The sequence below is a fragment of the Oryctolagus cuniculus genome, chromosome X, assembly GCF_051225735.1.
Source record: "Oryctolagus cuniculus isolate XC-2025 breed Fujian yellow rabbit chromosome X, ASM5122573v1, whole genome shotgun sequence".
In the NCBI taxonomy this organism is placed as follows: Eukaryota; Metazoa; Chordata; class Mammalia; order Lagomorpha; family Leporidae; genus Oryctolagus; species Oryctolagus cuniculus.
Window position 1 is genome coordinate 111,716,806 of NC_142888.1, and position 71,557 is coordinate 111,788,362.

Consider the following 71,557-nt stretch of genomic DNA (forward strand, 5'->3'; position numbering starts at 1 on the left):
CTGGTAAGATGTGGAATGCAATTTAAACAATTCTTAGAACCATTGACAATTTATAAATCCTTAGCGTGGCCTATGTTTTCCGTGCATGAAAAGTGACAGACGTGGATCAAACTAAGAAGGCATACATCTGGCTCCTTAGTAGTTTAGAGCGTTAAGTGAAATGGGGCTACAGGCGGAGCAATTCTACTGGGGAAGGCTTTCTTCGAGGGCCTTAAAGGAGAGAGAAATATCCTAGAGAAGGAAGACCAGATACTAAAGTTTGCAAAGCACTTAGAACAATGCCTGGACCAGAGTAAAACCATATATGTTATTAAATAAAAATGTCCAACTGCTATTTTTAATGCCATTAGAATTTTTATTTTCTTTTCAAAAACTTTATTAAACATATAAAAAAAAAACCCCTTTTATTCTTGACATTGTGATGGGTCGACCGTTCTCCAAAGTGGTCATAAGAGAGCCACAAGGGCACTTATTCATCTGACATGAGTAAATACTACATAGAATTCTAGAAACAACATTTTCATGAGCCCCTCCCCCACCCCCGCGCGCAAAGATAGGGATCAAGTCAAGTAAGCAGAAACATCCTCAGAAATATCGACAAAGGGAGAGGACTGCGCAGGAGGATCCTCCTCAATCTCTATTTCGTGATACGGAGCTGGGGGGCGCTCTTGTTCAGTGACGACACAAGGTAGACAAGCATGGTCAGTCACTTCGTCAGAGTCAGACTGTGCCAAGGTGAACACCTTGTGGCCTGTGTCATCGGTGGAGGCCGTGGCTCCTCCTTCCCCGGCCACTGTCATGGAGGCAGGCACAGTGAACCAGGGTGATTTCTGAGGAGCAATACACGACACTGGGATCGCATACCGAGAGGATGTGCCCACAGAAGCGTAGTGCATCTCAGTGCTGTAGATAACCATGTCTTGGGAGATGGCCTTGGCCTTGATGCCACATTCAGTAACACGGTAGGTGAACTGGTAGGCGTGTGGCTGAACGTGGTTGGCAGGGCAACCCAGGCCCAGGTGTAACTCATAGAAGTGTACGTACACATCGTTGTTCAACATGAAGGGTTGAACCGTGACCATGAACCAGTCTATGGAGCACAGCACAGTCATTGGATTTTGTCCGGAACAGGCTGAAAACACAGAGGTCAGGAAGACTGTTCCTGCTACCAACTGGACAACATTCATCTCTGCAGCCGATCAAGTTAACAACCCACAGGAAACAGGAAGGTGTCCAGTGAGGATTTCTAGAGCACACAAAGACACAAGAGACAAGTCATCTTAATTCCTATTGAAAGTTCAAACATGATCCCACCCTTTTTTAAGCGAAAGGCTAATCTTAAAGTATTAAAAAGAGGAAAACATTCTTATGAGAGGGAACTGAATTTTAATCTCATTGTTGGAACTCTTGCGTTTACAGACAACAGAAATGGCTTCTTAAAGCCACTTTACCATGCTGTTTTGATATAAAACACATATCCCTCACATGCAAAATGATTAGAGTTTATAGGGATCAGGAGTGGTGCACCTCTGTGTGTAACCCCAACATGAAATGGGAGACAGTTTATTTAATTTTTAAAATTTATTTTTATTTCTTTGAAAGGCACAGAGATAGGTAGAGATAAAGGCAGACACACAGAGAAAGATCTTCCGTCCACTCATTCATTCCTCAAACTCTCCTAATAGCCAAGGCTGGCACAGGCCAAAGCCAGAAGCCAAAAACTCCATCTGGGTCTCCTGTGTGGACGGCAGAGACCCAGGTACTTGCTGCCCACCAAGATGTGCATTCCTGCATTAGCAGCAATCAGAAGTGGAGCCAGGATTCGAACTCAGGCACTCTGATATGGGATGTGAGTGTCCCAAATGGCATCTTAATGGCTGAGCCAAAGGCCTGCCCCAGGAGATATGGTTTAATTCAGCCTGGCAACACTTCCCGCTTTAAGGGCTACAATCTTCTCACAGATCATCTTAATGAACGACTCTATTGCTTCTGTCTTTGGTAAAGATTTATGTATTGATTTGAAAGGCAGAGTGACAGGGTTGGGGGACAGAGTGTCTTCCACCTGCTGGTTCACTCCCCAAATGTCTACAAATAGCCAGGTCTGAGGCAGGCCCAAAGTCAGGAGCCTGAAACTCCAGCTGGGTTTCCCACCTGGGTAACATGGACCCAAGTATAAGCCATCTTCCACTGCCTTTCCAGCTGCATTAGCAGGGAGTTGGATAGGAAGTAGAGAAACCAGACTTAACAAGTAACGACGTGGGCTGCCAGCGTTGCAAGCTACAGCTGTGCCCCAATACTGACCCTCAACCTTTTCACTGAATTTTTCTTTCCACTGCTCCGTTTTGCCACTGTAAGGGGCAAAACGGAGCAGTGGAAAGAAAAATGCCATGCCAAGAATAGGTGTCTCAAACAGAATATCAAAAGCCATCCTCAGCTATCTCTCAGGGTCTGCATTAGCAGCAAGCTGGAATCTAGAGCTGGAGCTTGGACTTGAACCCAGGTACTCTGACAAACGCAGAAAGAGGGAGGGAAACATAAAAGGAAGGAAGGAAGAAAATCATCAAATGTTCAGCTCAGCTTTCATTTTAAAAGTGAGAAAGATATGAGTAAAAGAGCAAAGTGTCTAAAATTTGGAAGGGAATGAACTTGCGCAAGTGTAGAGATTCACTTTTGTTCCCTACTGAGATATGTAACCCCTGCATACATGAGTTCATTCTTTGGCTAGTATTTTTGAGTTTTCTATATGCATAACACTGAGCCAAAAATGCATCCCATGACACCCCTTCCCCCTTTCTAAAGTTGCAGAAATAGAGTTCTTTCTGTGTCTTCGATAGTGATGAATTAGCTGCATTCTTTGATGGGAACCAAGGCACAGTGGTCCTCTAGAGAAAGGTGTGCCCGCCTGGATGAAGTGCGTTGCTTCTGGGTGGCACAGATGGTCTCTGTGGCTCTCACGCTTTGCTTCCTTGGCAGGGATGCTGGGGTGTAGAAGCCTAAAGGATCTGCTGGCCCTATGCCTCTACTCCTTGTTCACTCTGCAATGTCTCTCTTGGGACTACCTTCTTGTTTTTCACATAGCACATTTAGAAGCATCAGCAAGAAACCAACAAACAAAACCTATCCTGTTGCCCACCTCCTCCACCAAAACCTCAAACAAAATCAAACAACAACGAGGAAAAGAAGTAAATCGCCATGCAAACTCTTCCTGGGTGATTAAACAGGTAAGCAAACCTCCACTTGTTGCAGAAGGCTGCTCGCTATTTTCTTTCTGCACAGTGAGCTAACGGCCGCCGGCACCTCGTGCACTACTGTCTCAGTTTAAAGAACACCTTGTTGCAAACACATTTTCTGCCCCTTCCCCCACGCCGCTCCTCTTTCCTCTGCCTCTCTCCTTCTTTCCTTAACATTTATCTCACAGTTTGGCCTAATGCACCCTGAACAAAAACTTCCTCTTTAAGTAGTTTCTGAGACAGTCCAAGGAAGCAATGCGTTCACTCCATTTGTGTTGTTTAAACCCAAAACTAAGACCCGAAGGCTTAGTTTGAAGGCTGTTCTTGCCCAGGCAGTTAAATGTCCCATCTTCTCTCCCTCCCTCAAATACTTGAGTGTTCTCTTCCCTCTCTCCCCTCCCTCTTGCGGATAATCGAAATAGAGTTACAAACAGCCTAGATTCTTCCAGAAGCAAGACAGTTGCTCCCCACCTCCAACCCTCCATGCCCAGCAAGAAGCCATTTTAGGTTACCTCAGCCCCCATAACCACATCTTAAATTACACGGCACGGAATCCATCTCAAAGGAAGAGGGGTCAGCAATATGACTGGGTTTGGGAGTTCATTTAGGATAAAACCCCAGACTTGGACAGGACAGAATGTGTTTCCCTCTGATTCTCTTCAAGCCGGGAACGGATTACTTTGTGAGGAGAGCAGTAAATGCAGCTGTCCTTGCGTGTGACAGCATACCTTTGAGCTCAGATAAAGCCTAAAAAGAAAAATCAGTCCGTGGGACCCCTATTTCAGGCTGTGCGTCTACAGTGAGAGGCAGACGATGAGGAAGGGAGTGGCACGCTCCTGTACAGGAGTTTGTGCCCGTCTAGCTTCATGCCACACTTCGGGAGCTTGCTCCCTGTTGTTAAACACAGATCACCAAAATGGGACAGTCTCCCTTCCCTCTGCTGCCTGCCATTCCCAAGGAAGGAGAGGGGAGAGGTGTGTGTGTGTGTGTGTGTGTGTGTGTGTAGGGGGATGGTTATAATTAATTCACAACACACTGTGATTTCACATCAGCTGGCTTTTCTTACACCCAGCTGAAACGTGCTGGCCGAATGGGATCCTGGATAGGCAAGCGAAGGAGAAGGTGGGCTCTAGTTACTAGGGACAGAGGAAAAGAAAGCCAAGAGGCTAGAGATGGGAAGGGGCTGCCAGAAGACAGGGTGCCAAGCTGAAGGTATTTTTAGCCGTGGTTGGGGCTGTGTACAGCATAGGAGCTGTGGACAGAATTCTATTTAAAGTCTCCAGAAATCTTCCGAGTTGGGGAGGGGGTTGAGGACTGGGAAAGAAAAGAAATGCATCGAAAGGAGTGCTCACCTTTGGGACTATTGTCCAGCTTCTTGCTGAGGCTCCTGGGCGGTTAGAAAGCAGGTCTCGGGGTTTGCATTACCACAAGCCCCACTTAGACTGGATGGGAAATTAACCCTGTGATGTTCCAGGAACAGCGCCTTTAGATACATTTGTATAAGCAAGCAGGACTCAGCTATTGGTACATACTGTGCTGAACCCAGCTCTAGAGACAGGGCGGGCAGCGGGCAAACCCCCTGCTGCTAATAACACCTGCATGCAAAATGTTTGCTTTCCTTGCAGCTACAGAGCACAAGTAGCTTTCTGTTTTTCTCAATGTGGTTTATGCATATACATTTCCCATTAGCTCCTTTAATGGAGTTTCCTCCTTCCTCCTCCTTTTTTTTTTTTTTGCAAGAACTCCCTAATAAACCTAATTCTTAATAAACTCTTTACATTTAAAAACATCATCGAACTTTTGGTTTGGGACATAAGAACTCTATTTCTTCTTTTTGTCCCCCTCCCCAGAATCAAAGCTATTCTTTTAATTAAGTTCAGAAGAATCCAAAGTGTTTACGTTTAAGAGATACCTACATCAGTCACTGAGAAGGATTAAATTAGATTAGCAAGGCAAGACTGAGATCCAAGACAGCCCACTTTTCTTGATATATACAGGAATGGAATAGATTGAGCAAACACACAAACAGACAGGAAAGAGAAAAGAGGAGCTTCCACTTAACCTCCATCTTTAACTTTTTTTTTTTTTTTTTTCGCTGCAAATGCTGCTTATAAAGTTCAGCTGCTGGTCTTTTTTTAAGCGGACAAAGCATAATTGTATATACAGTTGTCGTGCAGTATCTGCAGAGAACGGGTTCCAGGGCCCCTCACAGATTCCAAAATCTGCAGATGCTCAAGTCCCTTATGTGAAACAGTGGGTGTAGTATTTGCATGGAACCTACCCACATTCTCCCATATATTTAAATCATCTCCCAATTCCTTATAATACCTAATACAGAATAAATGCTATGCAAACAGTTTTATGCTGTGTTATTTAGAGAATAATGACCCCAAAAATGCCTGTAACATGTTCAGGACAAATGCAATTTTTTTGGACTATTTTCAACCTTTGGCTGGTTGAATCCGGAGATGGGGAACCCATGGCTAGAGCGGGCCAGTTATGTTTATGGGCTATACTATGATACTGTGATTTATGCATGCATTGTGGGATGGCGAGATCGAGCTAATTAGCATCCACACCTCACATCCTTCCAGAAGTAGAAGGTGAACTGGTGATTGCCAGAGACTGGTGGGGGTGAGCGGGGGAAGGGGAGGCCTTAGGCAAAAGGCACAAAGTTTCGGTTAGTCCAGGACAGTACGTTCTAGCACTCTATTTCTAGCACCCCCCGTCGACTATGGTTGATGCTAAGGTATATTTCAAATTTACTCAAAGTAGATTTTAAATACTCTCACCACAAAAATCCATCTTAAAAAACGGCGTATGAGAGATTCAGGATTGGTTTACACACAGAGCATTTTGAATCTTGGGGGTCCTCGGTAAAGGAGACAAAGGCTGAAGTCCGAATGAGTTTGGTGATGTGAGTGAGCGGCGTGAGAAGCGTAAGACAAATCTCTTGAAAGCAGCCAGGCTTTTGCCTCGCCATCCCCTCGGATGTCGTTAGAGACACGTATGAACTCTTCGCATGGAGCGTGGGGAGGGGAATTAGCTAAACATTTCCACATCTGGTTTGGGAACGGTTTGGAAAAAGCACTCACTCCATAGGTTCCAGGAAGCTTTTTGGGTCGACCGTTATTTATTTTGAAAATTCAGTATGCTCGTGACAGCGCAGTTATCATTTGTATATTGTTTTCCCAGAATCTTGTTGTCAAAACAAAAGGAAACAGAGGGGAAAAGGAAACTCTGAAGCAGCCTGCAATTATCTCAGGGAAATATAACTGTCAGGGCTTTGATTTGCAGCGTAGTTTGTTCGTTCTCTTGCAGCGGATTTGAAGGAGAATGGATCTGAGTCGGAACAGCGATTCTTTTACACAACCAGAACGGGAAAGAGAATCCTAACACTTTTGTGAGCTGTTTCCTTTGGAAACTCAAGTCATAACACTCTGACTTCTCTCTGCTAACTGTCTCAAGGTTGGCGAGCCTTTTGACATCAAGGTTCTTTGTCAAAGCCCGTTTTAAAGAATTAGTTGCTTCACTGCTCTCAAAGAAAGCGAGGCTTGTGAGTAATACTAACGATGTTGAAGATACATGAAAGTGAGTTGAAAAATGAAATAACCGCTTTTGTAGGATTTACATGAATTCTACAGACTCTGGGACCAGTTCAGTTTTGCAACCCCACGAAGCACAGCATTACAGTTAACCACACATTATTCACCCTTTTGCCTGGAAGAAGAATTATGAACTGCTAATGCTTAACAATGGCCATTTTCTCAACAGAGGGAAACACCTTGACTGAGCCTAAGACACGGCTTCATAAAAATTAAACTAAAAAGCAGTCATTAAGCATTCCGTTTCGGATGCTAAAAGTAACTGCAGAAAAATTGGGAGATATAGAAAAGAAAAAAGGAAGAAAACCTCTCACACCCCCACCCCCCACAAAACTGCTCTTACATTTTTGAATCAGACATTTCTAATGTTGGGGGGGGAGAGTATATGTATTGTATATATACAATTCAAAGTCATTTTAGAAAAAAAGAAGTCAAGGCTTTTTGAAAGCTGTTTTTAATTTTTGACATTGAATTTGAAAGCAATCAAAGCATTATTTTTGTTTGGGCCATCTGGTTTTGTTCTTATAATCTGTTAAGCTATCAAGCATAGTTTAAATGTCATGGTTCATCTGACACACACATGAAGGTTGTGAAATCAGTAAGAATCCAAGCTCCTTGTAAGAGAGAAATTTTCATTGGGTCACAAATTTGGTTCCTAAAAGGTAAGCAGCCCCGTGTGAAATCAAACCGTACTAAGGCTACCCAGAACGGGGCTAAACCATGCCATGACCGAATAGAAATATTTCTAAATAAATACTGAAAGCCATACTTGAGGGGAAACTGCAAAGAGCAAGTCATGGGAACTCCTTCCCTTTCGTGCAGAAAAGCTGAGCTCGTTTAATTTCAAAGTTGAACCAAGGGATGCATTTCATCATGTCCACAAAATGTCAGAAAATTCCCAAGCGCACTCCCCAATTCAGTTTATTTTTAATGTAACGATTTATTTGAGTTTGAGTCTTTAGAAAACGACACCCTTTGCCACAAAGCCCCAGAGCACCTTGTCATTTGAAAAGACAAGGCAGGTTTGTGTCTGGGCAGAGCTCGCAGGTCCACAGCAGCCACGGCCACATTTTGAACCCATTAGGAGTTTCTGGAGGTGTGCCCACAGTGGACAAAGGGCCGTTGGCCTGAGATGATTTCAGGGTGTTGCCATCAGAAGGCAGAGCGTTCAATCAGATGCTCCTTCAAGGGCTGCGCCACCTCTTTGATACACCTGTGTCAACAAACGAGGGCTCGAGATGGCTTCCAAAAATGGTCAGGCGCATTCCTCCCTGTCTTTCAAAATCGGGAGTTTTGGGTACAGGTCTCCTTAAAGCGAGGTGCACGTATATGGCCCCTTAAGGGTGGCCTAAATCCAAATCAAACCGCGGTTGACTTTATAGGCTGTTTGGTTGATTTTTAACTGGCCTGACCAGTATGCATCTTTTCAAAACCCAAAGCTAACTTGTGTATGCTCCACCCAGAGTGTGGCCACTTGGTGCGTGTGTGTACGCCCTGACTGGGGCCATTCACCATCCCTTGGCTCCTGAGAGGTAGAAAAGGGTTAGAAAAGGTTCCTTTGATACGAAGGCTGTTGGTCATTTTTAGGGAGCCTACAATTTGGGAGGCATGTGTGCATGTTGGAGCAGGTAAGATGAATTGCTCTGTGGCCAGAAGAGTAAATCAATCTCTCTCTCTCTCTCACTCTCTCACTCTCTCACTCTGTCTCTCTCTCCCTCCCTCACCCTCCCACACACACTGAGGAGAAGGAAACCCCCACATTTGCTTCCTGCTGTTGCCCTGAGATCCTCCAATTGCTCCCCAATCCTTAACCCTTGGATTGTAAATTCCTTAAGGAACTTGGTTGGGTCTCTATCTATCACAGAATCTTGTTTTAAGATTTATTTATTTACTTGAAAGGCAAAGTTACAGAGAGAAAGAGAGAGAGGAAGAGGCAGACAGAGAGAGAGAGAATCTTCCATCCACGGCCTCTCTCCCCAAGTGGCTGCAACAGCCAGGACTGGGCCAGGCTGAATCCAGGAGCCAGGAGCTTCTTCCAGGTCTCCCATGAGGGTGCAGGGGCCCAAGGACTTGGACCATCTTCCACTGCTTTCCCAGGCCGCAGCAGAGCTGGATCAGAAGTGGAGCAGCCGGGGCTCAAACCAACACCCAAGCTGGCACTGCAGGCTGCAGCTTTACCTGCTACACCACAGTGCCGGCCCCTAGTACGGTATCTTATCCCTAGGAAATAGTAAATGCTTTTTGAGTGTAAGAATGAAGAATTATTGCCAGCGCCGCGGCTCACTAGGCTAATCCTCCGCCTTGTGGCGCCGGCACACTGGGTTCTAGTCCCGGTTGGGGCGCCAGATTCTGTCCCGGTTGCCCCTCTTCCAGGCCAGCTCTCTGCTGTGGCCAGGGAGTGCAGTGGAGGATGGCCCAAGTACTTGGGCCCTGCACCCCATGGGAGACCAGGAGAAGTACCTGGCTCCTGCCATCGGATCAGTGCTGTGCACCAGCCGCAGCACGCCAGCCGCAGTGGCCATTGGAGGGTGAACCAACGGCAAAGGAAGACTTTTCTCTCTGTCTCTCTCTCTCACTGTCCACTCTGCCTGTCAAAAAAAAAAAAATGAAGAATTATGGATGGCTACTAGAAATCACCACGTACCCTGTGCCTCCCTGTCTAGGACCTAAGTGCCTGAATCTGGTTAGTGCCTAACCCATCATGGTCACCTGCTCCTCTACTCCTAGTTGAAGGTCTGGGGTAGCAGTAAAGCCTTACTTGGTAGAGAGTCCAGGGCCCTGTAAAGGGTTCTGACTTATCCACTTGTCCTCTTGCCTGCCTGCTGGGCTTACTGATGCTAAGGGGTCAGGGTCTGCCCAGCCCAACCATGCCCATTGCCCCTTCAGTTAGCTCATAGCCAGCTACCCCTAAGGGAGCCAACACTCCTGTCCTCCTGTCCTCTTCTCCCCGATTGCTAAGGGAAATCAATCTCTAGAGAGAAGACAATGTGGAATTCTCCCCTCTTCTTTCCATAGGAGGAAGGCAAATGTTCTCAAGCCCCACCCAGGTCAAGTCCGGACAATTCCCAGAGACAGCGTAACCGGACCTGGAGGCCTCAGAACCGCTAGGTACGGAAGAGTGCAGGCTGCCTGGGAGGGGCTTGCTGGCGTCCCCAGCTTGGCAGAGGCGTGAGGACACAGCCCCCTGGTGTTGCCCATCGATTCCCTCAGCCAGAAGCAGGAGCCTAAGCCCCAGGCTGAGTATCTGTTCCTCCTCAGGGCAGATCTACATGTCCACCACCAGCGCCAAGCACAGGGGTCAAGTCACAAAATGCTGGAGGTGCCTGGGAAATCGGAGGTAATGTGGATTAAATGTCTCCTGCCCCAGGCTGACCCCAGCTCACTCTGGGCTGGGTTCTCCACTCTGCCATCTCTAGGCTAAGACAGTGATCCAGGCCAACTTCAAGTTTTGTTTCAGTGTTCTCCAGTCCAAGTGCTCCTGAAAGTGCCTTGCTTTTCTTTTTAACTAATTTAACTAATTTATTTGAAAGGCAGAGATACAGAGAGAGAGAAGAGCAGAAAGAGAGAGAGAGAGGTCTTCCACTTGCTGGTTCACTCCCCAAATGGTTGCAACGGCTGGAACTGAGCAGATCCGAAGCCAGGAGCCAGGAGCTTCTTCTGGGTCTCCCACGCAAGTACAGGGGCCCAAGCACTTGAGCCATCCTCTGCTGCTTTCCCAAGTGCATTAGCAGGGAACTGGATTGGAAGAGGAGCAGTTGGGACATGAACCAGTGCCCATATGGGATGCCAGCACTGCAGGCAGAAGCTTAACCTTCTAGACCACAGCGCTGGTCCCATGAAAGTGCTTTTCAACTGACCCCATCTCCACATACGATAGCGTATGTTACTGGTGAATATCATCACCCATTTCTCTCACTTGTACTTTTTTTTAAAAGATTTATTTATTTATTTGTTTGAAAGAGTTACACAAAGAGAGAAGGAGAGGCAGAGAGAGAGAGAGAGAGAGAGAGGTGTCTTTCATCTGCTGGTTCACTCCTCAATTGGTCGCAATGACCAGAGCTGGGCTGACCTGAAGCCGGGAGCCAGGAGCTTCCCTCTGGGTCTTCCCATGCAGGCACAGGGGCCCAAGGACTTGGTCCATCTTCTACTGCTTTCCCAGGCCACAGCAGAGAGCTGGATCAGAAGTGAAGCAGCCGGGACTTGAACGGGTGCCCATCTGGGATGCTGGCACAGCAGGCAGTGGCTTTATCCAGTATGCCACAGTGCCAGCCCTTGTACTTTTGATATAACAGAGATTTGACCTGAGGTGTGATATCTCCCAGCAATCTCCTAGCAATATCAAAATGCTTCAGACAGAGTGTTGGCTTGATACCTTCTTTCTGCAAGTGGCATTTGGTTAAAAGAAATGTAATATGTTGATAGATCATTTGCATATTCTAATATATAAATATCCAACTATGTGATATAGAAATAAATATAAACAGGGTATCTATTATATTATTTCACTGATAATATATGTATTATATAATTACTATATAACATATAAGCAACAAAAAGAGGAACCCCCCCTCTAGTAAATCGTTCCCATAACAAAGAATAAAGGACTTTCCCCTGAAGTTATTTGAAGGGCTAAGGCTTTGAACTTAACATCACTTGACTATAAATGTGCATGTGTGTGTGTGTGTGTGGGGGGGGTTAATAGTGTCCTTCCAAAAATATATTCTGAAGTCTTAGTTTCTGGTACCTCAGAATGTGAACTTGTTGGGAAATAGGTCTTTACAGAGGCATCCAAGTGAATATGAGATCATTGTGGTGGGTTCTAAACAGATAGGACGGATGGCCTTGCACTAAGGGGACATTTGGGTACAGACAAACATAGAGCGAAGATAATGTGAAGACACACAAGGAGAAGATAGTCACGTGACTGGGGTGATGCATCTACAAGCCAAGCAAGGCTAAGAACTGTTGGTAGATACCAAAACTGGAGAGGCTCCGCTGCAGAGAACACGGCCCTGGAGACATCTTGATCTTGGACTTGATCTTGGACATACAGCCTCCAGACCTGTGAGGTCCTTGTCCTGGTCCTTGTTGTTTTCAGCCACTCAGTCTGTGGTACTCTGCAGCAAACTAATCACTACATTTCCCCCAACAAATGGAACAGACACTTAAGATAGGAACCCTCAGCTATCCATGTTCTGACTCTATGTCTTGCTACAAGCATCAGTTTCACTTGGGATTAGGAAATAGCAGGGGTGGAGAAGATGAGAAAGAAAGGAGGCTGTCGAGAGGGTGCTGGTGCTGGCCTTTGATGTCTACAGGAGAACCAGAATTAGGATGGGAGATTTTAGTGTGATACGAGGAAGAGTTTCCCAACTCAAAAGTCATCCAGGGGCTCTTGCTGTGGCATAGTGGGTAACGCCACCGCCTGTAGTGTCAGTATCTCATATGGACGCTGGTTCAAGTCCTGGCTGCTCCTCTTCCGATCCAACTCTCTGCTGTGGCCTGGGAAAGCAGTAGAAGATGGCCCAAGTCCTTGGGTCCCTACACCTGTTTGGGAGACCTGGAAGAAGCTCCTGGCTCCTGGCTTTGGATCAGCTTAGCTCCGGCTGTTGTAGCCGATTGGGGAGTGAACCAGCAGATGGAAGATCTCTCTCCCTCTCTCTCTCTACCTCTTCTCTCTCTGTGTAACTCTGACTTTCAAATAAATAAATAAATCTTTCTAAAAAAGTCATCCAAAAATGGACAGAAAATGCTGGTGTGAAACTGAGTTCTCTTTGTTCCCTTCAGGCATAGAGGTAGAGGCTGGATGGCCACGTGGCATGGTGGCTTGAGAGGGAGTTTGTCCTATACAGGAGGCTAAATTAGGTCTTTAAGGTTCTATCACCACATATCATCTGCATGTGTGTGTGTGTAGTGGATGGAAGAACAGATTAGTGCATATATTATGAACCATGCATGGGAACACACACATGTACATATACCACACACATACGCAGAGGTTATTTATGTAGGTCTTCTCTTGGAAGTGTTACGATGTCACGGAAACCCAAAGGCTCTAAGTCTGATACGTAGAAGATTATAGCACACTGTCTAACAGGGACCTTACTCCTTAGGTTTCTGTTGTGACTGGATGTGACTGTATTGGTGGCAATTACAAGGGGAAGGTGGCAGGGCAGAAGGGAGGGTGGCTGATGATACCGAGGAACATAGAAAGGGGCTTGGTGACCAGCCCCAAGGCCAGGGCATTGAAGTAGCCTTTCTGAGCGTGAGGTCTGTAAAAGCCTCGCACTGGGGGGTTCTCTGTACAAATTTCTTGAAACACAGGGGAAAAGTTGGGGTTCTGCTGCTTGGACGCACAGTGTGCAGAGGCGCTATCGTAACTCTGGGGAATGCCCAAAAGTGTAAGTAGTCTCCATTTAATCTGGGAGGTAATAATAGTAATGACTTTAAAAAATATAGATTTTTGCAAAGTTTTAAGGAATTTTAGAACCTAGGGATTTAAAAAATGATTTAAATGTATATGGGACCATATGGCAACAACTGTCCAAAAATATGGCATTTTGCTTTCATTTGGGTATTTTCAAAATGTATATGTAGAGTCCTTTCCCTAAGAGAATTCACTTCTTCCTGTTATCCCTCCTGATCCTTGCAGCTCTCTTGTAAGTTTCCCAAAGGCAGGCATCACGTGTTAGAGCAGTGGAAATAGGGGCCCAGGAGGGCAGAGAACCTTGTCCAAGATCAAGGTTGGATAAGTCACTTTGGGCCTCAGGCCTTTCCACCAGCTTGCCCTGCTTCTCTCCCCCTTTACAATGCATACACGAGTGCAAGACATTATTATGAGTTAATCATTGCGAAGGGAAGGGGAAGGCCTGACGTGGCCCAGCCTCGAGATCGCTGCCCCAAGATGCCTGGGGAATCTCTGCTTCAGCGTCTGGTAGCTGAGTCTGTCTGTCTGTCTGTCTCTCTCTCTTCCCCTCCCTCCCTCCCTTCCTTTCCTTTCTTTGATTGGTTTATTTATTTGAAGGGCAGGGACTTAGAGAGTAAGGTCTTCCGTTCATTGGTTTACTCCCTAGATGGCTGTAATGGCCGGAGCTAGGCTGATCCAAAGCCGGGGCCAGGAGCTTTTTCTGGGTCTCCCACGTGGGTGCAGGGTCCCAAGCACTTGGGTCATCCTCTGCTGCTTTTCCCGGCTATTAGCAGAGAGCTGGATCGGAAGAAGAGCAGCTGGAACGTGAACTGGTGCCCATGTGGGATGCCAGCGCTGCTGGCAGAGACTTAGCGCCAGCCCTGGTGGGCCGGTTCTTTAGAAGAGGGGGCAGAATTCAGTCTCAAGCAGAGCAAACCAAAGCACACAGGGGCTCAGGGAGCAGCTTCCCTTGGCTGGGGGGAGCAGGGAGGAGCACCAAGATGGCAGCTGGCGGTGAGCTGCAGGTAGGAAACTTTCTAGAATAGACCAAGTGTTCAAAAAAGAGCAAGAAAGGAAGGAGAGCACGCTCAGGGCTTCACATGACCCCTGCGCCACAGGCCAGAGAAGGAAGCTCCCGCGAGACTCCAGCTGAGTGTGTCAAGTGTGCCATCCTGGATTTCATGGGGAGCAGGTATCCTAGAATGGATGACTCCCTCGATGGCACTTCGCACAGTGAAGGCAGTTGCTCGGCCCTGGAGGTTGCCCCGCGTTCAAGAAGAGCAGAGGAGGGGCTGGTGTTATGGCATAGCAGGTGAAGCTGCTGCCGTGACAATGGCATCCCATTTGGGTGCCTGTTCGTGTCCTGGCTGCTCCATGTCCAGTCCAGCCCCTTGCTGGGTTTGACTGGGAAAGCAGCAGAGGATGGCCCAGGTGCTTGGGCCTCTGCATCCATGTGGGAGATTTGGATGCAGCTCCTGGCTGCTGGCTTCAGCCTGGCCCAGCTCCGGTCATCGCATTCATCTAGGGAGTGAACCAGTGGATGGAAGATCTCTCTATGTCTGTCTTTCTCCCCTGCCTCTGTAACTCTTGATTTTTAAAATAAAGAGGTAAATTAAAAAAAATAAAAAGAGCAGGGGCCGGCGCCGTGGTGCAGTAGGTTAATCCTCTGCCTGTGGTGCCAGCATACCATATGGGCGCCGGTTCTGGTCTTGGCAGCTCCTCTTCCAATCCAGTTCTCTGCTGTGGCCTGGGAAAGCAGTAGAAGATGGCCCAAGTGCTTGGGCTCCTGCACCCGCATGGGAGACCCGGAAGAAGCACCTGGCTCCTGGCTTTGGATCGGTGACGCTCTGGCTGTAGCGGCCATCTGGGGAGTGAACCAGAGGACGGAGGACCTTTCTCTCTGTCTCTCCCTCTCACTGTAACTCTACATCTCGAATAAAGTAAAAAAGCAGATATTCCCAGAGCTCTGTGTACTTGTTTATGAACCTGCCTGCCTTCTACTACACATAGCAGTTCCTCAGACAAATAGGCAGCTCTGAACCCCACTGCTCTGTGCTTCTGTTGAGTGCGAAGAGATGCAGATTACCTTCCCACAGGGCCCACATTCTGCCAGCCTGGAGCATCCTTGGCTGTGGAAGAGCAGAAGGAAGGATAAACAGGCCACTGGGATATTTTGAAACTTGAATATTTTGTCTTGTACAGAGATAAAGACCTCTTTCGTGTATCCTCAAAAAAAGAAAAAAAAACACCCTCCACTTTTTTTTTTTTTTTGACAGGCAGAGTGGACAGTGAGAGAGAGAGACAGAGAGAAAGGTCTTCCTTTGCCATTGGTTCACCCTCCAATGGCCACTGCGGCCGGCGCACCGCGCTGATCCGATGGCAGGAGCCAGGAGCCAGGTGCTTTTCCTGGTCTCCCATGGGGTGCAGGGCCCAAGCACTTTGCCAACCTCCACTGCACTCCCGGGCCACAGCAGAGAGCTGGCCTGGAAGAGGAGCAACCAGGACAGAATCCGGTGCCCCGACCGGGACTAGAACCCGGTGTGCCGGCGCCGCAAGGCGGAGGATTAGCCTATTGAGCCACAGCGCCGGCCAACTCTCCACTTTTTAAGGTTTTCTTTTTACTCCGAAGTGATGGGGACAAATACAGAAACCGAGCGTGCCCTGGAGACGGCTACTCCTCAGAGGCAGCTGCCTGATTGCAGGGAGCGAGGTTCCTCTGCAGCGACAAAGGCCACTGACTGAGACTGTGCTAAGGGCTGTGTGCCCAGCATCTCACTGAATCCTCACAGACACCCTGTGTGCTAGTTACTGTTATTTGCTAGCCTCTTTTTATGGAAGAAGACATCGAGGGCCAGAGCGGTTAGGAAACCCACGAAGGACACAAAGCTAGAAAGTGGCAAAAACCGAAGAGAAGCAGGTGCCATGCTCGTGGGACACCCATCGCCCTCTTTCTAGAAAGGAAACACGGGCGAGGCGTCCCGAAAATAAAAGCACAGGCTGATCGTGGGTATCAGGCCTAGCACGACGGGGGAGGAGGAGCAGTTAATAGCTTTTCAAGCAGGGGCAATAGAGAGAAAAAAAAGAGGCATTACGGTAGAGACAAATTCAGAGGCACGTCGAGTAGATAATTCTGGACCACCATTTGTATTTTGTCACTCCTTATATTTGAGACTTTTGGAGAGCAAGCCGTCAGCCCTTATTTCAATGTAACACATTTATTCCATGAGCTGCACACATACGCAGAACATAATGAACCCCTCAGGACATGTTGTATATTCAGGGCTTCCCAATCTATTTTGACAAGGGAAATGTGCATGGCTTCTGTACAAAGCCACCAGAAATGGCAACCCCAAACTAAGGAGAATGGCCTGCTCACTCACCCAATAAATCTCCCTGGATGGAAAAACAGTGCCACGCATACTCAGACTCTTACATTTGTTACCGAAGTGGAGAATTAGATATTTCCAATATCACCCCGAGGACAATGACCATGTCTCTTTCTGCTTTCAGTGTGACTTCAGCGCACGTTGGGTTTCACTTACCAGGCCTAGATGTCTGTGACACTAGATATATTCTAAACAAGCAGAGCTAGGCAGCTCCGATGCCCTGCCATAAGTTCGATTTTCACAAATATCTTAGTATTCACTTACAAAAGGAAAAATAAAAAAAGCTCTCTTGATGAGCATGGCTGAGGTCCTTCTCATTCCTGGTCAAAGCCACCAGCTTGAGGGGCTGAAAAAAGGAATTGAGTTTATTTTCCCCAGTAATACCATCTGGTGGTTTCTCAGGCTCTTTACGAAGAATCCTACATCGTTTGAGCCATGAACTTGGCTCATAATAAGAGCTGAACAACTGTGGCACCCACCTGTTAGAAATCAAGACCAGGGTATTAAAACCAGAAGTGCTGGTCCATTAAAAGGGCCTGACCACGCTGCGTGGAAGGCAAACCTCTCCTAAACCCAGGGATTAGCGTGTGCACACTGGGACAATAACTGCAGCAGGTGCTCATTCCATGGGTTGTTCAGACTCATTTATCTGACTGCCTGGAGGTAGAAGCTGAAATAGAGTAAGTCCTCAAAGGGCACGGTCCCAAACAGGGCATGGGGAGCTCCGTGAGACCCTCCCTGTGCTTCGCTTGTTGGGACAATGGAAAGAGCAACTCTTGGCACAAAACGGTGCCGTGGGGGTTGTGCGGTGCAACTGGGGGAAAAGCGCTAATTCAAGAACTAGGATTGTGTTTGGCAAGAGACATGGACATTCGGAACACAACCTCACCAGTGCTCGGGGTTTAAATCTGGAGTCTCTAAAGAAGCAACACTGCCAAACGGATCACCTTATCACTATTTATAAAATAAACTGATTTTCAGAAATGGGGGGAATTGTCTTTTGGCCCCCCCCCTTTAGTTATTTTGCTGGTAGCCTGGGGGGTATTTTTTAAAAAGATTTATTTATTTATTTATTTGAGAGGAAGAGTTACAGAGGGAAAGATAGAGAGGTCTCCCATCCACTGGTTCACTCCCTAGATGACCGCAACAGCCAGAGCTGGGCCAGATCAAAGCCAGGAGCCAGGAGCTTCATCCAGGTCTTCCACATGGGTGCAGGGGCCCAAGCACTTGAGCCGGCCTCTGCTGCTTTTCCAGGCCATAGCAGAGAGCTGGATGGGAAGTGGAGCAGCCAGGACTCGAACTGGTGCCCATAAGAGCAGCAGCTGGGACTCAAACTGGCACTCATATGGGATGCCAGCACTGTAGGCAAAGGCTTAACCTACTATGCCATAGTGCTGGCCCTGGTATTTTTTAAATGCCAAATTTTAAGTAGTATTTAATACTTCTGAGTACATGGTTGATGGTTTGACTTCTGACAACTCTGTGATCATTTAAGAATGGCTTGAAACTTTGTGCCGATAACATTCCTGTTCCGATGGCCTTTAGTGAACATGTCCTTGGGACTTACAGATTTGGTGAATTGGATTTTGTGGAGAAGAGACGATCTTGGCAAGGAGGAAAGATTCCGGACGAGGTAAGGACATAGTTCACTTCATGGACAGCAATGGGTGCAGTTTCTATGGTCAGACTCACGTGGATCCGAGAAGGCAGCCTAAGCTTGAGCCTGGGTAATCTAGTAGTTGAGTCGCTTTTATAGGCCACGAGAGACCTGGAATGAGACTGTGCTGTTTGTACTAGCTGCGTAACCTTGGCTATTACTTTCTAATCATTGTTTTCTTCGTTTGTAAAATGAAGATGCTAATACTAATGCTTCCGGAATATTTCAATAACACTTCATAGGGTTGCTGTGATTACTAAAAGAGACCACAAGTGTAAAAGTCGGGTAATAGTTCCTGATGTATAAGTGCTTGATAGGTGTTAGTTATTAATAAGATGGTTAATGTGTATATCTCCAATGCCCAGGCATTTTAAAAACACTGAGGTCGGTTGGCTGTAAACAAGAAAATAGACCAGGACGTCTCAAAGTGAATTCTATCTCTATGTGCAGGTCCACCTTTCCGTAGTCAACAATAACAATCTCGCATCCTAAGGAACACTTATTGAGCACTTCAGTGTTGGGAAGCATACACGTTTAATAATCACAACAATCCTATGAGGTGTTGTTATTGCTCAGACCCTCATTTTGCAAATGAAGAAAGCAATCCTTAGACATTAACAGCCAAGGTCACACAGCTAGTACAGTACAGTTTCACTCCAGGTCTCTCTCAATGCATCAAAGCCACTCAGCAGCCAGACTATTTTTTCTGTACCCAGGCCTGATAAAAACTCAAATACATTAGATGTTCAGACCTAAGCTGGAATTGGGGCTCCATTGCACCCTAGCTGTGTGACCTTGGGCAAGCCACTTTCCCCCTCCTGGCCTCCATCTGCTCGTATTAAACAGGGACAGTGATAACAGTGACCCAAGAGGATCGGAGGGTTGAATGAGGTCTGAGCTACTGCACGTACAGGGCCTGGCACGGAGCAAGTGTCCAGAAAATGGTAGCTATAGAATAGGCCTGGGCAGACAGCCTGGCTGCAGGGTTCCTCCTGCCTCAGCTCCCTCCACCTCCTGGTTAGTCCCAGCTGGAGTCCCATCAATCTGCCACTCTCCTCAGGGGTTGCCGGAAATTCCTGGCACAGATGTCTCCTACAGGGACAGATTTTGGATATTCCTCCATCCAGCCCTGTTACCACTGGATTATGGGGAGAGAGAGCAGGAGAGAAGAGCCATTGAGAGGGAGAGGGGAAAACAAACGTCTCCTGTATACTCCCGCCCTGGCTAGCCCAGGCTCAGGCCTGAAATAGGTGTTCGGTAAATACTTGAGGAATGTATGTACAAGTGAATGAAAAAAAGCGAGACGGCGGGCAGGCATCCGGGAAGGGAGAGAAAGAAATGAGGGTGGTGACAAACTTTTCCTGACCATATCGCCACAACATTCTCTCTCTCTCTCTCTCTCTCTCTGGGGCCACCCTGGCTATGGATCATGGCCCACCTCCTCAGCTATCTCCTTTTTACACAGGGTACATGTAACACCCTACCAGCTCCCTTCAAGACGCTCCCCTAGAAGCCGAGAGGCACCCCGCTTTGGCTTCACGGTACCTGAATTGCTCAGCTGTAGGCAGCAAACAGAGCTTCGTTCAGGACGCTCCATCGTGTAGGAGAGTTTCTTTTTGTCCTGAGACCAAGCTGTGGGGTGCCGGGCAACGAAGCCACTGCTCCACGTCCATTTTTTCACTTCACATGTGTAAGCAATATGCCTTCCAGGATTTGCTGCAAAGGATTTGCAAATGAGTGAAGCCACCTGTATACACAGGTGGCTAAACACAAGCCTTGAATGTGGATGAGAACCACTGAAGAGAGAGGCTGAGGATTATGCTTTTTATGGGCAACATTTTCAAACCTTATGGGCCATGCTTTCTCAGCGTCCTTCATAAGCTTAACTTCTGTTTCAACATTTGTTTCAAATAAGCTTTCTTTCCATAAAAATACCACTTCGGGACACACAAGCAGAATATGCATCTGGCTTTTCCTGGGTGTTAAATATTTTATTTGATGTGCTGATTTCATACTACACTGTTGGAAAATTAATATACATTTAATTAATTGACTGTGTAACAATCTCTCAACCACAGAAGCAACAGTGATTTGGATCCGAATCTTTGATTCTTAACCTCTCGCTCCTAGTTTCGATTTCTCAGCCAATCTCTGGTTACCCACAAATTTTGCAAATGACACGCGAAACGGGCAAGGCATATCCCCCCTCGAATAAATAAAAATAAGCAGAAATTGGAGGCCAGCGTTGTGGCATAGCAGGTAAAGCTGCCGCCTATGACACGGGCATCCCATATGGGCGCCAATTTGAGTCCCGCCTGCTCCACTTCCGATCTAGCTCCCTGCTAACGGCCTGGGAAAAGCAGCCGAAGATGACCCAAGTGTTTGGACCCCTGCCGGCCTCGTGGGAGACCAGGATGAAGCTCCTGGCTCCTCCCTCCTGACTTCGGCAGCCATCTGGGGGAGTGAACCCCAGATGGAAGATTTCTCTCTGTGCATATCTCCCTCTCTAGGTCTTTCAAATACATAAATGCATTTTAAAAAAATAAGCAGGAATTGGACAAAGAGGGTGCTGATTCTGCCCTTCGCGATGTGATTTAAAGTGTGAAAAAAAATGCTAAAGAGAACCATGAAGCCAGATCTTTCTAACACATATACCTTCTTGATTGGTTCCATGTTCCCCTCATCTCTGAATCCATCTGGTTCTGAGGGTCTGACTCAGCAAGTTTTTGTTTTAGCTCCCAGCACATGTGCTGAGAGTGAGTGCTATCTGTAAGCTGGCCTTTTATTGTTAAAATAAAAAATAAAATAAGGGTGAAAACCACAGCTGACTTCCAATGTGGGCAACTCCAGCTAATGGGGCAGCGAATGAGCCCCCAAGGAGAGTGTTTATAAGGCTGAGAAGTAGAGACCCCGAGCTGGGGGGCCATTGTGGCCCTAATGACAGCTGATGAGGCAGCTGGGAGAGAGCAACTGCAGGAGGACGACTGCCAGGGCGGGGAGAACTTCAACTTGACTTCTGTGTGGCCCTGTTCTGGTTGACCTGGGCCTGGACTGGAGTACTTTCCCTGGGTCTATGTGAGCATTGTAGGCTTTTGCATCCACTGCCCAAGGGGCTGAGGGAGTGACACCCTTGCCCGCTTTCTCAGTCACAGCATTACTGGGGAGCAGTGGGGGCCCCCAGCTCCTCCCTGTGACCTCCTTCCCCTCAATACAATGTTTTCATGGAGCTTAGACTTGAGAATGTGCCGCCAACAGGGCTCCCATTTACAGTTTAAAAATGTCCTTTCATAACTGTTGGAAAGGAGGTTTGTATACATAGAGAGCATCTAGGATTTGCCCATTTCTGTAAAAAAAAAAAAAATCCTTCCTGACTGTAAATTCTGTGCTCTGTAAATAATATTTGGGTCCAAGAAGACCAACAACTCCCAGTTTCCTACCCCACTGCCTGTCGTGCTTTTGAAGCCGACGGCAAGCAGCGGGGGGAAAGGGCATGTGTGAGCGAGGAGATGACAAATGGACCCAAAGACACATATTTATTGAGCAAACAAGCTCATCATCTTCTACATTTGAAAACTCACATGAGCACATACAAGTGCAGGCTTCATAGGGGGGAAAAATGCCCAGCACTCCCCTTAATTGCGGGAACATTCCATCCAGATGCACAGAGCAGCACACCTGTGAGTGTGCAAACAAAGTCTCAGCTGTTAAAGCTGAGGGGCTGCGAAGCAAAGCAACCGTTGGACCAGGCAGCGAGAGGAGGGTGGCAGGGCAAGCAGCTAGACGGCAGCCAGGCCCTGTCTTTGCAGGGGAATCCGAGGCCACCTTGCCACTTTCACCCTGTCGTGCCTGGAACACGCACAATCCGCCAGGCCCTGCAGTTAAGGCCGCCATGAGCCTCACCCCATGGCGACGTCACAGCTTTCGGAGGTAGGCGCTGTTATTATCGTCAGGTGAATCGCAGGCAGCTGAGGCCTGCAGGGTTTCGATGCCTTGCCCAGGCAGGGTTCCACCCTGGTCGGGGACCAGGATGACACAGAAGCCGGAAATCTCTCCCATGAAGCCTCGCCTTGGGGATCCTGTTAGGCCACAGATGCTCCAGGGCGGGGTAGCTCTCCGCAGAGCCCAGGACATGGCCGAGGGGGAGGGGTGGCGCCAGCAAGATGCCTCCCGGTTTCCCTTTATCTCTCCCTTCATTCCCGGGCAATGTCGGCTGGCCTCTGCCACGCATGTTCAGGTTATTTATGAGGGCTGCTAGGTTTCAATGAGGCAGGAGGGGAGGGGGGTGGGGCTGAAGCTCGACCTTGTTCTTTCCTTCTCCCTTCTTAACCTCCCAGCTATAAAAAAAGGGGGCACGTTTCAAGCAGAATAAAGCAACTGTCAACATTTTTCTTGTTTTTATGAACTGGGACACTGCATAAAAAACTCTGGCTGGCCCTAGAAAAGCCCAATTTTATAAGGTTCTGGTGTGTGTTTTTTCCTGGAGTGCTTTGATAAGGTTCATATAGGAAAAGTCTGCAAATAGGAAAGTTCTATATAGCTGACTTTGGTCAATTTTCTTTGACTATGATTTGCTTAGGCACCCCTAGCTCTAGCTGTTTTTTTTTTGTTTTAAATATTTATTTATTTGAAAGGCAGAGTTATATACAGAGAGAGTCAGAGAGAAAGAGAGGGCTTCCATCTGCTGGTTCACTCCCCAGTTGGCCGCAACGGCCGGAGCTGCACCGATCTGAAGCCAGGAGCCAGGAGCTTCTTCTGGTTCTCCCAAGTGGGTGCAGGGCCCCAAGGACTTGGGCCATTTTCTACTGCTTTCCCAGGCCATAGCAGAGAGCTGGACTGGAAGTGGAGTAGCCAGGACTTGAACCGGTGTCCATATGGGATGCCAGCACTACAGGCAGAGGCCTTACCCACTAGGCAACACTGCCGGCCTCAGCTCCAGCTGTTTTGATAAAAGCCACTCTCACCTTAATACTTGGTAATATTTGTATATTGCACACTTTTTACATTTTTATTTTATTTTTCTAAGATTATTTATTTTTGAAAAGCAGAGTTAGAGAGAGAGAAAGATCTTCCGTCTGCTGGTTCACTCCCCAAGTGGCCACAACGGCCAGGACAGAGCCAGGCTGAAGGCAAGAACCAGGAGCTTTAACTGGGTCTCTCACATGGGTGCAAGAGGCCAAAGATTTGGGCCATCTGCTGCTGCTTTTCCAAGGCATCAGCAGGGAGCTGGATGGGAAGTAAAGCAGCTGGGACCTGAACTGGCGCCCATATGGGATGGCAGCATCACAGGGAGCAGTTCTACCAGCTATGCCACGATGCTGGCCCCTATATTTTGAATTTAAATCATTTTTAATTGTCCATGTTTATGGAATCTAGTATGATAATTCCACACATGTATACAATGTGTAGTGGTCAAACCAGGGTAATTAGCATTCCATTTCCTTAAACATTTATCTCTGGGTTGGGAACTTTCAAACTCCTTGCTTCTGGTTCCTTATGAAATATATAATAAATTGTTGTAAACCCGAGACACCAACAGGCACCCAAGTACAGTTACATAGGAGGGTCAAGTACAAGGGCACATTTGTTTTCCTAGGTGCCCTCTCCTGCTCTGTGTGTACTGGAGTTAGCACCTCCTTGCAGTGGAGACCACAGTGATTTCAGGAACCTGTGGTCTTAGGGATTGCAAATGGCTGGCGGCTAAGGGGCCAGCCCTGGGGAATAGAGAGCATGCGCAGGACAGCCGTGAGAGAAGGACGTCGTGAATAAAAGTGGCAGACCAGAGCAGGACTGTCAAGGCAAGAGGGGGCCTAGGGAATGTTTCAGGCTGGAGGAAGTCAGGAGAAGAAACTTGGGAGGAGGGATTAATTCAATCAAGAGCAAAGAAGAGCAGCTGGGGGGGAAAGTTGACTTAGTTGGGGGCCCAGGGAGAAAAGCTAATTCCAGAAACCCAGGGCGTGGGAACAAGGGAGGATTGAGCAATAGCTCCGGTGTCAGGTGGCTGTGAGGAGAGCAGTGTTCACTAACTTGGGGATTGAATGTGGAACTCAGCCAGGAAGGACCTCGTTTCCCTTAAAGGACTGGGGTGAGGAGGTGAAGGAGCCTACGTGGCCTGGGGCTGAATCACGGTGTATTAAGAAAAGAAAAAGCAAGCTTATGTGCGAGGGGCTCACCAGGTTGGACTTGTCCCTGAAATATACCGGCTTGTAGCTTGTGCGTTCACACACACATACACGACTGCATTTCTCCCATGGGAAGAGTCTGTGCTTCCTGACTGGTTGGCCTGGAGGGCTCTGATGTGAGGCCAGGGAATGGGAAGCCAACTCTTAGCATGAGGGCCCTAAGGTCAGGGTTGAAAGTGGAATCTCTCCTCTCTCTCTCTCTCTCTTTTTTTTTTCTCTCACAGCTCACATTTTCCCTTGGGAGAATTAAACACACGTGATGGCAGCCATAATTTTTGACATACACCAGTCATTATTTATCTTGCCTGGGTAATAGCACTCTTACCTAGCAAATGGTTCCACTGACCCCAGGGCTGTACTGGGTGAGGTCAAGGTATCCTTAGTAGGTGAAAAGAAACCCCCTAAACAATGGACACACAAGTGCTCACGCCCACATTTTATATTTTTTAACTTGATGTGTTTTTTTCCCCTTCTCATTCTCTCTTTTTTAAATCAATATATAGAGAACAGATTTCATGTAGTTCATAGGTACTGTTCTAAGAAGATAACCATACTTCCCTTCCTCCCTAAATCCCCCTTCCTCCTCTTTTTCTTCTTTTCATTATTTTTTGCAAAGACACAATGTTAATCTACTCTATAATCACAGGCTTAGTTCATTACTAACCATAATATTCAACAAGTAAAAAGTAGGAAGACCATGGTTCCACAGGAGTATAAGCAAGGGCTAAAAACAAAAACCATATATCAGAATGAACATTTCATTCCTATATATTGTTTATATTACATATTAACTGCCATGTATCAGAGAAAATGTATGATATTTGTCTTTTTGAGACTGGCCTATTTAAGCATAATTGTTTCCAGTTGCATTCATTTTGTTGCAAAAGATAGGATTTCATTCTTATTTTTATGGCTGAGTAGTATTCCATAGTGTATATATACCACATTTTCTTTATCGAGTCAGCAGTTGATGGATATCTGTGTTGATCCCATATCTTAGCTATTGTGAATTGAGCTGCAATAAACATGGGGTACAGACAACTTTCATATGCTGATACATTTCATTTGAGTAAATTACCAGGAGTGAGATGACTGGGTCATATGGTAGATCTATTTTCAGATTTCTGAGGAATCTCCAACTATCTTTTAAAAAAGAGATGTATTCATTTAAAAGGCAGAGTTACAGAGAGGCAGAAGCAGAGAGAGAGAGAGAAAGAGAGAGAGAGAGAGGTCTTTCATCCACTAGTTCACTCCACAAATGGCTGCAATGATTAGAGCTAGGTTGAACTGAAGCCAGGAGCCAGGAGCTTCTTCCTGGTCTCCCATGTGGGTGCAGGGGCCTAAGGACTTCGGCCATCCTCCACTGCTTGCCCAGGTACATTATCAGGGAGCTGGATTGGAAGTGGAACATTCAGGACTCTTAACTAGTGCCCATATGGGATGCCACAGTGCTGGCATCTCCTTTTCCCACTTCTTAACTGGATTGTTTGTTTTGTCATTGTTGAGTTTCTTGAGATCTTTATAGATCCTGGATACTAATCCTTTATCAGTTGCAGAGTTTGCAAATATTTCCTCCCATTCTGTTGTGGCCTATTTGCTTTGTTGAGTGTTTCCTTTGTACTGCAGAAACTTCTTAGTTTGATGTAATCCTATTTGTCTATTTTTGCTTTTACTGCCTGTGTTCATGGGGTCTTTTCTGAGAAGTCTTTGCCTGTGCCAATTTCTTGCAGATTTCCCCTGATGTTTTCCTCTAGTAATTAGATGGAATCAGCTCATAGATTTAGAGCCTTGATTCATTTTGAGTTGTTTTTTTGTATAAGGTGTAAAGTAGGGGTCTTGTTTCATAATTCTGCATATGTAGATCCAATTTTCCCAGCACTATTTGTTGAAGAGAGTGTCCTTCTCCGGGGATTGATTTTACCTATTGTGAGTCATATTGATCTTACAAGTTCTTTTTCAGCCATGGCATTGTTTCTATATACAAAAGCTATTGATTTTTGTGTGTTACAAACTCTCTTATGATTTCCAATAGTCTCTTAGTGGAGTCTTTTTGTTCCCCTATATGTAGAATCATGTCATCTGCAAACAAGGATAATATGACTCCCTCCTTTCCAATTTGTATCCTTTTGATTTCTTTTTCTTGCCTAATAGTTCCAGATGAAAATTCCAGGACTATATTGAACAGTAATGGTGAGAGTGGACATCCTTGTCTGGTTCTGGATCTTAGTGGAAATGCTTCCAACTTTTCCCCATTCAATATGATGTTGGCTGTGGGTTTGTCATATATTACCTTGTTTGTGTTGAGGAATGTCCCTTCTAGTCCCAATTTGCTTAAGGTTTTTATTAAGAAAAGATGTTGTGTTTTATCAAATGCTTTCTCTGCTTCTATTAAGATAATCATATGATTTTTGTTCTTCAATTTGTTAATGTGTTGTATGACATTTATTGATTTGTGTATGTTGAACCATCCCTACATGATAGGGATAAATCCCACTTAGTCTGGGTGAATGATCTCTCTGATGTGGTATTGGATTCAATTAGCTAGTATTTTGTGGAGGATTTTGCATCTGTGTTCATCAGGAATTTTGGTCTATAGTTCTTTTTCTCTGTTGTGTCTCTTTCTGGTTTTGGAATTAAGGTGATGTTGGCCTTATAGAAGGAGTTTGGGAGAATTACCTCCTTTTCAATTGTTTTGAATAATTTGAGAAGAATTGGAATTAGTTATTCTTTAAAGGTTTGGTGGAATTCAGCAATGAAACCATCTGGTCCTAGGCTTTGCTTTGTTGGGAGGATCATTATTACTGATTCAATTCCCATTTTGGTTATGGGTCTATCTAGGCTTCCTATGTCTTCATGATTTAATTTTGGTGGATTGTATGTGTCCAGAAATCTATCCTGGCATATAGCTGTTTGTAATTATTCTTGATGATTCTTTTTATTTCTGTGGTATCCATTGTAACATCTCTGCTTTTATATCTGATTTTATTAATTTGGATCTTCTCTCTTTTTTGGTTAGCTGGGCCATTGGTGTATCAAATTTGTTTATTTTTTTTTAAAAAAAGTCTTCATTTCACTGATATTTTGGGAGACTTCTATTTTGTTTATTCTCTAATTATTTCTTTCTTCCTTCTAATTTGGTGTTTGTTTTTGTTTTTCTCCTTGAGGTGCATTATTAGATAAGTTACTTGGTGCCTTTCCAATTTCTTGATGTAGGCACTAATTGATATAAACTTTCCTCTTAACACTGTTTTTGCTGTATCCCATATGTTTTGATATGTTGTGTTGTCATCTTCATGCGTTTCTAGGATTTTTTTTATTTCCCTCTTGATTTCTTTTATGATCCACTGTTCATTCTGGAGCATTTTATTCAGTATCCATTGTGTATGTATATTTTCTAGAGTTTCTCAAGTTAATTTCCAGTTTTGTTCCATTGTGGTCACAAAGATACATGGTGTGATTTCAATTTTTTTGAATTTGTTGAGACTTGCTTTATGGCCTAGCATATGGTCTATCTTAGAAAAAAATTCATGAACTGATGAAAAGATATTCTGCAGCTGTGGGATGAAATGTTCTGTAGATATCAATTAGGTCCATTTAGTCCATAGTATAGATTAGCTCTGTTGTTTTTGTTGTTGTTGTTGTTGATTTTCTGTCTAGTTGATTGGTCCATTGATGTCCATTCAAATGCAGCACATTCAGGGCTTGTCATTCTAAACCTCAAAGAATATACAAGGAGCCTCCAGACTCAAGGCTCAGAGGCCATTGCTTTATTGTCATTGGTCAATGTACTTGGACAGTACTTTCATTCTAGGGTATTCCTATCTATCTATTTAGTGTTTTGCAACAAATCAAAGTTTATTTTTCTTTAATGTGACAATAAGTAACTATTTAATTTGTTCTCCCTTCACTCATCCAACAAGTGTGTACTGTGAGCCTTCTAGCATTTTTTTAAAAAAATATTTATTTATTTGAAAGGCAGACTTACAGACAGAGAGAGAGGTAGAGACAGAGAGAGAGAGGTCTTCCATCCACTGGTTCACTCCCCAAAAGGCCACAAGGCCCGGGGCTGGACCAGGCCAAAGTCAGGAGCCAGGAGTTTCTTTTTAGTCACCCACGTGGGTAAAGGGACCCAAGTGCTTGGGCCATCTTCCATTGCTTCCCCAGGTGCATTAGCAGGGAGCTGGATTGGAAGTAGAACAGCCAGGACTTGAACTGGCAGCCATATGGAATGCTGGCACTGCTTTACTCACTTATATCACAGTGCCAACTCCTCTAGCTTTTTTTTTTAAAGAAATATACAATATTTTATCACTCTACTGTGCAATGGACACCAGAACTTCTTTGGCCTACCTAACTGGAACTGAATACCCATTAATCAACCTGTCCTCACCCCTACACTATGCTGAGCACAATCTTTGAATCAGCACTTTGTTAGGTACTGAGAATATACAAAAGGGAACTACAGAGAGGTTCCCACATTCAGGAAATTTACAGTCCCAAATGGAAGACAGACATTAAATAAACTCGCACATCATTATTTCACATTGAGTAGTTAATCTCAAAAACGTGCAATTGTGGCATGGATGTTTGGCCTAAGGGTTGAGATATTGGCATCCCATATCAGGGTGGCTGGATTCACAATCTCCAACTGTGGCTCCTGACTCCAGCTTCCTGCCAATGCAAATCCTGGGAGGCAGCAGTAATATCTCAAGTAATTGGGTCTCTGCCATCCACATGGGAGACCTGGATGCAGTTCCTGGCTTCCAGCTCTGGACTCAGCCCAGTCCAGGCTGTTATGGGCATTTGGGACATGAACCAGTGGGTGGGAGTTCTCTCTGTCTCTCTATCCTCTCTTCCTTTCAAACAAATAAAAAACCCATTTGTAATTGCAGTTGTAATAAATGATGCAAAAGTTAGACATAAGTGTTATGAATGTATAATGGAGGGATGTAACCTAGTCCTTTTTTAAAAGATTTATTTATTTATTTGAAAGTCAGAGTTATACAGAGAGAGAAGGAGAGTCAGAGAGAGAGAGAAGTCTTCCATCTGCTGGTTCACTTCCCAATTGGCCACAATGGCCGGAGCTGATGTGATCCGAAGCCAGGAGCCAGGAACTTCCTCTGGGCCTCCCATGCGGGTGCAAGGGCCCAAGCAATTGGGCCATCTTCTACTGCTGTCCAGGCCATAGCAGAGAGCTGGATCAGAAGTGGAGCAGCCAGGACTCGAACCAGCAACCATTGGGATGCCGGCACTGTAGGCAGCGGCTTTACCCTCTATGCCACAGCACCAGCTCTGTAACCTAGTCTTGAGGTCTGGCAAAGCTTCCCTAAAGAAGGGACATTTCCACATAAGTTGTTAGATGCAGAGCCGGGGATGCAGATGAGGAAGCGAATAAGCACATGTCAATGAAATGGCCAAGATCAGTGTTAATAGGGCTGGGGCCCAGTTTAGGGCAATCCTCTCCTTGCAGCTCTGTCGGCTTCATCTTTCTTCCTTTTTTTTCTTTTTCTTCCTTTTTTTCTTTCTTTTTTGTTATTATTTTATTTATTTGAAAGAGTTACAGAGAGAAGTAGATCCGGGGGGCGGGGCGCTTCCATTCCACTGGTTCACTCCCCAAATGACCACAAAGGCCAGAGCTGAGCTGATCCAAAGCCAGGAGCCAAGAGATTCTTCCAGATCTCCCATATGGGTACAGGGGCCCAAGGAGTTGAGCCATCTTCTACTACTTTCACAGGCCATAGCGGGGAGCTGGATTAGAAGAGGAGCAGCCAGGACTCAAATTGGCATCCATATGGGATGCCGGCACTGCAGCCTGGGGCTTTAACCCGCTGTACCACAGCGCTGGCTCCTATCTTCCTTTCTTCCCTATTATCAACCATCACTTTTTCCCTCCTATGAGAACACATTCTTTGCAAATGAGTCAATAGGGGCAGGACTCTCAAAGGCACAAAAATATTGTCACCTTGTAATTTGTGAAGGTGTGTGTGTTTAAGTGTGTGTACATTGTAAAGTGTGGCATGATAATGATTATTAGAATTAATAATAGATGAATCATTTATTAAAATGATGAAATAATTAAGAAATATTCCCTTGAGCAGCCATTTGGCACAACAGTTGAGATGCCACCTGGGACACTTACATCCCATATCAAAGTGCTTGGGTTCAAGTCCTGACTCTGACCCTGATTTTGTACCCTGGGAAGCAGCAGGTGATGGCTCAAGTATTTGGGTTCCTGCCATGCATGGGAGATCCAGATAGGGTGGTTCTAGACTCCTGGCTTCAATCTGGCCCAGCCCTAGCTATTATGAGTATTTGGGGAGTGAACCAGAGGATGGAAGACCTCTCTCTGCCTGTCCATCTCTTTCTCTCTCTCTGCCTTTCAAATACAAAAAAAGAAATATTACCTAAGATATTGCTACTTCTTGATGGCCCAAGTGCTTAGGCCCTGCACCCTTGTGAGAGACCCAGAAGAAGCTCCTGGCTCCTGGCTTTGTCCTGGCTCAAACCTGGCTATTGAGGCTGTATGGGGAGGGAACCAGTCATTGGAAAAGCTTTTTCTCTGTCTTTCCTTCTCTCTCTCTCTCTCTCTAAATCTGCCTTTCAAATAAATAAGTAAATCTTTTTTAAAAAAAGTAGATATTGTCCACTTCTTATACAATGCCACAGGATGAAATCACCTGAGCTGCTGCTCTTTTCCAATTTGTCATCTGAAGTCTAAAGAATTGACAGTGTCCCCAATAGTGGAGGGGTGAGGGGTGGAGATCTTTGTGCAGTTTTGCCACTCAATACCCTTGCAGTCCAGCCAAATTGTTGTCTATTCCTAAAAAGATTATTTTATTTGAAAGGCAGAGTTACAGAGAGGCATAGGGGCACGCGCGCACGCGTGCGTGAGAAGTCTTCCATCTGCTGGTTCACTCTCTGGATGGCCTCAGTGGCTGGAGCTGTGCCCATCCGAAACCAGGATCCAGGAGCTTCTTCTGGGTCTCCCACATGGGTGTAGGGACCCATGGACTTGGGCCATCTTCTGCTTTCCCAGACTGTAAGCAGAGAGCTGGATTGGAAGTGGAGTAGCCAGGACTCGAACTGGCGCCCATATGGGATGCCGGCACCACAGGTGGCAGTTTTACCCGATATACCACAGAGCCGGCCCCATATTCCTTTTTTACTGGACCACAGTTTAACTATTCACCTGTCAAAGGACATTTTGGTTGTTTCTCGTTTTTCACTATTACAACTGAAATTGCTACATTCATGTACAAGATTTTGTGGGGACATATGTTTTAATTTCTCCGCCGGGATAAATGCCCAGGAGTGTGATTGCTGGATCCTATGATAATTGCTTGTTTAGTTTTGTAAGAAACTGCCAAACTCTTTTCCAGAGTTTTGGGAGCATTTCACATTCCCACCAGCAATATCTGAGAGATCCAATCTCTCCACGTTCTTGCCAGCATTTGGTATTGTCAGCATTATTTTTTAAATTATGGCTATTCTTGCCATTGTAATCCATAAACTGTACTTTGGAAATTTATATCTACTAAATAAAAGTTAAAAAAAATTATGGCTATTCTGGTAGGTATATAGTGATATCTCATTGTGATCTTAATTGACGTTTCCCTAATGGTTAATGATGACCAATGATGAGCCGGCGCCGTGGCTCAATAGGCTAATCCTCCACCTTGCGGCGCCGGCACACCGGGTTCTAGTCCCGGTTGGGGCGCCGGATTCTGTCCCGGTTGCCCCTCTTCCAGGCCAGCTCTCTGCTATGGCCAGGGAGTGCAGTGGAGGATGGCCCAGGTGCTTGGGCCCTGCACCCCATGGGAGACCAGGAAAAGCACCTGGCTCCTGGCTCCTGCCAGGATCAGCGCGGTGCGCCGGCTGCAGCGGCGGCCATTGGAGGGTGAACCAACGGCAAAAGGAAGACCTTTCTCTCTCTGTCTCTCTCTCTCACTGTCCACTCTGCCTGTCAAAAAAAAAAAAAAAAAAAATGATGACCAATGTTTTTACCATCCATGCTTTCTCCTTGTTGAAACATATCTTCCTGCCTTTTGCCCATTTTCTAATTGGATTTTTTTATTGCTGAATTTTTAAAAGTTCTTCATATATTCTTTTTTTTTTTTTTTGACAGGCAGAGTGGACAGTGAGAGAGAGAGACAGAGAGAAAGGTCTTCCTTTGCCGTTGATTCACCCTCCAATGGCCGCCGCGACCGTGCTGATCCGATGGCAGGAGCCAGGTACTTATCCTGGTCTCCCATGGGGTGCAGGGCCCAAGCACTTGGGCCATCCTCCACTGCACTCCCTGGCCACAGCAGAGAGCTGACCTGGAAGAGGGGCAACTGGGAAAGAATCTGGCGCCCCAACCGGGACTAGAACCCGGTGTGCCGGTGCCGCAAGGCGGAGGATTAGCCTAGTGAGCCGCGGCGCCAGCCATATATTCTTAAGTATGAGTTACTTGTCTGATGTGTGGCTTGCAAATATTTTCTGCCATTTTATACTTTTTCATCCTCTTAACAGAGTCTTCCACAAAGCAAATGTTGCACCTTTATCAGGTCCAGTTTATTGATTGTTCCTTCTATGGATTGTGCTTTTGGTATCAAGTCCAAGAACTGGGACCAGCATTGTGGTGCAGTGAATTATGCTGCTGTTTGGGATGCCTTCCTTTCCTATCAAGTGCTGGTTTGAGTCTTGGTTACTCTGTTTTTGATCCAGCTTCCTGCTAAGGTGCGTGAGAAGCAGAAGGTTACGGTGCAAGTACTAGAGTTCCTGCCATCTACCTGGGAGACCCAGATGGGGTTCCTGCTTCCTGGCTTCAACCTGGCCCCCCCTGGCTGCTGTGGGCATTTGGGAGTGAAACAGTGGATTGAAGATTTTCTATCTGTCTCTGTCTCTCCCTCACTCTTGATCACTCTGCCTTTAAAAAAAATTAAATTTTGAAAAAAAAAAAACTCGGAGAACTTTTTGCCTAAGTTATAGATCCTGAAGATTTTCTCCTGTGTTTTTTTTTTTTAGATTCATTTATTTACACAGAGATTACAGTTACACAGAGATAGAAGGTGAGGCGGGGTGGGGGGTCTTCCATCCGCTGGTTCACTCCCCAAATGACTACAATGGCTGGAATTTTCCCCCGAAGCCAGAAGCCAGTTCTTCTGGGTCTCCCACATGGGTGTAGGGTCCCAAGGACTTAGGCCATCTTCTACTGCTTTTCTAGGCCATAGAAGATAGCTGGAGTGGAAGTGGAGCAGCTGGGACTTGAACTGGTGCTCATATGGGATGTCGGCACCTCAGGCAGCGGCCTTACCTGCTACGCCACAGCACCAGCCCCTCCTGTTTGTTTATAACAGTTTTATAATTTTTACACTTAAGTCTGTGATTCATTTTCAATTAGTTTTTGTATAAAGTGTGAGACTTAGGTTGAGGTTTGTGATGCTTAATTTTATGTGTCAACTTGACTAGGCCACAGTACAGATATTTGGTGAAACACGTATGGATGGTGTTGTGAAGGTATGTTTTTAGACAGTTTTAACATTTAAATTGTTAGACTCTGAATAAAGCAGATAACATTCTATAATGTGGGTGGCCCTCAGCCAATTTGTTGAAGACCTTAAGTGAAATGCTAACCTCCCTTAAGGAAGAGGGAATTGTGCCAACAGACTGCCTTTGGTTTCAAACTACAATATCAACTCTTCCCTGGGTCTCTAGCCTACTGACCTACCTTACAGATTTTGGATTTTAAAGCTTGCCCAAGCCCATGAACCAATTCCTTAAAATCAATCAAGTCATTCATATCTGTCTAAATACACACACACACACACACCCTGATGATTCTGTTTCTTTGAAAAATCCTGACTGTTACAAGGTGCTCCCCACCTCCGTGTGAATGAGCACATTTTCCATCACCATTTGTTAAAAGACTTTGTTTCATCTACTGAGTTGCATTTGTACCTTTGAAAAAATTAGTTAGCTGTATTTAGGTGGGTCTATTTCTGGGTTCTGTTCTATTGATAAGTCCATCCTTCTGTCAATACCATACAGTCTTTTTTTTTTTTTTTAAGATTTTTTAAAAATTTATTTATTTGAGAGGTAGAGTTATATACAATGAGAGAGAGAAAGGTCTTCCTTCTGTTGGTTCACCCCCCAAATGGCCACTATGGCTGGAACTACACCGATTTGGAGCCAGGAGCCAGGTGCTTCCTCCTGGTCTCCCACGCGGGTGTAGGAGCCCAAGCACTTGGGCCATCCTCCACTGCCCTCCCGGGCCACAGCAGAGAGCTGGACTGGAAAAGGAGCAGCTGGGACTAGAACCTGGTGCCCATATTGGATACCGGCGCCTCAGGCAGAGGATTAGCCAAGTGAGCCACGGCACCAGCCCCATCCATACAGTCTTTTTTTTTTTTTTTTTACTTTTTTAAAAAAATTTTTTGACAGGCAGAGTGGACAGTGAGAGAGAGAGACAGAGAGAAAGGTCTTCCTTTGCCGTTGGTTTACCCTCCAATGGCTGCTGCGGCCGGTGCACTGCGGCCGGCGCATTGCGCTGATCCGAAACCAGGAACCAGGTGCTTTTCTTGGTCTCCCATGCTGGTGCAGGGCCCAAGGACTTGGGCCGTCCTCCACTGCACTCCTGGGCCATAGCAGAGAGCTGGCCTGGAAGAGGGGCAACTGGGACAGAATCCGGCGCCCTGACTGGACTAGAACCCGGTGTGCCAGCGTCGCAGGCAGAGGATTAGCCTATTAAGTATGGTGCCAGCCCATACAGTCTTAATTACTATACATAGAGTCAACGGATTCCTCCTATTTTATCCTTCTTTTTCCAAAATGGTTTAACTATTCTAGTTCCTTTGAAATTTTTTTTCTAAATTTTGGATAAAATTTTACAAAAGTCTTGCTGGGATTTTGATAGAAATTACGTTAAACCTGTTTACAAATTCATGGAGAATTGACATCTTTACTGAGCCTTCAAATCCATGAACATGGTATGCTTCTCTATTCATTTAGTTTATCTTTGATTTCTTTCATTTTCAGTTTGTGGTTTTCAACATGCAAATCTTATGCATGTTTTGTTAGATGTATACCTAAGGAGTTTTTTTTTTGAGCAACTATAAATGGTACTATGTTTTAAATTTTGGAGTGTATGTGTTCATTGTTAGTATATAGAAATATGGTTGAATCACAAGTGTTTATCTTGTATCCTGTGACCTTGCTAAATTCATTTATTAGTTGTAGTTTTAAAAATAGTCTCCTTCAGATTCCCTATATAGACTAACATGTCATCTGAAAATTGAGCTAACACTATTTCTTCCTTTCTAATCTATATGCTTTTTGTATCTTTTTTGGCTTTCTTGTATTGGCTAGGACTTCCAGTGCTGTAGTGAATGATATAAGTGAAAATCAACATTCTTTCCTTCTTTCTGATCTTAGGGTGAAAGCATTCCATTTTATTTTTAAGGCAAGCTTATATAATTTTCTTTATTAGAGCCTAGATAACACCATAAACTCTGCATGGATGGCATGGGGTGATATTAAGCTGTTTAAGGCATGGTTAATGCACATGAGAGTGTGTACCCTGATAAGAACTGTGCTTCACAGGAATCATGTTGGGAATTTGGTTTTAGGCTGGTGAAACATGTAATTGAAGGGGGGAAGAGCTTATACATAGAGAGAGAAACATTGGTTTGATCATCCTGGTCAGTCCAGAGGTTCTCGATGGAATATTTTTCCACCCAGTAAATTCACCCTATGTATCACAACCAATCCATTCCACCATCCTAGAACATACAGGGGCGTTGTGTGATGATGGGACCACAGTAGATAAAAGAAACCCAGTCTTCTAATCTTTCTACTTTCTGATGTTTCTGCTTATAGAAAACATTCAAAAATTCTGTGAAAGCGTTCTTAGGTGTCTAAATTTAACTGAAAAGTGATCCCTGTTAAATATAAGAGTGGGAATAAGAGAGGGAAGATATGTACAGTTTGGGACATGCTCAATCAGAATTATCCCTAATGGTAGAGTTAGAAACGTGCCAGGGGATTCCAATTCAGTCCCATCAAGGTGGCATGTACCAATGCCATCTCACTAGTCCAAGTGATCAGTTTCAGTTCACAATTGATCATAATGATAGGATTAAGAGCCAAAGGGATCACATAAACAAGACTAGTGTCTGCTAATACTAACTGATAGAATTAAAAAGGAGAGAACAATCCAACATGGGAAGCGGGATACACAGCAGACTCATAGAATGGCAGATGTCCTAAACAGCACTCTGGCCTCAGAATCAGCCCTTAAGGCATTTGGATCTGGCTGAAGAGCCCATGAGAGTATTTTAGGCATGGAAAGCCAAGACACTCTGGCAAACAAACAAACAAACAAAAAACAAAACAACAACAACAACAAAAAAAAACCCTAAATGAAAATCTCTGCGAGTGAGCTCCCAGTGGAAAGAACAGGCCATCAAAGAAGGAAGTGCCTTTCTCTGAAGGGAGGAGAGAACTTCCACTTTGACTATGACCTTGTGTAAATAAGATCAGAGTTGGCGAACTCAAAAGGCTTCCATAGCCTTGGCAACTCATGACTAGAGCCTAGGGTGATTACTGACACCATAAACAAGAGTGTCAAATTGTTAAGTCAACAACAGGAGTCACTGTGCACTTACTCCCCATGTAGGATCTCTGTCCTTAATGTGTTGTCCAATGTGAATTAATGCTATAACTAGTACTCAAACAGTACTTTACACTTTGTGTTCTGTGTGGGTGCAAACTGTTGAAATCTTTACTTAATATACACTAAATTGATCTTCTGTATATAAACATAATTGAAAATGAATCTTGATATGAATGGAATGGGAGAGGGAGCAGGAGATGGGAGGGTTGCGAGTGGGAGGGAAGTTATGGGGGAGAAAAAGCCACTGTAATCCAAAAGCTGTACTTTGGAAATTTATATTTATTAAAGTTAAAAAAATTGCTGAGAAAGAATGTTGACACTGTATACACAGCTATAATTGTATATTTTTTCACTTCTATCAATTGTTACCTCACATATTTTGTTCCACAAGCAGATTTGTTTGGTGTATATACATTTTGAATTGCTGTCTTCTTGGTGGATTGACCTTTTTATCATTTTGTAATATCACTGTCTCTGGTTTTTTTATTTCTCTGAAGCCTATATTGACACCTATCGTTGCTTTTGATTAATGTTTGCATGATATATATGTGTGTGTATATGTATACGTATATGCTTACATATTCCCATCCTTTTACCTTTCTATATCATTATAGTTAATATGATTTTCTTATAGAGTGCATATGATTGGCAGAGCGGGTAAGAAAAAACGATCCAATCTCTTTTCTCATTGGTGTCTTCAGACCTTTTTGCCTTTAATATAATTATTGATATATTAAGAACTAAGTCTGCCATTTTTATTTTCTATTTATTTTTGTTCCTCTTTTTTTTTTTTTTGACAGAGTGGACAGTGAGAGAGAGAAAGAGACAGAGAGAGAAAGGTCTTCCTTTTCTGTTGGTTCACCACCCAGTGGCCACTGCGGCCGGTGTGCTGCAGCCAGCGCACCGCGCTGATCCGAAGGCAGGAGCCAGGTGCTTCTCCTGGTCTCCCATGGGGTGCAGGGCCCAAGCACTTGGGCCATCCTCCACTGCACTCCTGGGCCACAGCAGAGAGCTGGCCTGGAAGAGGGGCAACCGGGACAGAATCCGGTGCCCCAACTGGGACTAGAACCCGGTGTGCCGGCGCCGCAGGTAGAGGATTAGCCTAGTGAGGTGCGGCGCCGGCCTGTTCCTCTTTTCTTTTCCTTGTCTTCCTATGGGCACTTGAATATTTTAGGGAATATCTTGTTTATTTATCTGTAGTGGTTTTGAGTATACATATTTGCATAAATTTTTAGCGGTTGCTCTAGGTATTGTATTATATAAACATGACTTATCACAGTCTACTGATAGGATTTTACCAGTTCAAGTGAAATGTAGAAATCTTATCTTGGGGCCAGCTCTGTGATGTAGTGGGTTAAACCACTGCCTGTGATGCTGGCATCCCATGTGGGTGCTGATTCATGCTCTGGCTACTCCACTTCTGAACCAGCTCCCTGCTGATGTGCCTGGGAGGGCAGTGGAGGACAGCCGAGTGCTTGCTACCCATGTGGGAGATGAAGCTCCTGGCTCCTGGCTGCAGCCTGATACAGCTCCAGCTGTTGCAGCCATCTGGGGGAGTGAACCAGAGGATGGAAGAGATCTCTCTGTCTCTCGCTTTCTTTCTATAACTCTGACTTTCAAATAAATCTAAAAAAAGAAATCTTACTTTGTTAATGTCCTTTTAACTCTTCAGTTTACAATTGTGTGAAATATTTCCTCTGTGTACATTTAGAACTATATCAGTGTTACAATTTTTACTTCAATCATCCAACAAAATTTTGAAGACTCAAGAGGGAGAAATCTACTTACCCATAATTTTGCTTTTTGTGTTTTTTCTTCCTTATTAATATTCTAAGATTTCTTCTTTTTTCATTTCCATTCTGTCTCAAGAACTTCCTTTATCTAATCTTTCAGAGCCGGTCTGATACAGAGTCTCCTAATTTTCCTTCATTCTTAAAAAGAATTTTTGTGGGATATAGGATTCAGTTTTTTATACAATTACTTATGGACTACCTGGTTTTTGATGAGAAATTTGTTCTCATCCAAATCATTGTTTCTCTGAGAGTAATATCTTTTTTTCTTCTGTCTGCTTTCAATTTTTTTCTTTGTCTTAATTTTGTCAATTTTGACTATGATGTATATTATTGTGGATTTCTATGAGTTTATCCTGTTAGATATTCTCTCAGCTTTTTAATTCTTTAGATTTTATGTCGCAAAATTTGGAAAATTTTCAGTCATTAATCCTTTGAATACTTTCCAGCCTCACTCTCTTTCTCCTTTTATCCTGGGATTCCAATGACATGAATGGCGTATCTTCTGTAATAGTTCCACAGGTCTCTGAGGGTCTGTTCATTTTTTCCAGTCTGTTTTCTGAATAATTTCTGTTTTTGTATATTCAAATTCATTGATCCTTTCCTTTGTCCTCCTCACTCTTCAGTTGGGCCCATCCACTGAGATTTTCATTTCTAGATGTGTTTTTAAGTTCTAAAATTTTCACTTGGTACATTTATATATTATTGACTCACTGAGAAAGATTGCCTATTCTTTTTATTTGTTTCAATGTTCATGAAGTATTTTTTAAAAGATTTATTTATTTGAAAGGCGAAATTACAGAGAGAGAGGGAGAGATAATGAGAGGGAGGGAGGGAGGGAGGGAGGGAGAGAGAGAGAGAATATCTTCCATTTGCCGGTTCACTCTCCAAATGGTGCAGCAGCCAGGGCTGGGCCAGGCTGAAGCCAGGAGCCAGGAGCTTCATCTGAGTCTCCCACATGGGTGCAGGAGTTCAAGTACTTGGGCCATCTTCTGCTTTCCCAGGTGCATTGGCAAGGAGGTGGATTGCAAGTGGAGCAGCCAAGACTTACACCAGTGCCCATAAGGAATGCCAGCATTGCAGGTGGCAGCATTATCTGCTATGCCACAACACCATCCCCTCATGAAGTATTTTTATGATAGCTATCTCAAAATCTTTGTCATAGAATTCTATCATCTCAGTCATCTTACTGTTTGGTATATAATTGGTTGTATTTTTCATTCAGTGTAAGATCTTCCTGGTTCTTGCTGTGATGAGCAATTTTTAATTTAATACTGTTCATTTTGGGTGTTATGAAATGTTGGATATTATTTAAACCTTTTATTTTACCTTATGGTTTCCTGACATGGCTGCAGCAGAGCAAATCAGAGTTGCTGTCTTGCTTACTGCCAGACTGGGTAGAAGTTCAAGCCCACTTGGCCTTTGTTGGCACAATTGGGGTTGAGGGTCACAGTTTTTTCCCATGGTGTTTGACTACAGTAGAACAGTAATTATTTAAATGTTTCGTCTTCTGAGGGTGCCCCTTTCTGGTCCTTTGGCTTGAGAGAGCAGGCTTTTGTTGGGGCTTTTACAAATATGCTCCTTTGGATATTTTCTGAATTACTGACCTCTGTAGCAGCCAGCCTGAGCCATGTGAGACAAAAAGAGCTCAGAGAACCAACTTGCTGCCATGTCATTCTTTGGGTCTGGAGGTCCTTAGCTAGTCTGTCTTCTTTTCACTTATCTTGGTCTTCATATGTTTGTTTTATATGTAATATCCAGGGTTTTTAGTTGTACTCCATCTTCCTGGAAGCAGAAATTTCCAGTTGACTTTTAGGATCCCATACATCTGATTTTTAAAAAAATTAGATCTCATCACTTGTCCCTGAAGGTATGGCATTAAAAACCTATATTTTCACATGCTGTTTTTTTTTTTTGAGTGAGTGGACATCTTCCTAGTAGTGTGTGAGATGTTGTGGCAGAACCATAGATGAAAACATCCCCAGAGTTCTCTAGAGGCAGAGCTGGGGACAGATGCCTTGAGTCTGTAGTACTCTTGAACTAGTAAGTCTTCAGTATGTGCCCAGGGGCTAGCGTTGTGGCACAATGGGTAAGCTGCTCCTGCAGTGTCAGAATTCCATATGGGCAGGTTGAGACTTGGCTGCTCCACTTCTGATCCAGCTCCCTGCTGATGTACTAGGAAATCAGCAGAAGATGGCCCAAGTACTTGGGCCCTTCCACCCATGTGGAAGACCCGGATGGAGTTCCAGGCTCCTGGCTTTTGCCTGGCCTAGCCCTGACCAGTACAGCCATTTGGGAAGTAGACTAGCTGATAATAGATCTCTCTCTCTCTCTCTCTCTCTCTCTCTCTCTCTCTCTTTGTTTGTGTCTATAACACTACCTTCCAAATAAATACATAAATCTTTAAAAAAAAGTTTGTTCAATGGCACTGGGTGCTTAAGAGGTTATGGAGAAATATGTGGCCTTGAGTCAAAGGGTATTTAATGTGTACTTGGGATGACCATCTCAAGGCCTGACATACAGCAGAAACTGAATACATGCTTGTTGCATAATAGTTCTGCTGAACCAATGCTAATTTCTATTCAATGACAAATGCTAAACTGAACTGTGTGATAGTGACCAGAAGTGCTTTATGAAGCTAGACGAGAGACAGCAATGTGGATGAAATCCTCAAGATGGGTTTTATTAAGGAAATAGAAATTGAGTAGGATCTTTTCTGTTTACGAATTTTTATTTATTTGAGAGGCAGGAGAGAGAGAGAGAGAGAGATCTCCCCCCTCTGCTGGTTTGTTCACCAAATGCCCTCAATAGCTAGGGCTGGGTTAGGCCAAAGCTAGTGGCCAGGAACTCAACCAGGGTCTCCCACATGGGTGGCAGGGATCTACTGTCTCCAAGGGTGGCCATTAGCTGGAAGCTGGAATCACCAGCAGAGCTGGGACTCGAAGTCAGGCACTCTGATATGGGATGCAGGCATCCCAAGCAGTGTCTTAATGGCTACACCACACTCCTGACCCTGGAGGTATTTTTAGCAGGAAAAATTGACAGGACTTAATTTTTTCAATTTGTGTGTGTGTGTGTGTGTGTGAAAGAAAGCAAAAAGCCAAATAGATGTTAGTTCAGATCCTGCGTAACAAGGAGACAAATGGAATATCATGAATTAAATTTTGTAGCTACTTAGCTTGAGTGCTTAGCAAAACATCCAAGCATGAGTGCCCAGTAAAATTTGTAACATCCTGAGCTGAGGGGGAGAAAAACCCATCTTTTCATGGGAGAGTCTCCAGGTGATGTGGGAACTAGCCCCAGGTTGGTGGTCAACAAACCATGTGCTCTAATTCATGGCCCCTCCTTGGCCTTCAGTTTCATCGTGTATAAAATGAGGTGTATTGCATTTTTAAAATTCTTGATTTATTTGGTGGTGGAGACACACACACACACACACACACACACATACATACATGCCCACACACAGAGAGGGGAGACCAGAGTGGGCGAGGGGGAGACAGAGAGAGAGAGAGAGAGAGAGAGAAAGAGAGAGAAAGAGAGAGGAAGAAAGCTCCCATCTGCTAGTTCCCTTTCCAAATGCTCTCCAGCTGACGGAACTGGGCACAGGCTGAAGCTGGGACCTCAACCCAGATCTCTCGTGTGGGTGTCAGGGACCCAAGTACTTGAGCCATCCCTGATGCCTCCACCACCAGCTACACTAGGAGGAAGCTGGAGTTAGGAATGGGAGCCAGAACTCAAACCCAGGCACTCCACTGTGGGACATGGGTGTGTTAACTTCCAGGCCAAACATCTGCCCTGGTAGGTGCTTTTTAATGCGGTAACATGTGGATCAGCACAATAGCTGGTATTTGGAAGGACCCCTATATATTTTTAAACATTTTTGTTATACCTCGGAAGTCTGTGATTTCTTTGAAATGTGAACAGTTTTTAATGTATTTGCCTCTTATGGCTGGATTTTTACTTAATAGTTGTTTTTTTTTCCCCAGCAGAGCCCACCAATTTATATTATGTGAGGTTAAGAATGTTGGAGAGGGAAGGTTGTACATGTTGTGTCTCAATCTTTCCAGATTGCCTAAGTTTTTCTCTCTTTTGAGCATTTGCAGTTTTCATGTTTGAATCATAAAAGCCTTCATTTTGGCCAATTCCAGCCCTCCACTCTGGGGAGTATAACGGGCAGGTAGCCATTAGTACACAGGAAGGGAGGGCTTTGTGGTATCTTAAAGCCATTGGATTTTATTTATTTCCAGCGTGCTCAATATGTGTTTCACAGATCTGGACAGTTTAACATGGGGTGGGGATGAAGAGAGGGAAGGATGAAAATGAACTAGGCCTAGAGAAAAGGATGAGCGCATCTGCCTTTCAATAGCAAACTGGGGCCCAGGACACTTGAACCTGAAAAGACTTCTGGGATTATTTGGCCTTTCTGAAAATTGAACACTGCCATGAGACCATCCCATAGCCTCTGAAGAACTGAGTTTGGTTGGCGAAATGGCTCTACATCCTGTTCCTAGGACGTTATGTATGAAAGCCCTTCATCGATCATAAATGGTATTTATTTTTTCCAAGTCAAAAGGTATTTTTAGAGTAAGTTAAGCTCATTACAAAAACAAGAAAATGAAAGTTACTCATAATCCCACAGCAGAGATAAGCGTTGTTAATATCTCCATGTATTTCCCTCAAGTATTCTTTTTTCCCTGTATACATACATTAAAGTTGTGATCATATGGTATGATCATTTGTGTATCTTTCCTTCTCCCACTTAATTTAATTTAGTCTGTGAGCATTTCTCCGTGTCATTAAATATTCATCTAAATATGGTTTTAAGCAACTGCACAGCATTTCATGCTATAAATGTTACTGTATAGGATTTCTTAGTTTGGAAAACTTGCGTTGTTTCTACTTTTTCTCTACTTTAAATGATGTGACAATGAATCTACTAGCATTTCTATTTCTTGTGCATCTCTCTTTTTTTATGGACAAATACTTAGAGAATTACTGAGTGAAAGGATAAGAGCATCGTTAAGGCTTTGGCACATTTTGCCACATTGCCTTGTGGGATAGTTGTATGAATTTGCATCTGCATTAGCGTTTGAGAATGCCTAACATGCTGTGTTAACACAGACGACTTCATCATCATGTGTACGTGACCGGATTTTGGATGATTTCCATTCAAAGGGCATTTACTGAGCACCTACTATGCACAGGATACCATGTGGACACTACACTCACGCTTGTTGGAGCTAAGTGCTAGACAGATAACACACATACTGAGATGGTTAAAAATTCAAATAAAATATAACAACGCATGGATCTCTGTGGCCAAGAATGACATCATGCAGCCTTTACATGACTACTCAGTGGCGGGAAGGCATTGTGCTAGCTGATTAAAAAAAATAATTTAGAGCTTGTAAGCCCTTAAAAATAACAGAGTATTATATGGCTCTTGTGAACAACAGAGGTTCACTTGTGATTATTTACATTATATTTGTGTACATCAGGGTAGAAATGGAGAGTGATAGTCCAAATCCACATCTTTTTATTTAAAAAAAAAAAAAAGGCAAGAAAAGCACATTTGGGTGAAAGGACACTTTCTGCTTTTGTCAGTCGCCTTTAGAAAGTTAACCTGTTGGTTATCAGGGAAGGGGGACAGAGAACACACAGAAAGCTGACCTCCTCCTGGCAGCTGGGGATAATTTGTCAGTCTCCTTTGAAATGTGGCTTTGTGCTCACTGGTGAAGGCAGCTGGAACAGAAAAAAGCACGACAGACAAAAGCTGAAATCCACATGAAGAAAGGTCTCTTTCCGAAAATTACTGCCCGAGTTAGCAACGGTTAGAACAGAAAGTACACGTAGATCTTCCCAGCCACAAGCACGTCTGGTCCTAGCGAAGGCCCCTGTGCTACCCGAGGCATTTAGACGGGCTGCAGTCCTCAACAGTGCTTCTGGATAGCGTTTAAGCAAGCTTCCCACCCCCAGGACGTATTACAACCTTCAGTTAAACCCCTCTAAGACGGAGATAAAAAAAAAAAAAAAAAGAAAGTGTCGTGTTTTGAAATCAGCAATATTTACTTAACGCACTGTGGATGCTAGCACAAAGAGATAGAGGTTTTAAGGATATGATTTCAAATTAAAAGAGTAACCAGTGGAATAACTAAAAATAGTAGCGTCCAAGTGGAAGCAATCCAAATGGCCTCCACCTGCTGAATGGAGAAACGGTGGGGCATGTGTGCGATGGGACGCCGCTCGGTAGTACACACACATCGACTACTGACACAGGAAAGTCAAAATCGTTAATGCAGTGTGAAAGAAGGCAGGCTTCAAAGGTCACTACTGTATGGTCCCATTTGTAGAGCATTCTGGAAAAGGCCAAATTGTAGGGACAGAACAGATCAGCGGCTGGCAGGGCTGGGAGGTGAAGGGAGGGGCTTGCTTACAAAAGGTGACCTCGGGGAATTCTGTTGAGTGATGGAACCTGCATCGTGACTATGGTCGTGGTTACGTGACTTCACATATTTACTTAACCTCATAGAGCTAAACAATAAAAAAGGAAATTTTACTGTGCTATTTTAAAAAGCGAATTTCAAATCTCATAAAAAATACTATCAAACACAGGGAGGTGGGAGAAAGAGGCAGCTGGGAGTAAGGTTAAGTGAGCTAAATCCTCAGTTTTTATAGCAGGGAGTCAATAGATAAGGTCCAAAATGGATAAATCAAGGACCAGCGAGGAGGCATGCTGTTCAGAGACTCGGCAGTATTGAGCAGATGAGTGGAACACAGACTCTGGTAAAGAGGTTTGCCTCTGAACACCGGGTCCCAGAGTAGAGGGGGGTGCAGCAGAGAACTGCCGTTTTTCTTAATCACATTTTTTTCTGTATTATTTGATATTTTCCAAGTCTGTTCATGTATTACTTTGATTTAAAAATAAATGTAGTGGAAAATGTACTGGCCTGGGAGTGGAGAAACTTGATCCCTAACTCTGATTCCGTACCCACTGAGCAAATCTCTTCTCTCTCTGCCTCGGCTTCTGCATCTGTCTGATAGAGGGGTTGGATTTGATGATCTTCAAGATTCTGTTCCTACCTAAAGAAAATTATAAAACTAGATTATGTGCATATCCACGACAGTTCTTTGTTGAATGCACAGACCTTTTTATTTTTAAATCTGGAAGGGACTGAATCGTCAAATTAGACCATCTCTTGTTAACCACCATAGAAACCAAGACATAGATTAGTTAAAAGACTCGCTTGGAATGACAGTTAATCGGTGACAGAGCTGGGACTGGAGCTCAGGGCTCTTGCTGTTGCACCGCACAGCTTCTTCCAGGTCCAGTGGAGTCATTCCCGGGCACCCAGGCTGACAAAAATTCCCTGGGATGACACCAGTGGTGCAATTCACATACTGACATGGTTTCGTTAGCCCGGGAGATGAGTCAGAGTTTTGGAAGTGGTCCCTGACATAAACATGTATGATGCAATACTGTAGGCATCCTGAAGTTGGTCAAGGCTATGTTCAAGTCCAATTTGGGGGCTTCGTTCCCTAATAATGGTCCAGTAAGCTGCATCTGGCAGCTACTGCTAGCCTGTTGTGTCTTCCTTTAGTGTGGTAATAATCCAACTCAGAAATACCACTGTTCTCATTCAGATTCCATTTTTTTTTTCTCATCGGTCTTGTATTTCCATCACCTCAAAGCCAATGCCATATTTCGCTGAAGACCATCAAGCACAACAGAAGCAAAGTGCACTTGGAAAGCTTTAGCAGCCATCAGCAAATTAAAGAGGGATCTCTCGGCAGGACTCAGAAGTGCTCCTAGGAACAGAGTTAAAACAGACCCCTCGATCGCACCATCTTTCTAGGGAAGACCTTCCGTGTTAACCCGCAAACAAGCTAAAAGCATGCGTGTTTGCCAAATCTGCCCTCCCCTTTGGCCGGGGCCTGCAGGCTCACTTGCCCCTCACGGCACGAGGTCTGAGGCTCACAGAATAAGGACACCATTATGCGGGGCTATCATTCTTCCTCGGTGGAAACAACGCTGCCCTTTGTAAGCTCCCAGCCAACTTCAAAGGGTGTGGCTATCTTTCTGTGCTTCAAGGGAAGCCTCCTTGGGAAACACTGCTCCCAGTGCCTTTCGAGTTCTAGAATCTTCTTTGGCTGATAGTTAAAGCAGGAATTATAGGCAGCCTCCTTGTTGGTGCTTTTTCTACCTTAGAAGTAAGAGTGTATTTAAAAAAAAAATCCTCCTCGAAAAACGCTTGGTTGCCAACTTTTGTGCTCTCTCTGTGTCAGGGCTTCCACACAAGCCTGGCTTCCTGCCCAGTTCTGAATCCTGCCTTACCTACTGCCTGGCGTTTACTTCCCAACAGCTGGCCTGGGGATCTCAAGTGCTTAGCCTCAGCTGCCAGCTTCGGGAAGGAGAGGCCCCCTTGTTGAGCCTGTGACAAAGACGGTGTTTGTTCTCCGCCCCGGTGTGCTCAGTGTCAACAGCAGTGACAGGCTCCAAGGGGGATCATGGCCAGTCACTGCCTACTTAGGGTGAGAACTCCCCAAACCCAGGGGTGTTTGCACATGCAGCTTTCACCCTCCCCACAATGCTGGGAGGTGACTAGAAAACAGGAAGAGCATCCCCATTTTACCTATGGGGAATGGTAGATGCCCAGAGACTAGGAGATTTGTGTGAGGAACGATGATCATTTCATTGCAAACAAGACTCGAGATTCCTGGGGCTGACCAACATTGGCTTCCGTGATTTGCTGGTTTTCTTGGGTGAATAGTGCTCCAAGCTGGCTTGTTCCTCACAGAGGGACCGTGGTGATGGTGCCACCCAAAGTGATGAGTGATGGACATGGGCTTACTGAGAGGGGAGAGGTGGTTCAGTATAATGGCTGGCATAGAGAAACTGTGCCCAAGACCATCTCCCTCGAGCGGGACTGGGTAGCGTTCCTGTCTTCTTTCCTTCTGCCAGCAGATGTGGGAGGCACTGGGATGACAGCGGTGGCTCGGATGCGCCCTTGTCTTCAAGGTGTTTGTAGTTGGATGAGGGTGTCACTGGTCTCATGGTGACTGCGGGTGTGTGTGTGTGTGTGTGTGTGCTACAACAAAAAAATGAAGCCCCAGTCTTGAAGTTCCTATCTATCCCAAGGCTGGCCAATAGAAACTGGTTTCCGTGTGGATTTTTCTAACTGTAGTGTTGGGTACACACTGAATGGCTGTGTTGACTCTCTTCCTTGATGGTAGGATCTATTTTGTCACAAATCCAGCTACACAGTTTACCATAATGTTTAAGAATATAGCTTTGAGATGTAACCAAGGTCCTGTATTAGTTGATGTTGAGTTGCTCGAAAGGGAGATTATCCTGGCTAAGCCTGACTGAATCGGCGGAAAGTCACCAGAAGAGGAGCTGGGCCCTTCTGCAAGAGAGAGGGCTCAGCCTGCTGGCCTGGAAGCAGCCAACAGTCAGGCTGGGAAGAGTGGGGTGGTTCCTGGGAGCTCAGGGCCTCAGTGGGCTTGGAAGCAAGGAATTTAATTCTGCCAGCAATCTGGACAAGCTTGAAAGAGGGCTCCAAGTTCCAGAAAGCAATTATAGCAGACATGACACCTGCACTATAGTCTTGTGATGCCCTGAGCAGAGGATACAGCTAAGCTATGTCCAGATTCTTCACCATGGGAACAGCTAGTAGATACGTATTGTTTCAAGCTGTAAAAATGCTAATTTTTTTCATAGGATTGTAGTTTGGATGTTGGGTTTTTTCTTTTCATAAATAAAAGTGGTACCACCTTCTGGTTCCTCAAAGTGTTCAACATAGAATTACCATCCGACCCAGCAATGCCATTCCTAAGCATCTAAGAAAATTTCAATAGGTGTTCAAACCACACTTTAAACATGAAAGTTCATAGCAGCACCACTCACAATAGTCAGAAGGTGAAACGATCCAGATGTCCATCAACTGGTGAATGGATAAGCAAAATGCAGTGAAAGAAGGCAAACACAAAAGCCCAAATGCTTTATGAGACCAATGGAACCTCCAGCATATGCATATGCACAGATGTAGGAAATTTGATTTGTGGTTATGTAAGGCTGGGGCCAGGGAAGAATTGGGAAGTGGATACTTAATGGATTTAGGATTTACTTTTTAAAAAAAGGTTTATTCATTTGAAAGCAGAGTGACAGAGAGAGAGAGAGAAACAGAGAAACAGAGGAATCTTCCATATAGCTAAGGGTAGACCAGGCTGAAGCCAGGAGCCAGGAACTCCACCCAGGAATTCCACATGGGTGGCAGGGACTCAAGGACTTGAGTCACCATCTGCTCCCTTCCCAGGTGCGTTACCAGGAAGCTGGGTCAGAAGTGGAGCAGCTGGGACTCAAACCAGCATTCTGAAATGGGATACAGGCATCCAAGAAGTGGCTTGACCTGCTGTACCACTCTGCCTGTCTCAGGATTTCCTTGTGGGATGAGGAAAATGTTCTGGAACTAGATAATGGTCGTAGCTACACAACACTATAAGTAGACTTCGTATGCCACTGCACTGCCTAATTTAAAATGGTAAGTTTTGTTGTGTGTATTTTACCACAATAAAAATGTGGTGCTATTCTTCTGGCAATGTAATTCATCTCCACCATGCCTACTGGAATACACACACACACACACACACACACAGGCTCATGTACATATTTTATTTGGACAAGTCCTACTTATCCACAATGACTCCTGTTCCTCAGGGAAGCCATTGTACCCTCCTCCTCCAGGTCATGGTCCCCTGTTCCATTTATTCAGATGTAACCGCTCTTTGTACTTCTTCACTAGCATGACACAGCAAGTGGAATTAAATCATTATTTATAGGATTGTTTAATGCTTGCCTTTCCCACTAGACTGTAAGCTCCATGAAGGCAGGGATCATGTCTGCCTTGCTCAGTGCCTAAAAGAGTGTCTCATACACCGTAGATATTCAATAATTATTTGTGATGTATTTATTTGAGGGGAGAGAGAGAGAGAGAGAATATCTCACATCTGTTGGTTCATTCTCCAAATGTCCACAAAGTGTGGGACTGAGCCAGACTGAAGACTGGAGCCAGGAACTCAACCCAGGTCTCTCACATGAGTGCATGAGTGACAGGAACCCAATTACTTGAGTCGCCACTGCTGCCTTCCAGGTTCTGCATTAGCTGGAAGCTGAAGCTGGAGCCAGAGCGGAGTATTGACCCCAGGTATTCTGATGTAGGACACGGGCATCTCAACCAGCTTCTTAACAGCCAGGCTAAATGCCTTCCCATGTCGTTTTTCTTTTTACAAATAAATAAAATATTTTCTGACAGCTATCTGAGAAGCATAAAGCATTCTCCTCTAACACTTTCAAAATGTAGGAAATCCGTTGAAATAAATGGCCAGTGTCTCAGTCAGCTCAGGCTGCCATAACAAAAACACAAACAACAGCCCTTTATTTTTCACAGTTTCAGAGGCTGGGAAGTCCAAGGTCAAGGTACTGGCCGATTTGGTTCCTTGTGACAGCTCTCTTCCTGCCTCATGTGGTGTTTCCTGGGTCCATGTGTGTGAAGATAAAGAGCTAGTTCTGGTCTCTTCTTTATAGGACATGAATCCCACCATGAGGGCCCCTGCCCTCCTGAACTCAATCACCTCCCACAAGCCCACACCTCCAAATATCATCACATTAGAGGTTAGGCTTCAGCCTATGAATTTAGGGGACACCAACATTCAGTGTACAGTAGGCAGCGGTCCTATCATGAGGGCTTCACCCTTATGACACCATGTAAACTTAATGAGCCCACAAAGGCCTCATCTAATACCATTGCAATGGCGGTTAGGGCTTCAATACACGAACTGGGGTCAGAGCAGGGGGGACACACAATTCAGTCCACAGCAGCCAGTAGGCATTAAATAGACTCCGTACATTAACAGAAGGGATCATGTTTGTAGGCAAGATATTCAGCTTTTCACTGTATGAGGGTACTTCCACGTCTGTAGAAAATGAGAATGCAAACATAAGATTATTGTGGTGCAAAACAGTTTTGAAATACAAGCATGCTTTTTTAATAACATGCATTTTCATGACCTTTTTTGAAGACCTCTTGTACCTTGCTCCCCTCAATCCACCAATGGTGCTTCTGTACCTCCTTAAATCTCTTCTCTGCCACAGTTTCGCTTGAGAACAGCTTTCTTAGTCCTTTATTCATGCTGGAAACATTAAGTCCTCCCAAGGAACTCTCACCAATCCCTTGAACTGGGCTTGAGCCCCCAACAGGAGAGGACTGGGGGCCAGAGGCTTCTAAGCTTAGGAACCTGCCGGCCCCAGCGGGGCTGCTGGGGCCGCATCTAAGCTGCTGTCATCAATGATATAGCAAGTTTTTCCTAAACAAATATCAAAGGTTTCATCTCTTGTAAGTTAACACTGCTTGCAGCAATTAAGTAGGGTTTCCCCACCCCTAGCTTCTAGCCAACAAAGTTTCAAAAATGTCAAGATCTTAGTTTTAGCCCTGGGGCTCCCAAACACAGTCACAGAGCCATTTGTATATAAGGAACTCCATCTATAGTGAAACACACCTAAGGAAATAGGTGATCACCACACAATCCTCTCGAAGCCCTGAAGCTACAGGGCTTGATTTACCCAGCAAGGCCCGTCAAAGGCAACAAGTCATTTTTTATATTTTGAAAACCAAATCTTCTTCTTCCATCCAGCCATTGTGAATGGATGGTGCCCTTGCTCTGCCCTGCCCTCGAGCCAGAGTTCCTGAGCCTATGCTGAATTCAGCCTCTGTGGGCAACCTTGATCGAGTGCAAGGGCCCCCGGCGGTCCTGCCATCCCCCTTTGCCATAGCAGGTGTTCAGGGCCAGGCACCCATGGCAGGCAGCAGTGGTGCTTCAGAGTCTCAGAGGGGGTCTCTGCACGAAGCTCCCTCCCTTCCGTCATCAAGAGGAATGCTCGCACCTGAGAAAGAAATGCTCCGGGCAACCCAGGGAACTGAATTGTGACTCCCCTGTGCAGACCTTGCATCTGAACTTCTGCAGCTGAAGTGTCGACAGAATCCGTTCACCACCACGGGGCCGGCTTCGGGACGGACCTGTGTGGTCCAGAGCCCTGTTACTGCACCTGTAGAGTCTCTCACCAGACTGCATCAAGTAGAGCCTCAGGTAGAAGCTGACAGAGGGCCTCTCAGGCATTTCGTCCCGCCACACCCCCAGAGCCTCCCCAGAATGTATGAACTGCACATAGGTCAGGACAGTTTCTCTGTCCAAAGACCCTGTGTGCAGCCTTAGGCGAAGAACCGTTTTGTGACATGAAGAGCCTTCTCTTGGTTTCTCTACAGTTGATTTTCCCTGGTTTTCTTGAAGCAGAGCAGGTGCTCTTTATGAACGAGCCATTTCTTGGGGCCAGTGCTGTGGCGTAGCGGGTAAAAGCTGCTGCCTGAAGTGCCGGCAACCTATATGGGCACTGGTTCGAGTCCTGGCTGCTCCACTTCTGATCCAGCTCCCTGCTATGGCCTGGGGAAGCAGTGGAAGATGGCCCAAGTCCTTGGGCCCCTGCACCTGCGTGTGAAACCCAGAGGAAGCTCCTGGCTCCTGGCTTTGGATAGGCACAGCTCTGGCCATTGCAGCCGACTGGGGAGTGAACCAGCAGATGGAAGACCTCTCCCTCCCTCTTCCCCTCCGTAACTCTGACTTTCAAATAAATAAATAAACATTTAAAAAAAAAAGAGGCATTTCTCATGCTAGCAAAATAGATCTCAATGGATTTGCTCGTTACAGAGAGACAGTCTTGATGTGACTCTAGGCAAAGCTGCAGAGCCCAGTGAGCTTTGTCCTCATCCCCGTTGCTTTGGTTCCATGGCCTCGTCCTAGCCCATACTCTTGCCATTGGTGTCTAGACTCTTACTCCGGCTGGCCTCTCAGACTACAGTCCCTTCACTTGCCAGGCTAGGGCCACACCTCTGCCTACCAGAGCCCTTCTCTTGCTTGGACAATTGAGGCTGCCCATAACCACTTTAACCCGGACTCCCTGTACTCCCCAAGCACCCCTCATGGCCGCCCATTGTGTCACCCCTCCAGTCACCCGGCAGGCCCATTCCAGCCTCTGTGCTCTGGTTCACATACCCAGCTCCTGTTCTGCCACTCTGTAGGTGGCCAGGGTCCACCTCCTTCAGGAAGCCTGCCATGGTTCCTGCAGCCCGCCCGTGGTCTTCCCTCCTCTAGAGTTTCATACCAGATCATTCAGTGCCTACTTACAGTCCTCATGGTTTTCATTTCATTGCTTTCTTTCTTATTGTTTTTCTCGTATACAGTATTCCCTCGGTGTTCGGGGGTTCCACATTCATGGATTCAACCAATTGCAGGTCAAAAATATTTTTGAGAACTTGAGCACTGAACACGCGCTGGCTTTTTTTCTTCTTGTCACGATTCCCTAGGCAATACAGTGTTAACAGCCATTTATTGATATAGCGTTTCCATTGCATTCGGTGTTATAAGTAGTCTAGGGAGGATTTAAAGTATGCGGGGAGAAGTGCACAGGTTATATGCAAATGCTGTGGCATTTAACTTAGGGGACTTGAGCAGCTATGAAGTTTGGTGTCTGTGAGGGGTCTTGGAACCAATCTCCAGCAGAGAGCAAAGGAGGCTATGCTCATACATATTTTTGCATAACATGATGCAGTACCATGTGTACATAGTGAAATAATTACTGTTGACAAGAAAAATCAACATATCCTTTATCTCAGGTAACCTCTTTATTTGGGGGTGGTAAGAGCACCTGAAATCTACTCCCCTTACTGAGTTACCAGTATACAGCATGAATGAGGGGGGTCTTCAAAAATTCATGGATGGGCCGGCGTTGTGGAGCAGCAGGTTAAGCTGTTGCCTGCAATGCCAGATCCAACGTGAGCACTGGCTGAAGTCCTGGCTATTCCACCTCTGGCCTAGCTCTCTCTACTAAGGCAGCAGGTGATAGCCCTAGTGCTTGGACCCCTGTGTCCGGCCCACACGGGAGACCTGGGCGGACTTCCTGGCTCCTGGCTCCAGCCTGGCCCAGCCTCAATCATTGCAGCCATTTGGGGCATGAACCAGCAGATAAACAATCTCTCTTTGTCTTCCCCCCTTCTCTCTGTGTCACACTGCCTTTCAAATGAATAGCTCTTTAAAAATTCATGGAAAAAATCATGTTATCTTTTAATTCTGTTTGTCCATTAAGTTTTTAAAGATTTATTTTACTTATTTGAAAGGCTGAGTTACAGACAGAAGACAGAGAGGGTGGGGAGAGAGATCTTTCATCTGCTGGTTCACTCCTTAAATGGCTGCAACGGCCCAGGCTGGGCCAAGCTGAAGCCAGGAGCGAGGAATCCCATTTGGGTCTCCCACATGGGTGACAGGAGCCCAAGCAACTTGGGCTGGCTTCTGGTGCTTTCCCACATGCATTAGCAGGAAGCTGGATCTGAAGCAGAGCAGCCAGGACTCGAACTGGTGCTTATATGGGCTGCTGGCATCACAGGCTGCCTAAGCTGTTGTACCACAATGGCAGCCCCTCCTTGACTTTTTTGAGGTGCCCTTATACAATACTAGCTACAGTCCTCATGCTGTATATTAGATCTCTAGATTTATTCATCCTATGTACCTAAAACTTTATACCCTTTGACCTCCATCTCCCCATTTCCTGTATTGGACTTTTTTTTAAAGGTTTCACATATACCTGAGATCATAGAATATTCTTTCTGCTTTATTTCACTTCATATAATGTCCTCTGGGTTTGTTCACCTGGTTACAGTTACAGAATCTCCCTTTTTAATGCTGAGTAATATTCCACTGTGTGTGTGTGTGTGTGTGTGTGTGTGTGTTGGGGGGGGGGGGTGATCTTCCATGGAAAATAAAAGGCAAGTTTATTTTGGTGCAAAATTTTTTTAGATCATGCCTAGTTTTTTTCATAAAACATTTCCTGTATAGGATAAGATGTTCTGAAAATAAGGATAATTTTTATTCTTCCTTTATGATGTAGATGCCTTTTATTTCTTTCATGGGATTTTCCTGGCTAGTACTTTGTAACCACATTGAGTAGAATGGCACAAGTATGCTTCTTGCCTTGTAGTGGATCTTAGAGGAAAAGCTTTCAGTTTTCTCTCATTGATTATAATGATAATTGTGGGCTTTTCATAATTGACCTGTATTATGTGATGAAATTCCTCCTATACCTATTTTCTTAAAAAAAAAAAAAGATTTGTTTATTTATTTGAAAGTCAGAGTTAAAGACAGAGAGGGAGAGTTCCTCCATCCTCTGGTTCACTCCCCAGGTGGCCACAATGACGGGGCTGAGCTAGGCTGAAACCAGGAGCAAAGAACTCCATCTTAGTCTCTCATGTGGGTGGCAGGAGCCCAAGTACTTGGGCCGTCTTCCGCCGCTTTGCCAGGCACCTTAGCAGGGAGCTGGATCAGAAATAGAGCATCCGGGACACGAACTGACACCTGTATGAGATGTCAGGCCTTGTAGGCAGCTGCTTTTCCCACTATGCCACAGCACTGGCCCCTCCTCCTATACCTATTTCGTTGAGAGTTTTTATCAAGAATCAGTGTTGGCCGGCGCCGCGGCTCACTAGGCTAATCCTCCGCCTTGCGGCACCGGCACACCGGGTTCTAGTCCCAGTCGGGGCGCCGGATTCTGTCCCGGTTGCCCCTCTTCCAGGACAGCTCTCTGCTGTGGCCCGGGAGTGCAGTGGAGGATGGCCCAAGTCCTTGGGCCCTGCACCCCATGGGAGACCAGGATAAGTACCTGGCTCCTGCCATCGGATCAGCGTGGTGCGCCGGCGGCAGCGCGCTGGCCGCGGCGGCCATTGGAGGGTGAACGAACGGCAAAGGAAGACCTTTCTCTCTGTCTCTCTCTCTCACTATCCACTCTGCCTGTCAAAAAAAAAAAAAAAAATCAGTGTTGAACTTTGTCAAATACTTTTTCTGCACCTATTGAGATGGTTAGCTGGTTCATGTGATATATAACATTGATTTGCATATATGCTAACCACCCTTGTATTCCAAGGATAAATTGCACTTGCTCATAATATATAGTCTTTCTGATATAGCATTGGTATGTAGTTCTTGACACCCAATCTGACTATGTAAACCTTCGCATGTGCCCACTCATGTGCTACGCTCAGTTGTACTCACTAAACTTAATGCTCCATAAACATGTCTTGTTAACAAACTGTTTCTTTGCAAACCACTATACCGTCACAAAGTCCTCCACTCTGCAAACAGACTTGCTGATGCCACTGCTGCAAGATGTGGCTTCTCGAACACCTGCTCTGCTAACCTCATGTGGCTGTTTTTTTTTTAAGATTTTTATTTTTAAATTTTTCATTTGTTTTGTTAATAGTTTCAATGTAGTTCGTAGATACAATTCTAAGAATATAATGATATTCCCTCCCTCCCTTTCTTTCAGTTTTTGAGTTAATGTATTTTAAATTTACATGACAGTAAATTGGACCAAATAAGAAGTTTAACAAGTAAAAAGCAAGCAGACCCTGGGTTAGTGGGAATATGAACAACAATCATAAACAACAATTGAATGGAAAAAAATGACCATTTCATCCATATACAGTAGATTTTAAAGTAAACACAGATCATTAAACCTATAGTAATATAACATTCTTAGCCATTGGGTTGACAAAGTTATGAAACAAAGGTTTGCAAAACTTTATTTGCGGCAATACTGATACACACAGGCATTTTTTTTTTTTTTTTTTTTTTTGCCATTTTGAGGATCAAATAGGAACAAAGATGGGGAAGCCCTTTTGACACTGATGTTACCACTGGGCCAAAGTGCTGATTGGAAGTTTTGAGTGGGTTTGACTGGACTGATTCTTCTGGTTTCCTATAAGCACAGCCTAAATCCCTATCTAGAGCTTTTGGGTTCAGTAGCCAAATGTGATTTCAGGGCTCCTCGACAGCTTTTAGCAGAGGACAGGTCAAACTCTATGCTTCGATAAAATGACAAAGGTCCAACTTGTTTTGTTCTTCCGCTCATGGATTAGCCACTGAACATAGCCCTAGGCAGCAAGGTAGCCCCTAGTCGGAGCTACCCCCATCCTTATAAAAGAGCTTGGGATTGTCTGAAGGACTTGTCTACCCATCACAGATACGGTTGGCACTGCTCTTAACTGAACACTTACTATGTGTCCAGCCCATCATGTCTATCTTCTCTCTTACAGTCCCCACAACAACTCTGTTAGGATTCCCATCTGTTAGCCCGAGGCTCAGAAGGATTGATTTGCTAGAGGTCACACAGCTGTCTGATTCCTAGGCTCACGTCAGGCAACAAAGAAGTCTGTCTTACAGGTTGCACTCTGGGGTTGAGAACCAAGGATAAGGACTTGGGAAGTTAGTCAAATAATACCTTATTCCAGCCTGTAAACAATTGCCACTCAACTCTCATCAGTACAGTGATGACCCGGTAAATAGGACAGGGAGCAGGCCAAAGCTTGGCTGCATAGCCAATGGCTACGTCTCCTTTAGAGGCAGCAGAAGGGAAGAGAATCAGGCAACAACAATAGACAGAGACAACGCCACCTCCTTTATGAATGGCGGCTGAGGTCTGATGCCGTAAGATTCGTGAGCACAATTACACTTCCACCTTTTCCAAAGGTTCTTAACCATTTTGGTGTAGACCCCTTGGAGAATTAGAGGAAAACTGTCTACTTTGTCTTCAGGAAAATGTAAAGCTGTAAATACACAATTGTGCTCATAATTTCAGGGAAATTCACCAAGCTTCCTGCATCTCATCCAAGAGCAACAGGGCCCCAGGTTAAAATCTGCTTTAGGCAAACCTAATTTTCTGCTTTAAAAATGACACATTATGGAACAAATGGTTCCTTTAAATAATAAGCCCATCTAGGGCACACAGATCAGGATTTGCTTTCCTGAAGATTTCGCTTTCAATCCCGAACTGGCTGTACGAGGTGCACTTACAGTGAACATCTCCACAAGGCCCTGGTGCCCCATCCAGCCAGAAATGCTGATGGCACAGATGACCCGCATTAGAACTAGCCAGAACACAGAGCTAGGACCTGAAGCGAGTACAATGGTGAGGTTTTGGTCACTTCGGGGTGGGGCAGCCACTCAGCAGACAGAAATGGCTTCATGGGATGCAGCTGGGCTGTAGGACCCAAACAGCTCCATCACTGTCAGGAGTCCAGGGTGCATAGAACTCTGCAAACCCAGAAATGATTCCAGAGCACAGGCTCATTCCTAAGCGGCTGATGTTTTCATGGAAGGCCAGGCACCTGATGGGGGACTCAGTATATACTGGCTCCCTCACCTGAGTCTACGAGCAGCCTTCCTACACTGACCCATGTTATTCCAAATAACTAGCGACTGCTAGTTCCTTGCCAATTGGAGGCTCTATTGTTCTTTTACAAAAATATTAGATAATCCCTGCCCAAGTCATTCCAGAGCCATTTCCCCCCGGCCTCCTGGCTTTTGAGTAGACAAGGTCTTACTGTTCTCCTCGATGGCATTGCTAGGCATAGCCTGATACTACTTCTGAATCCTCCTCCAGTGTTTAAGCCTTCACATAAAGGGTGCCTAGTTGCAAGCCACAGATCTGATGCAATGGTCCTGTAGCACTTTCTTATTTTAAAGATTTATTTGAAAGGCAGAGTTAAGAGAGAGAGACAAGGAGAGAGAGAGAGAGAGAGAGAGAGAGAGAGAATATCTTCCATCTGCTAGTTCACTCCCCAATTGGCCACAATGGTCAGAGCTGCGCTGATCTGAAGCCAGGAGCCAGGAGCTTCTTCCAGGTCTCCCATGCTGGTGCAAGAGCCCAAGGACCTGGGCCATCTTCTACTGCTTTCCCAGGCCATAGCATAGAGCTGGATCGGAAGTGGAGCCACCGAGACTTGAACTGGTGCCCACATAGGATGCCAGCATCACAGGCAGCAGCTTAACCCACTGCACCACAGTGCCAGACTCAGCACTTTCTTCTTGAAAACCCTTTCATTTGAGGTTGCGTGGTATGGTCAAAGCAGCACTGGATGCAGAGCCCCAGTTTCATCAAATGTTGCCTTCTCACCTCTCTGAGCCTCATTTCCCTCTGTCAGAAACAATTTTAACCTGTTTATCTCACAGGCACCTCGTAAGATTCAAATAAGATAGTGCATATCAAAATACCTTATTAACTATAAAGTGTTCAAAAATATGAGCACTCATTCCCCTCATTTCAGCTGCAAACCAACTCCATGAATCACACATACGCTTATTGTTCTGTCACGTATTCATTCAGTCTCCTGTTCCCTTTCTGTCTCCTATTCAGAAAACACTTATTAAGGCCGTATTATTACCAGGCACCGTATGTAGCTTATTTAAGTGTTTACAGAATTGGAAACAGGCTTAGAAAAGGAAAATAATTTCCAAATTCACTCTGCTAGGTGGCAAGGAACTGGGACCTTCCTCCTCCCTCTCTTCTTCCATTCCCTCCCCCAGAGCAGTTTGTTTTCCATTGTTCCACACTGCCTGTCCCAGAACATTCTCCCAATTAGAATAAAAAATGGTTACTTAATGAAAAATAAATCCTTGACCCTCCTGAGTACATCCGAGGCATTTAGTCCTGTTTTCTGCTTGTGAGAGTGAGGGTGGGGAATGGGAGCAGATGGGGTGAGGGCGGGAGAGGCCTTTTCAACTGGAATTCGCAATGTCCCAACCACAATGTCCCGATTCCCCTATGGCTTTCAAACAACGGCCGAGTATGTCCCCTCTTTTCCTCTCTCTGCCCCCTTTTCCCAATTTGCGCATTGTCAAGAAAGCGTGTCACCTCTATGTCTACCAGGTGTCTCCAACTTTCTAATTGAACAAGGCAGACTCCTTCCCAGTCAAGAGTCTTGAAATATTTATCCAAAGTTTGGTTTCACTGGACTCATGCCTGGAGTGAGCGAGCAAGCCAGCTGAAGGTCAATGTTCATTTCCTCAAGTCGTCCAACGTCTCTGTGTGGTATTCAGACCTGCACATGATAACTTTTCTCCAGATTTCAAAATCCTCAGAGCGCACCCTGGAGATGGAAGCCAGCCCACGTTGTTTTCTGATCGGTCAGCATAAATATTCCTCTCTTTAGAGTTCAAGGTGGGCTCAGGCTTGAAACTCTCTTGAGATAAAGCAGACCAGCCCCAAGTCACCCTTGAGGCAAGGCCTCTGAGAAGGGGAATGTGAAAGGCCTCTCCAGGCAGGGGAGACATCCGCTTCCCTTGGCTTTGGGCTGTACCAGTTGACAGATGAAGCCCTGTGCAAAAATGCTAGCCAGAACAAAATGGTGCCGAGACACAATACTGTGTAGCAGAAAAGACACCTGCCAGTCCTGCCTTGGTGATGAGCAGGGGCAGCCTGCTGCTTTTGCTCACGGGCGTGCAGTGGGCTGGCTCCCGACGGATCAGAATGGCTCCCCGAAACAAATGCATTTGAGAGATATTTTCCATTCCCAGCCCCCCGACAGGAAATTCTTGTGTTTAGTCATCCTTTCTACAGGGGCTTAGTCAGCGGGCTCTGTTGTAACCACAGCTGCTTTCAAATGGTAAGTTAAGAAGACCAGTTAGCCGAGTGAGGAGCTTGGCTGAAATACTTTGACAGCCAGAGTTCCAGAATCGGATGGATAAACTAGAGGAATTGCAATTTGGGCACTGCTCAATACCTTCAAGTCCTTCTGGGTGGGCCTCAATTACTTTTTAGTATGTTGGTACTACACAGCATTCCAGAACTAGAAAGGATAGCGGTTTGAGTGCCTTAAGAGATCCCTATAGCACAGTGGCATGATAGGATGGCCTTGGACTTAAATCCTGGTTCTGCCAATGATTTGCTAGGTGACTATCCAGCGGTCATCCCCTTTCTCTGAGTTTTAGAATTATTGTTCTTAGAGGTCATCTTATCCAAGCCTTTATTTTCAGATGGTATAAGGCCGCCACAAAACACACCAAACACTGGCGTAAGGGAAAGAGTTTATTGGGGGAAACCTGACAGACTGGAGGGAAGGGGCGAAGAAGGAAAAGAGGGAGGAGAGTGTAAGAGAGAGAGAGAGAGAGAGAGACAGAGGTCAGGAGATGGAGAGGAAGAGAGAGAGTGCGAGCAAGCGAGCGAGCCACGTGTTCAGCAACAGGCCCTTTTAAAACTTTGCCAGGGGGTGGGCAGGGAAGCAGGAGCAGTGAATCCCATTAGGATGGGGGTGGAGCTCGACACCGGTGGTTGGGCCATGTGGCCACCTGGCTTCCAGCAATGGCGGTGGGGGCTGGAGCTTGGGATGTAAATCAGGGTGTAGATCGCGCCATCGATAAGACTGCGCCATTTTACTAACAGATGGTCTATGAACCGAGGACAGATGGCCAGCCACTCTTTTCCCAATTTACTGGGGGAAAGACACTTTCCTTGGGAATCTGGCCCGGTATTTTATCTATCTGTTGTCAAAATGTCTTCCTTGGGCCCAACCAAATTCTATTTTTTTTGCTTGGGTCTCTGTAGATGGGGAGAACCCCTAGGGAACATTCTTTTATTTTTTTTTTAAAGATTTATTTATTTATTTGAAAGATAGAGTTACAGAGACAGGTAGAGACAGAGAGAGAGGTCTTCCATCTGCTGGTTCACTCCTCAGACGGCCGCAACAGCTGGAGCTGTGCCACTCCGAAGCCAGGAGCCAGGAACTTCCTCCGGGTATCCCTCACGGGTTCAGGAACCCAAGGACTTGGGCCATCTTCCACTACTTTCCCAGGCCATAGCAGAGAGCTGGATTGGAAGAAGAGCAGCCAGGACTAGAACCGGTGCCCATATGGGAAGCTGGCACTTCAGGCCAGGGCGTTTAACCTGCTGTGCCACAGCGCTGGCCCCAGGGAACATTCTTTTCTAAAGACACTTTATCTACTCCAAGAGCCTTCAAGTCCTGAGTTCTGTTAAATCCTCTGCAAACATGGGAGACAACTGCTCCTTGCTGAGGTTGAAAGATGCTTACTTTTTCATTCTTTTGGCCTTTATCACTGCCTTGCAAATCCAGGGAAAGTAAGGCGAGGCTAAGCCTTCCACTGCACAGTTATCACTGGGGGAGGGAGACAGAGCAGACAAACGTTGCTCTAGGCCACAGAGAGAAACGGTGTCTGTGAGTCATGCAGCCTTCTCAGTTCCTGCACCTCTGCCTGGCCACGGGAGGCCCACAGTGGAAATGCTCAGTATTAGCTGACACGTAGGGAGTATGTGCTTGACGTATCTTTAACACTTTAACACGCTTCTCTGATCCCATCCTCACTCCACTCTGCAGTGGCATGCTCGTTAGTCATATTTTCCAGGTTAAGAAACTGAGGCACAAGAGGTTGAGAAACTTGGTCCACGTCGAGCAGCTAAGAAGCAGGGGAACTGATGTTTTAATTTTTAATGCAGGGCTGCTGGCTCCGGGCTCTCTGCCTCTTTTTTTTTTTTTTTAAGATTTATTTATTTACTTGAAAGAGTTACACAGAGAGAGAAGGAGAGGCAGAGGTGTTCCTTCTATCTGCTGGTTCACTCCCCAGATAGCCTCAACGGCTGGAGCTATGCCGACCCGAAGCCAGGAGCCAGGAGCTTCCTCTGGGTCTCCCACGTGGGTGCAGGGGTCCAAGGACTTGGGCATCTTCTACTGCTTTCCCAGGCCATAGCAGAGAGCTGGATCAGAAGAGGAGCAGCTGGGACTCGAACCAGCGCCCATATGGGATGCCGGCGCTGTAGGCCGGGGCTTTAAGCCGGTTCGCCACAGCTCCTGCCCCAGCTCTCTGCTTTTGAATGGGGCCAGCTTCCCTGGAGGACTGAAGATGACACTTCTGTGCTCCTCAGGCAGAGCTGCCTAGTGTTCACTCGGTGGCACTGACTGTGAGCTGTGCTGCCCTCTTAAGAGGGAAACATAGGGGAAGAACGTGACATAAAGTGGTTCCTCCAGACTAGAGGAAAATGGCCGCATTCCTCCTCTAGGCTGGTAAATCGACTTGATTTGTTCACTGCCAGAATGTAAGGAGAACCCGCAGACTGAGGTTGATCGTGTGTCATTAGGTACATGTGGACTGAGGAATTAGGGGGCTCTTAACACGTGAGGAAGAGACAGGAGCTCCGCGCTGGGCCTAACTCCCCTTTCAGCCAACAGGAGAATCTAGGGAAGAGATCCACCACCCCAGGGTCACTGGAGTACTCCAGTGGGCAGCTCCAACCCCTGGCACAGTTGGCATTCCCTCAGCATGGGCTGCAAACGCAGTGAGATACAAAGCCACTGCCACCGTCTCATGGTCAAGGTCCATGACTAAATAGGAATGTTCCCATCACCTTTCTTAACACCATAACTGCTCACCAACTGGATCTCACAGTAACCATCCCAAAGGGCTTTGGGGAAAACCACTACTGTTAAAAAAAGAGAGAGAGAAGAAAGAAAGTGATCAGAAAGATACTTCTCAAAGCCTACCATAAAGGAGAGCTGAGCAGAGTCATCTTACTTTATAGTATTGAATAGGCAGATGTTATTGAAATATTTTCAAGCCAAGGGCTTGTAAAGTATTACTTTAAAATAAAGTTTATGGTGGTATAAATTTTCACTGGTCCTAATGCAGGAGGCAATGTGGAAAAACTAAAAGAAGGACCTGGGGCTTTGTGTGTGGTTACAGCCGCCCAAGAATTGGCTGGAGGGAATGGTACCTTAATGGTTGTTTTCAAAGAAATAGTAGATCCTCTTGCATTCCCCAGTGTCAACCCACAATGTATTTTCCAGTCCCTTTCTCCTAAACTCCGAAAAAAAAGAGGTACCAGAGTTCAAAAATAAAAGGTACAGAACTGGAGATCTTGACGGATTTGCCTGTTAACTGAGCAGATCCGTGTAGTAAAATCTTATTAAATGTCATGTCTCATAGGTACAGCCACAGCTAGACTTGAACAGACTGTTAAAAGACCCACATCGTGTTTCTGGGTATCATTGTCCATTACTGCCTACCGAATTTCCCACGTGGAAAGTCGGCCACACACCATCTTATAAATAACCAAATGAACTCGCCTTCATTTTATAGGATGGCTGAAGCCTGCTTACCTTTCACAACAGCCAACCTCCTAATTCATCCCAGGCTACAGTTGGGCTCCTGGAACATGTAAGAAGTTTGGTTTAGGAGGGGAGGCAGAGGGCAGGAGAGAGATGGGGATACGTGTGTGCATGGGCATGACCCACAGAGTCACTGCTGAAGATTTTTATAGGTAGTTGGTACTTTTAAACTAGAAAGAAATCTGCCTTTGTAGTATTAGGGGATGACATTTCATTGCAAAAATAAATGATTTGGTCATTACCATTTCATGGTCGCTGGCAACCACCCTCCTCTGCTTTCTAACAATTTCCATTTTAGGCACTGACAAGCCCTTCAAAGCAACTCAGCCAAACATCCACCCAAAGTTGTGTATTTGGCAGTTTCATGCTGAGAAATCCGGGGCCTCTGGGCAAAAAATGTCAGAAAGGGCTCCCTCCTGCCTTGTCAGTTGCGAAACAAACAGATCACCAGAAACAGTCACTGGGGCTCCTTGGGCAGCCATGCCGGAGGAAGGAGCAGAACGGAAGTTGTTGGCAGGCAGGGGTTGCTTTCTTGGCTCCAGTTCTCGCTCTCCCTCTCCATGGCTGCTCGCACTTTTCCTGAGGGCCAGCCCTGCCTCCCTCGTTAACCCTAAGCAAGTTGAAGCACAGCTCTTGAGTGAGCCAGCATGCCCCACTGAGAGAAAGTGGGGGGCAACAATGGAAATCACTGGGAAATGAATATCTGAGGCCTGGAGGGTTTAGGGCTCCTGTAGAAGCTCACCTCGTCCTACTGGCTGAGCCTCCGAGCAGGCTGTCCCGTGGATCCTCACTGGGTGACTTCCAGGTTTGGGACTCTGCATCCTGCGCATTTGTTTTGCCCAGCGGGGAGCTAAAAGGTGGAACAACTCTCGGGAACGTCCTGCCTGACCAGCAACTCCCCGAGTCTGAATCCTCAAAGAGCTTTCACACGTTCGAGGGGACTCAAAACATTAGCGGAGGAATGGAATTAAAAGGCAAACTTACATCAGTGCAAAAAAATTTTTGAGATCCATGCATAGTTTTTTTTTTTTGTAATATGCATTTCTGAAATTTTTGAAGGTCCCTTGTATATATGAATTTCAAAGTATTTTGCACCAGAATAATCTTTGAAATGTCCATTTTCTACAAACTTTTTGAAGGCTGCTTGTATGTTTCCCTCAGTCTCAAAGGCTCTTCTGGCTCTGTGAGTGACTGGCCCCCTTCTCTGCATTGAGGACTCTCTCTAAACTACAGGTTACCTTGGGAGACCATCCTGATGCCTTAGCCCAAGCTGCACTTGGATTTGTTCTTTCATAGATCTGATGTTTTTGATCCTGTTTGTAGCACTCATAATCATTTGTAATTACAGTCAGCCTTCTGTGTCCATGGGTTCTACCTCTTTGGCTTCAACCAACGGCAGATAGAAAATATTTTTTGTAAAAATCCATCTGTATTAAGCAGGTATGGGTGTTTTTTCCTTGTAGTTATTCCCTAAGCAATACAGTATAACCATGATTCCCATAGCATTTACATTGTATTAAATGGTGTTGCAATTGGTCTTGAGATGATTTAAAGTATATGGGAAGATGTGCCCAGGTAACATGCAAATACTATGTCATTTTATGTAAGGGACTTGAGCGTTCATGGATTGTGGTATCTGCAGGGGGATATATATACTGAGGACTGTATATATTTATATGTGTGTTTGCTTGTTTATCACTCGTTTCTCCTATGAGAGAGCGAGCAAGCTACACAAGGTGGTGGTGGGGGGGGAACTCTTCTGTTTTGTTCAACACTATAATCCCAATACCAACCACAGTGCCTAGCACATAGTGGATACTCAGTGAATGTGAGGGTACTTCAAAAAGTTCGTGGAAACATTTAATTAAAAGATAAATTTATTTTGGTGCAAAAAGTTGAAATGCATGCATACGTTCCTCATAATACACATTTTCTGTGAACTTTTTGAAGACCCCTGATATTTGTTGAGTGAATGAGTAAAATATTGGTATCCTGTACCAGTCCATTCTGTGGAAATTTAAAAAGCAGACCTATTCTCTCCACGTGCAGATCTCTCCCTAAAAGCTTATTGCATTTGACTCTTTTGTAACCTGTGTATCTGGAACAGCCAGCCAGCTCCAGCTAGCTCCTCTCCCCATCACCCCCTACTTCTTTCTTGGCTTATGACATCCAGAATCTGAGCTTCGGGGCCAGAGGCAGTTAGTACTGGGGATTTGCCAAAGAGAACTCTACTAGTTGGGTATTGAAGTATCACTAGAGGGGACAGAGCATTATATTTAATAATAATACTCAAGTTTATCTTCCTTGCCCTTTGAGAATTGCTTTTTAAGAAGTTATTTAGACTCTCTGTCTAAAAACAATAACCAACCTTCTCAACTAGAAATAAAGTCAAGTTGCTATTATAGCTGAAAATTAACCTCCATTCAGTTTGCCAGCCTTCCCCTGGGAATCTCTCAAAAGGCCGTCTGCTCTATTAAATCAGGGCCACAGCTGTGCAGCTGCTCTCCAGTTTAGTTCCTCTTGCCTTAAAATTAAGTACTGAAGAGAGATGAGGTCGCAGATCTCTAGCATTTGAAAATGGTTCCCAAAGGGTCGCCACGTCTTCTGTTCTCTTTCTTCCTGTCATTAACTTAGACAGTACTGCTGTGTACTTGGTGTGGAAGGCATGGGAGGCCTTATGCTTTTTTATTACATGTGTGAATGGTGACCAACCCATTTCTGTCTGCCATCAGACATCATTCCCTCACACTACCAAGGAAGGGATTCCCCCATCCCTAAGGTAAAATAATCATCTCAACTATGAAATCGTCCCAAAAAAGTTTGTCAAACTTTAAAATAATTTTCATTCATCTGAGAAATTCAACTGCTTGGAATAGGTCCTACATATACACCAGTGTGCAGAGATATATGAGGGGGTCTTCAAAAAGTTCATGGAAAGTGCATATTATGAAATAATTACAGATATATTTCAAGAGGTTTTTTTTGGCAGCAAAATAAGCTTCTTTTAGTTCCATTTTCCATGAACTTGTTGAAGTATCCTTGTAGGTCCGTCTGGGTACACATTGAAACAGTGTTTGCAATTGTGGTATTCCCAGAGAACCCATTCCAGGCAGTCACAAAAAGGGTAAGACAGTATGTATTGTCATGGGAAGATCTCCATGATGTCCTAAATGAAAAAGGCAAAATCCTACGTAGCGAGATCCCATCTGTCATTAAAGTCTGTCAGTTCCTCCTTCCAGATATTTCACAGAATCCTTTCTTTGTATGCCCTTTCATTGCTCTGGTTCCAGGACCTCTCTTTTTCCAGTTCATCTTTCTCATGAGCTGGAATGAGCAGTCTAAAATATCACTTCTGGGAGTGAACATTTGGCCTAGTGATTAAGACACCTGCATTCCTTATCAGAGTGCTGAGGTGAGAGTCCTGGCTCTGCTCCTGATTCAGTTTCCTATTAATGCATGCTCTGGGAAAACAGTAGGTGATCACTCAGGTGATTGGGTTACTATCACCCACATCGCATACCTGGATTGAGTTCCTGGCTCCAGGCTTGGCGCTGACCCAGCCTTGGCTGTTGCAGGCATTTGGAGGAGTGAACCAGCACGTGGGAGTTCTGTCTGTTTTGTCTGTCTCCAAATAAATAAATAAAAACTTAAGAACAAAATATCACCTTTGTCAGATCTCTTCTGCCAGAGAGAGAGAGAGAGAGAGAGAGAGAGTCCCAAGTGCCCAAGCCATCATAATTATAGGGACAAGATGGGAAGTGCTTCTGTGCTCTGGTACTAATGGAGACCTGGATTTCAGGGTGGGTTCTAACACTGACTAGCTGTTTGACTTACTCTCTCTGAGCCTCAGCTTCCTTATCTGAAAAATGGCGGTGCTTTGTAGTTACTACAGTAGGATGAAATAAAGCTGAAAAGAGGAAATAAGACGACTACGCAAAGAGCTCAGCATGGTGCCTGCCACATAGTAAGTGCTCAGGAAATAGTGCTAGTAGTTGTTGTTCTTATTCAATGAACAGTTGGTTTACTGGAAGTTCTTTGAGAAATACTTTGTAATTTCACAACACCCTTTGGAATAAGAAGGTTTGCGTGTGTCCTTCATGCTTCCTGGGCACCTTGTGCTCTGCCTGTTTCTGTTTTTTTTTCTTCTTCTTTTTCCTGATGTGCATTGTGAAGGCTACTCCTCTCTCCTGTATGCTAAAATCTGGCACTGACGTGTCTAAGTCCCCTGATCCGTGACCTTTAGGAGTTTCTCTATAGACTTTGATCATATGACATTCCTTCTCTGCCTTCATCTTCCCCAACTATTTTGCTTTAATCTTTCCTGCCTAGCCTTGTAAGGCAGCCTCCCAATGCCCTTGACTCTTTCCTGGCTTCATCAAGACTTTCTTTGTGGCTGTCTGTTTTGTGTTTCTCTTATTTTGGGTCAGGTGACTATTTCACTCCACTGATTCCTTAAAACAAAAAGGGCTGTTAACTGGTGCTGTGGAATGAAAGGGCATAGCAGTTTTCTTTTTGTGGTCAAATCCCAATTTTATGCCTCTGTCGTGAAAAGGCCATAATGTTTTTCTATCTCCCACTTGCTTTCTGCCTCTTTCGCTTAGTGGGCTCCCAGAGTGGAGTAAGAAACAGCAGGGTTCTCAGCTCTGCCTAAGAATGAATGCCCTGTATGACCTTGGGCACATCGGAGACTCTTGTGCTTGTTTTCTCATCAGCGCAGAGAGGACTGAATCATGGTTCCGGGCATGTCTTCCTGTTGTGATGTGAGATTCTGGTATGATATGGATGGGGCCCTGGAGGAAGAGATGATGGCTAGGATCCTTTCAGTAAACCAACTCTGGTGCCAGGGCTGGGCGGATTCAAGTTGAAGTTAGCTATTCTGTGGGACAATTTCTTTTGAAAATTCTTCTAATGTATATTAAATGTCAAGAGAATTGATTCTGCCTTTTTTCCCCCCAGGATTCACCTAGCTCCAAGTTGCAAGTCCCACTTAGGCTAAGAAAACCCCCCTGGGTTGAGCTCTGGTTAGACTCGATGGCAAAGAACGTCCCTCTCCATCACCACCTCCATTGTGAGCAACCACCATCCTCACACATTTACATTCCTTGGTCTCTGACAGGCCAATGTCGACTGGTTGATTATTTGCACGGGTGATTATAGCATATCCTTGCTTGGGTTTTGCCACCAGAGTCTTTTTATTGAGAGTTTTTGTATTAAACATACACCAAATCCCAAGCTTGATTTTTAACTAATCCCACGTGAAGAAATGATTTCCAAATACTAACACATGAGGAACATCTGTCCTGCTTATTTGCATTCAGAAAGTCTGGTCATTACTATTATTATCTTAGAACCTGACTATTGAGGATCGGTATTTTTCTCTTTCAGTTTTGTTGACCTTTCCTGAATGCCACTCCCATTTGTGGATCTTTTAAACATACATCCTGGAGCCTATAAAACAGTGGAAGAACTCCCATTTCCCTTTTCCCTTTTCCTGAGTTTTGCTGCAGAACTTGGGTCAGGCCCTGCGCTGTCTTTTGTGCATACTGTTGGGATATGAGTGTCCCTGTCAGATGCAGCCAGAGTTACAGTTCAAAAGGCCAGACATGCGGTGCACAGCCTCCAAGGCTGTCTCACAAAGGCCACCGCAGACCTTTGTTTGACACAATCTGATCTTCAGTCCTCAGGGGCGGGGAGGAGGGGGACTTGAGTGGCCTGGAAATTCACTTGCAAACAGGAACCGACTGAGCTGAGTTGTGTTTGAACCAGAGCTTCTCAGCTTTGATGTCAGCACACAGTGGTGCCCGATACGAGTTATGTTTCCGATCACCGAATACCAAAGCTTTTATATGATTTACTTAAAAAATGTTTTGAGCAGATTCAAGGGTCTCTGTAAATACCTCTCACTAAAATCCCCACATTGTCCCATGAGTGGGAGAAAGATGGGTGGAGTCCTATTTAGCTCTCTGGAAATGAAAGAAAATATTGTTTGTGTCCAAGGGTATGTGAACACGAGGGGCCCGCATGCCAGGTGCTTATCCCTGGCAGCACATGGATATTGTCACAAAGGCCTGACAAGATCAGTCGTTTTTCGGGGTCTGTCACAGTGGGGATTTAAGGGCAGGCAAGACGGGGTGGGAAGCACATACCATGAAGGCAGGAGGATGCCGCAAAGAAAAGATGGATTCCCAGTAGGGCTAAGTATATGGTAAGTAACAGCTGGGTTTAAGTTGGAATCTGAATAGTGTGACATTGGCCAGGCTACTCAGTTTTCTGAGCCTCGGACTAGTCATCTTTGAAATGGGGACATGACCACGACCTGCTTCAGAGAGCTGGCATGTAGCCTTGAATGAATTAAGTATTCCCAAAAATATAGATAAGGGTACTGCAGAGTGTTCGTGGGAAAGTGGAATTCAAGGATAAGTTTATTTTGGAACAGAAATTTCTGAAATCCATGCATAGATTTTTCACAACATACATTTCCATGAACTTTTTGAAGACCCCACATATGCATGGATTGCAATATTTTTACACCAAGATAAACTTATCTTGAATAATTATTTGAGCAGTGAAGGGTTAGTGATGTGTGGGGGTGGGGGAGAGAGGGAGAGAGAGAGAGAGAGAATGACTCTCCCATCTGCTGGTTCATTCTTTAAATACCCACAACAATTGGGACTTGGCTAGGCTGAAACCAGGAGCCTGCAAGTCATTCCCATTCCCTGCCATGGGTGGTGATAGGGTCTCAAGCAGTTGAGCCATCATCTGCTGCCTCTATAAGTGGAGCCAGGACTCGAACCGAGGCACTCATATATGGGATGTAGGCAACCCAGGCGGTGTCTTAGCTGCTGCACCAAATGCCTACCCTTAAACTTAGCTTTACATTGCACCTTCATTAACTTACTGAAGTACTCTCATAGCAGGGTCTGGGGCTGAATCCTCATGCTTATTACAGTGTAGTCACTAGCCCGTAGTAGGCCCTCAGAAACAGCATGCCCTCCTGACAGCAAAGACCACCCATTGTCTGAGTCCACTCACACACAGTGCTCACCTAGGCAAACCCAACAGAAACAGAAAGCAGATTAGGTGTTTCCAGGGCCTGGGAGGGGGAGGGGGTAGAGAGTGATGGCTCAATGGGTATGAGGGTCTTCTTTAAGAGTGGGAAAAAATAGTTACGGAACTAGACAGAAGTCTTAGTGGCACAAAATTGTGAACGTGCAAGGGTACTTCAAAAAGTTCGTGGGAAATGTGCATTACCCAAAAAAATTGCCTGAATTTCCAAATTCTTTGAACCCAAATAAACCTATCATGTAATTCCATTTTCCACACACTTTCTGAAGAGTGCTTGTACTAAATGCCACCAAATGATGCATTTTAAAATGGTGAAAATAGTTCGTTGTATGTGATTTGTGTTTTACCACCATTGCAAAGAAGTCACTGGGTTGAATTAAGCACTTTCCTCCCGTCTATGTGTTTCTAATTCACAGACAGCTTCCATGTGCAGGGCTGTGTGTGAGTCAGGTACGTGCTTCTGCCCCAGGGCAGGTGGAATGATATGAGATGCTCGACCTATGCAGAGACCCAGCGAAATGGGCCTGGGCCCTCACCC

At 45.2% G+C, this 71,557-nt stretch overlaps 1 protein-coding gene and 1 long non-coding RNA gene across 4 annotated transcripts; one reads left to right on the top strand and one right to left on the bottom strand.

Annotated features, from left to right (window-relative positions):
* Nucleotides 1–404: 404 nt before the first annotated feature.
* Nucleotides 405–21,016, bottom strand: PLAC1 (placenta associated 1). Of its 2 annotated transcripts, XM_089323847.1 has the most exons (3): nucleotides 20,940–21,016; nucleotides 19,830–20,000; nucleotides 405–1,246 (listed from the first exon to the last, which is right to left on the bottom strand). In XM_089323847.1, the coding sequence occupies exon 3, from the start codon at nucleotides 1,185–1,187 to the stop codon at nucleotides 561–563; it is 627 nt and encodes a 208-aa protein (XP_089179973.1). In that variant the 5' UTR covers nucleotides 1,188–1,246; nucleotides 19,830–20,000; nucleotides 20,940–21,016; the 3' UTR covers nucleotides 405–560. The 2 variants fall into 2 exon arrangements, with proteins under 2 accessions (XP_089179973.1, XP_002720442.1); XM_002720396.6 differs by lacking the exons at nucleotides 19,830–20,000; nucleotides 20,940–21,016 and adding an exon at nucleotides 4,583–4,673.
* Nucleotides 21,017–21,872: 856 nt separating this feature from the next.
* On the top strand, nucleotides 21,873–34,268 carry LOC149119726 (uncharacterized). 2 transcript variants are annotated; one of them, XR_016227713.1, is made up of 4 exons: nucleotides 21,873–22,211; nucleotides 32,589–32,694; nucleotides 32,975–33,181; nucleotides 33,669–34,268. It is a non-coding gene; the product is annotated as an uncharacterized LOC149119726 (long non-coding RNA). The 2 variants fall into 2 exon arrangements; XR_016227712.1 differs by lacking the exon at nucleotides 32,975–33,181 and having other exon boundaries at nucleotides 21,889–22,211.
* Nucleotides 34,269–71,557: the final 37,289 nt, after the last annotated feature.

What these genes read in the sequence shown, in the direction of transcription:
- PLAC1 (XM_089323847.1), bottom strand. Translation starts at nt 1,187, where the DNA reads ATGAATGTTGTCCAGTTGGTAGCAGGAACAGTCTTCCTGACCTCTGTG.